Source organism: Terrapene carolina, unplaced genomic scaffold (assembly GCF_002925995.2).
Source record: "Terrapene carolina triunguis isolate 2854851 unplaced genomic scaffold, T_m_triunguis-2.0 Scaffold132, whole genome shotgun sequence".
Lineage (NCBI taxonomy): Eukaryota > Metazoa > Chordata > Testudines > Emydidae > Terrapene > Terrapene triunguis.
Window position 1 is genome coordinate 17486217 of NW_020664483.1, and position 62855 is coordinate 17549071.

The following is a 62855-nucleotide window of genomic DNA, read 5'->3' on the forward strand; positions in this document are numbered from 1 at the left end:
CTTGTAAGTGCTTTTGAAAATGTGACCACTGCTCTCTAGGGAGGCTTGCCAAAGGGAGAGAAAAGATTTTATTCTCCCAGAAGGCTCATGGAGGTAGAGCTGGGAGGAGGAGCCTAGGGATTTTTCTAATCTTAAAGCTCATTAGGTGTGTGGGGACTCTGTGTTCTCTGCTCCAGGATGTCCACAGGTGGGGATGTGATCCCCTGATCTCATACCCCTCCCCCACCAGCCTGCTCCTACCCAGTCCCCATCCCACCAGGATTCCTGAAAACTTAGGAGAGCCATGGGGAGAGGGAAGTGCATACTTGCTAAGCCTCATGATTTCCCAGGGCATTCCTGATTCCATTGTTCTTTCCTGGGCTTCCAATTGGCTGCCAGAATCACCTGCTTTTGGTAGATTTGACAGCATGGGGGAACAGAGAATGCTGGATTTGATTAGGGTGGGTTTATACAAGTGAGGTAATACCTATTCATCAAATGTACATATTAGGGCATTCGCTCACTTGCATAAAATTTCCAGGTTTCCAGACCCTTAACAGGTCGGGTGGTGAGTGGAGAAAGGAGGAGTGTTGGAGGGCAAGTTTTGCAGGAAAAGGTGCTGAGTGGATCCTGCAAGGTGCTGGTTGTCTTCATCTCCCATTGGTTTCAATGCAAGTTCAGGGGGCTTCATGCTGTGCGGAGTCACCCTGAGATAAAGAGCGAGAGATGTAGCAATTGGACCCGTAGAGCTTCTGAGCTGCCTTTCGCTTGTGTGACTTGTTATTAAAACAGAACTGGACTCAGTGGCTGCTGGGGCGGAATCAACATTTATGTAAAAGTCATTGATGTTGATTCATTCTAATCCTCAGATATTTACTGGTTCCTAAATTAAAATGGTTAACTAGTCCCGGTATTTCTATTGGCTTCTTTAATTCCATGAAAGAACTGTGTACAGACTAACGGTAATGTGAGATGTGATTTGTGCAGCTGTTTTGCCAGACACAGGATTTTCTCAAGCAAACATCTGCTATTTAAATTGCTGAGCAACAGGTATATCTGCTGATTTCAGTGGAGTTATTATGGATACGCAGCACCTTGTGAAGGGCCACACAGAGGTTGTTGGGGGCCTGGGAAAAAATCTGGAACTGAGGGCTCCCCATCCTTCCAAAAAAATTGCTACTGAGGGAAGGTATGGGGAAATTGAGGGGTAGAGAGCGAGCCTGCTCTAAACTCACCTGACCCCACAACGGGGGCTCCTGTCCTGTGTGACTGGGACTGGCTCCCCACTCAGAGCATTGCAACCTGACACAAGGGATTGGGGGTGAGGCTCATACAGGGAGATGTATTCTTTGCTCCAAAGCATTTAGATCTTTAGAATATAACTGTGTGGCTCCCCTGAGAGCATGTGTAACTGATTTTTTTTTAAAGAAACAGTGCAATTATTGCTTGTGAGAGGTGACTAGATGACAGTCCTGGAAACCACAGAGCATGGGTAGCCCAAACTACAATAGAAATAGCCCCACCAATGCCTTTTGAAATAATCTTTGGCTTGACCTTGAGGGACCCTTTCTTGGGCAGGAAGGATACTTAACTCTTCATTTGTAATGTTCTGATACCTTCTAATGTTTTTGCTTGTGGCTGGGGAGATGTTCTATAGGAAGTTGCTCAGAAGCTAGGAATTAATTCAGTCAGAGGGACTCTTAGGTAGGGAACAAACTTATGCAGGGAGCTATAGATCCTCAGCACCTCTGAAAATCAAGAACAAGGGGTCTCAGGTTGGGCACTGAACATTAGTGAACTCTTCTGAGAGGTTTGGTTGCAACATACACACTAGAGACTGCAGCTATATTGCCAACTTATTTCAGATAGGTCATTGAACAGCCATTAAATGGTAATTACTTTCACTCCCTAAAGCTTTGAACTGGATTTGAACCAGTAAGCTACAAGTCAAAGGCTCTGCAATTATCTATTTCCAGGCCCCTGAGCCATCCTTTCCCTTCTAATGGCTTTATAGGGTAGCTGGTTTGCATTAACCATGGGTGGAGAAATGTAAAATGAAAACTTGCAGTCCTCCAACTGCTTGTAAATATGCATCAAAAACTTTATTAATCAATGGGAAGGGTCCTCTGGGAATCAAACAATTATATATTATTAAATATTTCCTGATCCAATGAGGCACATTTTCGTTTCTGTTTATGAAGTATATATTTTTTTCTCATTGAACCTACCATTTGCCTACCTATTACTTAGAGAGGAGTCGCAAAAGATTGAGTGTTCTGGTGGAATAAAATATTTGGAAGTAAGATTTACATTTATTTTCTTCTCTTATGTGTGAAACATTAGCTGTGTGTGTGAACTGTCCCTTTCATATTAAAGGGGGTGTTAACTCTGAAGCCTTAAAAGGATTATGATGGGGTTGCTCTACTCACTGCGGGACGACACTGCCTCCTGATGGTGCTGGGGATTAGCTCAGTCACGCCAATGCCTCTTCTGCAGTTATACCCTGTTGGTTTCTCTTCTGCAGTGCCCTCTCGCTGATGCAAAATTACTAAAGATAGTTAAGTCCCAGGCAGACTGCGAAGAGCTACAAAAGGATCTCTCAAAACTGGATGACTGGGCAACAAAATGGCAGATGAAATTTAATGTTGATAAATGCAAAGTAATGCACACTGGAAAGCATAATCCCAACTATACATATAAAATGATGGGGTCTAAATTAGCCATTGACACTCAAGAAAGAGATCTTGGAGTCATTGTGGATAGTTCTCTAAAAACATCCACTCAATGTGCAGCGGCAGTCAAAAAAGCAAACAGAATGCTGGGAATAATTAAGAAAGGGATAGATAATAGGACAGAAAATATCATGATGCCTTTATATAAATCCATGGTACACCCACATCTTGAATACTGTGTGCAGATGTGGTCGCCCCATCTCAAAAAAGATATATTGGAATTGGAAAAGGTTCAGAAAAGGGCAACAAAAATGATTAGGGGTATGGAATGGCTGCCTTATGAGGAGAGATTAATAAGACTGGGACTTTTCAGCTTGGAAAAGAGATGGCTAAGGGGAGATATGATTGAGATCTATAAAATCATGACTGGTGTAGAGAAAGTAGATAAGGAAGTGTTGTTTACTACTTCTCACAACACAAGAATTAGGGGCCACCAAATTAAATTAATAGGCAGCAGGTTTAAAACAAATAAAAGGAAGTATTTCTTCACACAACGCACAGTCAACCTGTGGAACTCCTTGCCAGAGGATCTTGTGAAGGTCAAGACCATAATAGCGTTCAAAAAAGAACTAGATAAATTCATGGAGGATAGGTCCATTAATGGGTATTAGGCAGGAATGGTTTCCCTAGCCTCTGTTTGCCAGAAGCTGGGAATGAGTGACAGGGGGTGGATCACTTGATGATTACCTGTTCTGTTCATTCGCTCTGGGGCACCTGGCACTGGCCACTGTCGGAAGACAGGATACTGAGCTAGATGGACCTTTGGTCTGACCCAGTAGGACCATTCTTATGTTCTTATGTACAAACCGCAGCCTCATCTTTGTGACTTGGCCTTCTGGACAGATCACTCTTGTGGTTTGCCTGTTCGGAGGGGGTGGGGTAGGAAAGTCTCTTCTCACAAGCAGGCTCAGGCAGTCTTCTTACTCACTGCCCCACTGATGCCACTTCCCCAGGGGCTGGTTGGGGAACCCAGGCCCCCCTCTACTCCGGGTTCCAGCTCAGGAACTGTCTAGTCAGCAGTCAACGTCTGTTCCACCTGGTACCTTGCTGCATTTCCCTGAGCCCTTTCTTAACCTTCTGGCTCTCCCATCCTTCTCTGGATCTGCCAGTTTCACCACTCCCTCCTCCCAGGGAGCAACTGCAGCTTACACATTTCCGTAGTCTCCAAACACTCCTCCCTCTTCCCAGGGAATGACTGCAGCCTTTCCCAGCAGTCTCTTCTGTTGCCAGCTTCCTGGCTTATATAGACCCCACCTGTTCCTGCACAGGTGAGCTTCTTCTAATGAAGGTTTCTCTCCCTGTCTTAATTCCCCCTACCTTGCTGCCTAATATGCTAATTGGCCCCTCTGGCCTGCCTTAACCCTTTCAGGGCAAGTGTGGGGAGTACACCCCATCACAAAGTCCATTTAAAATGTTAACGTAGTTAACACTTTCACTGCTGATCCCACAATCCCAAACTGTCCTTACACATCCCAAAGAGCTAAAAGCTCCAATTGCCCCCTACTGCCAAATTCTCAAGTTTCCCCCCGCCAGCCCCAGGCCAAATCGCCACCATCTCCCCCGATGCTGTGTCAGAAGAGACCTTGCACACTGCCCTAGCAGCTAAGGCACACCCAGTGGATTGGCAAGCGGATGGATGCAGTGGATGGATGTTTTTTAAATGAAGAGGTGATCTGGCAAATCAATATTCAGAAACACAAGAGCAAAAACAAAGTTGAAAAAATGTTCAGCTACAATACCACTAAAATCCTTTAATTCCTTACTTTCTTTCAAGTCACAAGTGATATTACACAATTCTGAATTAAAATGATCATTCTGCTTTCTGGGAATAAAACTGCAAAGATGGAAAGACATAATCTCATTGTATGAATAATGCAATTAGAGTCTCTCTGAATTCCCAGTTTGATCAGGAGCTTATCAGTTTTGTTCTTGGTCTAGAAAACGAATATGAGTAGCATTCATACTAAAGTGCTACACTGACGAGCTAAATTTGCCCAGCAAGGGACCATCTTCAAGGAAAAATGAGAGTGGATCTTTTTATTGCTTTTTGAAAAGACTAAAACATCTGGCTTGGAAAAAAAAAAAACAAATCAAGTCAAAGTTAGGGATCAGGAGAACCTAGAATGTATTGAGATTTTGGTTCTATTGTTAACTGAAAGGCCTGAGGTAAAAGCCAAATTTGCGTTTACCTGAACTTGCACATTTTGCCCAATACTGGGACCGAACAAAGGATTAAAATCACCTACAGGTAGGTTAAAGGAGAGAACGGGCTATAGAAGATTGAACATCGTCCTCAGGTCTTGGGCTCTGTGGCCCAGGGACTCCTTGATGCCAACAGGTGGAAGGCACAGGCAATGCATAAGGTTTTACAGGGAATGCCTGGGTCAGATATATGCACGATAGTTCTCTGAAGGGTAGTATCTAGCCTACTGGTTGTCATATGCATTGCAAAAGTTAGGTACAGATAATATTTATGGAATTATGTATTGATACTGAAATTATGGTCTCACGGTTTTGGAGTTAAGGCTGGTCACCAGGAGGTGATATACCTTGGAAATGTTCTTTTCAGGCAAGAGGTAAGACACCTACCTCCCTGTCTGGTCATGTGTGTATTGTATGCCTCACATAGTGTGCCTATTTGCATACTGAGCCACAGGCAAAATAAGAGATTGTGAAATGTACAAGAAAGGAAATCTACAATATGAAACAAAGTGTATGTGGGGATGGTCCCATTTCTGAATAAAGACAAAGGATTTTTCTGGTATATCTTTGGGTGCAAGGAAACACATGGGGTCCTTGACCTAGGAAGCACACTGACCGTGGGGTTGTCTTTTGAAAGGAAGGTTGCAGCCAACCTGACTGTAAAGAACCGCAATGATTTTGAGTGAACAATACTCTACTAGACATAAGAATATCTAGTTAATATCTAGAATGCGTGATATGATTTTATTTTATAGGTAGCCATTTGTTTCCAATTAGGGTTGCCAGCTGTCTGGTTTTCGACTGGAACACCAGGTCGAAAAGGGACCCTGGTGGCTCCAGTCAGCACCAGCCCTGCCTGCCCTGGCTCCACATGGCTCCCAGAAGCAGCGGCATGTCTCCCCTCTGGCTCCTGCATGTAGGGGCAGCCAGGGGACTCCGCGCACTGCCCCCCACCCCAAGTGCCAGCTCCGTAGCTCCCATTGGCCAGGAACCATGGCCAATAGGAGCTGCAGGGGTGGTGCCTGCAGACGGCACAGCGTGCAGAGCCACCTGGCTGCCCCTCTGCGTAGGAGTTGGAGGGGGGACATGCCGCTAATTCTGGGCGCTGCTTGAGGTAAGCGCCACTTGGAGCCCGAACCCCAACCCCCTCCTGCGCCCCCACCTCCTGCCCCAGTCCTGATCCCTCTCCCACCCTCTGAACCCTCAGTCCCAGCCCAGGGCACCCTCCTACATCCCAAACTCCTCATCCCCAGCCCCACTCCAGAGTCTGCACCCCCAGCCCGGAGCCCTCAAACCCCTCTGCACCCCAACCCTCTGCCCCAGGCCAGAGCCCCCTCCCACACTCTGACCCCTCAGCCTGGAGACCCCTCCTGCACCCCAAATCACTCATCTGCATCCCCACACACCCTGTTGGAGCCCTCAGCCCCCTGCACCCTAACCCCCTGCCCCAGCCTGGAGCCCCCTCCTGCATCCCAAACCCCTCATCCCTGGCCCCACCCCAGAGCCTGCACCCCCGGCCGGAGCCCTCACCCCCCTGCATTCAAACACCTCAGCCCCAGCCCAGAGTGCCCCCCCCTTCAAAGCTTAGCCATTTTCGGCTGTACCGATCGTTCACCATTTGATCCATTCCTGCGCAACCTCAAAGGCTTGACGGCCTGAGAGTCCAACATCGGAACAGACTTGATGAACCCATGTAATAGGGGGTCTGCCTCTGGGCCACCTCCACCCCTCAGTTGGTGGAATTTTATCCCGGATGTTACAAGCCACCCGGAGAACGGCGTTCACTGGAACATCTTGTGTCATCCTTGCGACATGTCTGAAAAGCATATGGCGCTGTCTGCGGACAATGGCCCCAGTAGTCTATAGACCCAAACGACCATAAACATCTGCATTACAGATGAAGTCATTCCACTTAATACCCAATATACGACGTTGACATTTTGTGTGGAAAGCCTCCAACTTTATCCGGTCTGCATGGCGTAGTGTCCGTGTTTCACAGCCGTACAACAGTATGGGAAGGATACAGCTTGAATAAATCCTGAACTTAGTTGTCATACTAAGATGATGTTGATTCCATATCCGTTGTAAATGGCCTATGGCAGATGTTGCAATGCCAATCCGATGGAGAACCTCTGTGTGAGAACTGGAGGAGCTGGTAAGTACAGAACCGAGATAGCAAAAGCTGGAAACTGATTTGACAGTTTCATTGTTCAAAGAGATTGGAGTCGTGAGTGGACCTGGTCCTAGATTTTGCAGTTTTGTCTTTGAGCATGAAACGTAGAGACCAGTCTTGGCTGACTCCTCCTTCATAGGCTGGAGTGCCTCACGAAACCTGTCGGGGCTCTGTACTAAAAGAACAACGTCATCAGCGTCGATCTCAATGCCTGTGGACCTGATGGAATGCTGCATTATGAAATCCATCACCTGACAAAAGAGTGCAGGGGCCAGAACGCAACCCTGCCTAACACCAGATACTGGTTTAAATGGCGCTGACATCCGGTTCCCCAGATGAACACGGGCAGTGGTTCCATTATGCAGCTCTCTAATCAAGTCCAGCAGTGTGGTAGAAACACCTGTGCCCTTTAAGACCTTCCATAACATGACATGGTCTACTGAATCAAATGCAGCCTTCAGATCAATATACGCTATGTGCAGGGGTTTCCTGAACTTGTGATGTATCTCTGACAACAAGCGAAGGGCCAGAATGGCATCTAATGTGGACCTTTTCCTCGTAAAGCCTGACTGTTGGGGACAACGCTTCCAACGTAGCAAAGGCTCCAGGTGTGCAAGCAAACACCTTCCCTGGAACAGAGAGCAAGGTGATCGGCTTGTAGCTCTTACATTCACTGCGTGGTCCCTGGCCCTTATAGAGCGAGATCACAATACTGTCCTTCCTGGTGGTTGGCAGGGTTCCAGTTCTCCACACCAGACGAAAGATGGCCAGAAATGATTCTGCTACAGGATCAATAGCACATTTTAGCAGTTCTGAAGGGATACCATAAGCACCGTCTGTGCATCCGTTTTTCAGTTTAGAGATGGCACACTTCACTTCATCCAATGTTGGTGCATCAGTACAAATATCTGGATCCAGAACTGCAGTGACAAGTGGCAGCTGGAGGATGGTTCAGGACACTGTGATAACGTTTTACCCAGCGTGAGAGAATGTCAGCATCCAATTTACATGCATCCTTGGCTGTCAATTTACAGCATCTTTGGCTGTCATTCAGGATGCCCTTTGTAGTGACTACCACTTGACCGCTGAGGTTGCGAATGGCGCAGAATGCTGGCTTCAAGTCGCCCCGGCTAAGCCAAATTCAACAACACCCGCCACTTGGTTATAATATGCCTCGCGATCACGGAGTTCCAGGGTGTTAAATATTTGCTTCGTCTGATTACGAGTGCGCTTATCACCACGCTGGCGGGCTGCGGCCTTTTATTTAATTACGTAGAAGGCCTCCTCTGATAGCCTTGGTTGGCGTGCTGGATGCTTATAGCTAGTCATCTGCTCAGCAGATTGGTTGAGGGCAGAAGTGAACAGGGACCAGGCAACCTCCATGTCATCTGGCAGACTATCTAGAGCCGAGAATCTGTTGCTGACGTCCATACAAAACCTGTTGGCTAAACCTGGCACACAGAGTGTGTCGATGTCAAACTTTTTCATCATTGCAGAAGGCTTACCTGCTCATTGGCACATCAACACCATACGGGCAACCACTAGATGGTGATCTGTGTTCACCGCACATTCCGCACCACGATATACTCTACAGGAAGCAAAGAGACACCTATCGCATGTAATGATGTGGTCCAACTCCTTCTGAGTGACACCATCATGAGAGATCGATGACATCTGGTGTATGTGTCGCCGCTTGAACCATGAGCCAAGAATGGAAAGATTCTGGGAGGCACAGAGTGTAAGCAAGCGGTGAGAGTTATCATTGGGTGTGCCTGAACCATAATGACCAATAACCTGTTCAAACCCAGTTCGCAAGGAGCCAGTAACTGCATTTAGGTCACCCAGGATCACGAGATTATCATGTGGAGGGACTGTGCATACTAGATGTTCCACTTGATCATAGAAATGATCTTTAACTGAGTCAACAGATTCCTCTGTCAGCGCATAGACTATTATGACAGTGAGGTAACCGTGCCAATGTTTAAGACGTGCAATAAGTAAATGAGGAGATACGGGCATCCAGGTTGTCAGGGAGGACTTGGCCTCACCTTGAAGTAGTAGTGCTACCCCATATAAATGGTTGGGGCCGCCAGAATACAGAAGTAAAGAATCTTTCACCTTGTGATGTCCGTGATCTATCAGCACCCCTCCTGCACCCCAAATCCCTCATCCCTGGCCCCAGCCAAGAGTCCATACCCCCTCCCACACCACAACCCCCTGCCTCAGCCCAGAGCCCCCTCCCATACTCAGAAAGCCTTGACTCCACCCCCCAGCCCAAAGCCCCTTCCTGCACCCCAAACACCTCATCCCTGGCCCCACCCCCAACCCCTCCCGCATCCCAACCCACTGCCTCAGCTCGGAGCCCCCTCCCACACCCTGAACTCCTCATTTCTGGACCCACCTCGGAGTCCGCACCCCCAGCCAGAGCCCTCACCCCCTCCCACACCCCAATCTCCTGAGCCAGCCTGATGAAAATGAGCAAGTGAGTGAGGGTGGGGAGAGCAAGTGACAGAGGGAGCGGGGGAATGGAGTGAGCGGGGGTGGGGCCCCAGAGAAGGGGCAGGGCAGGGGAGTGACCTCAGAGGAGGGGCAGGGCAAGGGTGTTCGGTTTTGTGCAAGTAGAAAGTTGGCAATCCTATTTCCAATACTTCTACTTGCCACTACTTGAATCTCAGTCTTTGTTAAATAAATTTATACATGACTTCACTGTAAACATATCTAACTGCTGTGCGTTAAGCCGAGCAGTGATCTGAAGGGGAACTGGTAAGCTGAGGGGTACTCTTTCTTTGGAAGCAGCGGATCAGTGAATACTGTGAGTGTTCAGGGGACCAGAGGCTCGACAGTCCAGGGGCAGACATTCGGATTGGGGTGTGCCAATCACTAACTTGTAGAACATAAGAACGGCCATACTGGGTCAGACCAAAGGTCCATCTAGCCCAGTATCCTGTCTTCCGACAGTGGCCAATGCCAGGTGCCCCAGAGGGAATGAACAGACCAGGTAATCATCAAGTGATCCATCCCCTGTCGCCCATTCCCAGAGTAACAGCAAGGCCTGTGAGGCCTAGGGGAAGTGATTGTGTTGCCTGTGGTGAGTGGAATTGGGGAGCTGACCCAAGGCAGGCACAGAAAATGCTTCCTCATGTTAATGGCAGGTGGTAGTGAGCTACCACACAACCCTGGGTAGCCCCAGGAAGCATAACACACTCATCTCCTGGGACAGGAGGGTGGTATTAAGATGCGGGGGGTGGGGGGAGAGAAGGGGGCAGGAGGATCTGAAAGGAAACAGTGTGGGTGGGGGAGGGATCTCAATGCATTTAATTTGCACAAAACATCCACATGAAGCTACATAAGATTGGGCAGCTTTTGGAGTGATGTGGGGGGATTTGTGCTGTAGAATGTTTGTATGGTTTGCCCATGGTTGCCATGTGGTGTGAGGTCAAAGGGTGATTGGTTGGGGAGGTAGGACAGAAGTGGAAGGGTTGGAAAGCAAGGTAAGACTGTATGCAATGCTGGTCTCTCATGTTTAAGAAAGATAAATTCAAATGGCAACAGGTGCAGAGACAGGATACTAGAACAGGGGTAGGCAACCTATAGCACCCGTGCCGAAGGCGGCACGCAAGCTGATTTTCAGTGGCACTCACACTGCCCGGGTCCTGGCCCCCAGTCCAGGGAGCTCTGCATTTTAATTTAATTTTAAATAGGGTGACCAGACAGCAAATGTGAAAAATCAGGAGAGGGGGTGGGGGGTAATAGGAGCCTATATAAGAAAAAGACCCCAAAATCGGGACTGTCCCTATAAAAATCGGGACATCTGGTCACCCTAATTTTAAATGAAGCTTCTTAAACATTTTAAAAACCTTATTTACTTTACATACAACAATAGTTTAGTTATATATTATAGACTTATAGAAAGAGACCTTCTAAAAATGTTAAAATGTATTACTGGCACGCGAAGCCTTAAATTAGAGTGAATAAATGAAGACTCAGCACATCACTTCTGAAAGGTTGCCAACCCCTGTACTAGAACAATGAGAGGAATGGCAAACCTATTTTACAAGAAGAGACTTAAGGAGCTTTGCTTGTATAGCCTAACAAAACAAAGGCTGAGGGGAGATATGATTGCTCTCTATAAATACACCAAAGGGATAAACACCAGGGAGGGAAAGCAATTATTTAAGTTAGGAACAAATGGATATAAATTAGCCATCAATAAGTTTAGGCTTGAAATTAGATGAAGGTTTCTAACCATGAGAGGAGTGAAGTTCTGGAAGGAGCCTTCCAAGGGGAGTAGTGGGTGCAAAAAACCTAACTTGTTTTAAGACTGAGCTTGACAAATTTATGGAGGGGATGGTATGATGAGATTGGCTCCAATGGCATGTTGGCCAGCTGCAGCTACTATTAGTGAATAACTCCAAAGGCCAGAGATGGGACCCTAGATGGGGAGGGCTCTGAGTTACTACAGAGAATTCTTTCCCAGGTATCTGGGTGTTGGGTTTCACCTACATGCTCAGGGTCTAACTTGTCACCAGGGTCTAACTGGGCTCGGGAAGGAATTTTCACCCAGGTCAGTTTGGCAGGGACCCTGAGGGGTTTTCACCTTTCTATGCTGTGTGGGGCATGGGACACTTTCTGGTTTTAACTAGAGTAAATGGTGGATTCTCTGTAACTTGAACTCTTTAAATCAAGATTTGAGGACTTCAGTAACTCAGCCAGAGGATATGGGCCTATATAGGAGTGGGTGGGTGAAGTTCTATGGCCTGCAATGTGCAGGAGGTCAGACTAGATGACACTGGTGGTCCTTTCTGGCCTTAAAGGCTATGAGTCATTGAGACAGGGTTGAGAGGGTTAGAATGAATCCTTTTGTCTCCCACTTCAGGGGAAATATAATCTTCACCCAGTGCAGCTGGAGAAAACATTTAAATACAATTAAAAACCCAAACCAGGTTAGTATTCACAGTTTAGTGAATCACTGTTCACCATAAGTTTTCAACATTTCCAAGTTCTTTTAGTATCAAGTTTCAAGTCCCACAGAAACTTCTTGATGACAATCATAATACTTCTTCATGAAGGTGACTAATACATTATATTTCATAGCATATAAAACCCATAGAACTATAAATTGAGGCCTTTGTAATGTTGACCTGTGACCCCTGACCAGATCTAGGGAAGGTCTTTATGCAGAATTAAACTAGAATTCAGATGCTTAAAGAATGCTAAAATATTTTAAATAGTAATAACAGAAGCCATTAAAGCTGTAATGCAGGCAGAGAAACATATTAACATTTAAAGTAGGCTTTCCAAAAGGTGTGAGACCTATAGGGCCTGGTAGTTAGCATAAGGTCTAATATTTAGCATGAATGCTTGACCTAGGGTTATGAGATTTAGCAAGCTGTATCTTGTGTCAGACAAATAAACTGCACAAGAACAGTTTATGCCTCAAATAATTGAACTTTAGGGGCTTTTTGGTATTGTAACCATGGAGCATAACCACATTAATGTATCAAAACCATTGGAAAATGCGTTGGCGCAAATAGCTTATGATAACAGTGGGAACCCTAATTATGGTCTCCCAGAATAGCAAACATGGGCAAAGAGCCGAGTGTCATGTCCAGCTCAGGACTCCTTAAACTGGGAGCTGCTGTGCTACCACTCTGCTTAGCAAGAGTGAGTGATTTGCTGCTGCTAAGCTGTGTTTCAGTTCCCTGGCACACCAGCCTGTCTGCCTTCCTCAAGATTCTACCCATCTATATACCTTGCCTGGTAGTAACAATCCGTGAACCCAAGTTCCCGAATTCCCTAGAGATGTCTTCCTGCAGTGTCCAGTCCCTGTCTCAGAAATTAAGTTTGCTGCCCCCAAAGAGACAGAGCATCCATCAGCCTGTTCGGTTAGCTGAAGACTCGCACATCACTTTAATACACAGCACTGAGAGAGTTTTGTAATAAAACAAGAATCAGCTTATTAACAAATATCAGAGATTTAAGTGATACTAAGTGAGAATAAAAGAGACAGGTCTGGTTACAAATAAAACAAATCAAAACCCACTTTCTAGTGACTAAAACTTAATTTTATCAGGTTACAATCTTTTGCCTCATCAGTTTCTTACATAAAGTTACCAGTATCCCCAACTCTCCAAACAGGGGGATCCAACTTTCACAGGCTCAAAGGGTGCTGTACCCTATGTCCCTTCAGTGAAGGATAATTAAAAGGTCTTTTTGCTCCCCTTATATTACTCAACATTCATTGTCTTTGCCTCAAGAGCCAGGAAGGCTTCCTGGGGTGCAGATTCTGTCCCCTGGTATGAGCATGAAACAGTCTTTTCTGCTGCTTGTTTAGGTCAATGGCTTTGTTTACTTTATATGTAAATGGACTTTTATTGTCCTTTGCCCGCAATTGGACCAGTCAGACATGTAAATACATATTCCTTTGGCTAGGGCAGGCTGTTTTTTTGCACTCCTTCCCAAACACATATTTCCAGCAGACATATATAAATGTAGACCACTGTACACACATCACATAATGATTTGGGGGACCAGTGTGCCACCAGTTTACATATGATACCTGACAGCACACCTTTGAGATACATATTAAGACAACAGTGTGTTGTGGCAATGAGTGTGCCAGGCCTGATGTGAGTTACAATATGGGGGGCTCTCTGCCAGTTGGGACACACTGAGACCAAATCAAATATGGTCCCAGATATAAGGGGGTGTAAGGACAATAGAGTTATAGAAGCTTGGCAGACCAACTCTAGATGGGGACATTCGGATGACAGAATGGTGAAATCTGGATTGTCATGCACAACTATTGTGTTTCCTCCACTGACTGTTTTTCTATCTTCACTTCAGTGGTCTCTAAAGAACTGTGAGTATGCAAGATTCAGTGGTGGTTACTTTGGGCTTGGTTGCTAGGCTATATTTATTCCAATATCTATATTTCTATTTCTATTTCTATTTCTATAATTGCAATTATGCTTGTTTGTGTGGAACTGAATGTCATCTTGTCTCTATTTGTGTGATTCACCAAGTTCAATATCTATTGTAATTTTTGTGTAGCTGTCTGAGTAAGAACCCGTTATTAATTACTTGTGCAATTTTCACTCTAAATTAATCAAAGCCTATGGTAAGCTTAAGTGCAACACTGAGCCGTCTATAATTTTTGAGAGATGACGGACGCAGTGACTAAATACTTGGGTGCTCTCTGGAGACCAACTGATTCTTTAAAAGATTTTGATAAAAACAATGCTTTGATTCAAGGAATTTAGTTGATATTTTAGGGAAAAAAGAGAAAGACTTAAAAAAAAAAGAAAAAAAGAAAAGCTCAAAATTGAAAGTAGACTTTTTTTTAACTTTTCTGTTCACTGAATTTTTAATTTATTTTAATTTATTTTTGATTTTTTGGATCTGGCAGTGGACCAAAAAATCAATTATTCACACAGCTGTACTTTTCAATTCCAGCAACAACTTTTAATTCCCTTTCTATTAATAAAACGAGGGACATGATTCTGCAAACCTTACTCCACTCCTGTCAGAAATACTTACTCATGTCTGATCTCAGTTTTCTTCATGTTACACAACCATATTGAGTGGAATTTCCAAAAGTGCTGAGGTAATTGACAATCACTGGGAATTGTACACCTAAATCACTTGCACTCTTTTGATAATCCCATCCATTGTCTTCAGATATCTCCACTTCCTTCAGTATTTAGAGATGTAACTAACTGGTAATAATATAAACAGATTTGTAATTGCTGGGACTATCTGAGTATGAAAGAACTGCAGAATCTTCCTTTCAGTGTCTCCAGCCATACTTAGATTATTACAGGTAGAGCTGGTAGTAATACATATTGTTAAAGTTACCCTATGCTTTCCATTACATGACTCTGTTTTCAGTTTCTTATAACTTTCCCAAATTTTAATTGTTCTGGCTGAAATTTTGCATGCCAGGAGTCTGCCTCTGGCTGATTTTTTCTGAAGGTCTCAGCAAATTATTCAGTTATTTCCAAGAAATAATTTAGGGGGAAATGTTATATATGTTAAAAATATTCTTACAATCATATTTTGAAGCAGCTCTAATGTCTCCTTGCTTTGGAGCAAGGACTTGAAATATTAGTGAAGTGCTTTTCAGCATCCCAATAAAAATCTGCCCAAATTTAGTTGAGAACTGAGCCTCTGAACATCCCAGTTTGCACATGCTCAGAGACTTGTTATAGTCTGGCAGCTAAATTCTCCAACGATTCTGTCTGCGCTGAGCATTATTCACCCCCTCACAGCTCCTAAATGCATCATCCCCACAGAGCTGCAGGGCTAAGCAGGACTTTGCCTGCAAATATCCTTCCTGGCTGCTGCAGGTCACTGTGTTACAGGCCATTGGAATTGAGAGCAGAGAGACTCAGTCTCTTACATGCTCCCCCTGCTGGCACCAGGCAGTATGAAGGAAAAGATGGGAGCAGCCTAACTAGAATGCAGAGGGGCAAGGGGCCTGACTGAGGTTGGAATCTTGGCAGGGGGAGACTCAGACAGGCTGGCCACAGAGAGTAGGAGCGGAAGCCAAAGGAAGAGCCTGGGACTTGGCTGAGAAGCACAAGGAGAGAGCCTAAGGAATCTGAGTTGAGGGGATTTGGATGAAGAGCCTGGGGATGGGGTTAGACACTGGGACTGGGTGGTCAAGAGACTGGGACAAGGAGGTGAGTAGGGGAGACATGGATGAGAAGCTCAGGTGGGGAGGGAGAAGTGGGACTGGGGCAGGGGGACGCTGGAAGGGATAGGGGCAAAAGGGATAAGGAATGGATGGGTGGGCAGGAAACAACTTCATCCCAGAACTTTAGGTGATCTTTTACTATACAGGGACCAAATCTTCAAGTGCCTTAAACATAAGGGTGGAGACACTGAATTTGACATGATACTCTATGGAAATCTAGTGTAGTGGGGGGCAGGTTTGATGAGCTCGTGGGAGCCTGGGCTGCTGAGGAGACAGACGCTAATGGAATTTACACTAGCTAAGGAGCTGGCCCTGAATATTTGTTGTTATATTTTTAAAAACGAATTGGTGGTGTCCTTTTCAAAGCGGGACTTTAGGACTGACTCTTTGGCCATCACTCATGAGTGGAGGTCAGAGTGTGTGTCAGCTCGGATTTTCAGCATGAATTTTCAACAATTCTTCCTTTGAGTTTTAGTCATCCCCTTAACATTACTTAAGCACACACACACACACACACACACACGGTTGAATAGAAGAGAAGCATTTGAATGAGGTTTATGTAACCTTGTCATCGTCAGATAAAATATGTGGATATAACCTGTCAGACAGTCTAAAGTATGCTTTGGGCACAAAAAGTCTAAAGACCATATGTGCACTGAATTATGTACAAGCTGAACAAAAATTCAACTCACTATTGATGCACAATGTTCTGTCAGAAGGGGGGAAGCATCATCCCAAGAGCTGTCTGTCATGTCACTAGGCTAATTATTTCTGTCAAGAATTTGTCCTTTCATTTTATAGGGAAAAGTCTGTGGTTTAATGTCTAGAATAAATCGTTTCTCATCAAAGTGACATGGCAGGTTTTTGACAGAATAATGAGTTATGTTTGGTGCCAGTCAGTTTGCCTGGACACTTTCTCATGCTATCTAATCACAGCAGAGCCCAGGAAATGTTGTGTATGACGAACAATATAGCCATGAATATTCAGGACAGAAAGTGTGAAATGGAAGCAGCAAAATATGAAATGTACTGTACATGGCTGAGCCTTGCTTTAGCAATATAGCACATATCCACAGCCAGTCATGGAAACATTGGTGTCAACAAAAGGTGATGAAATTCACCCTCCAATGCCTAACAGCACATTATCTGGAAAATGTGAAGTCTAACAGCAATGTCAGCATCTATTATTTGATGTAAGTCTCTCTTCTTCCCATTCTACAATGGCATTTTGGACAGTTATTATGGAGTTCAGAGGTTTTGTGTATTATTTTTCTTTCATGATCATTATTAAACCAAGAACTTGAATCTTATGGCAGGTCTTTGTATAATATCTCTATTTATACAGTGTTACTGGGTCCTCAACTCCTTTTACTTTCATATGAGGCTTTATATCATGATGAGTGTGGTATTAGCTGTGAATGTTTAGAGCCACTGTTAGGGTGGATACTAGGGGGCATTTACTAAGGAAGTAAGAGCCTGTTGAAAACAGGCAATTAAGACAGTCCGCACAGAGGCGGGGGGGGGGGGGGGGGGGATGCTGTAGCAGCAATCAGGGAGTTGAGAGGAAATTCTGCAAGCTTCTTTATGTGAGTGGACCTTTGTACCTGTATGGAGCCTCCCCAGTGATCTGCATGCAAAGATCCCAGTGTAGGATAATGGTGCATGAGAGCACTGTACTTCAGAAAATCAGAGACAATGATCACCCCTTTCAAAGGCTGAATGTAAGTGGAGACAAAGGACGGGAGAGAAAAGGCTATTCAGGTTGGGCAAGTGAGGTCATTAGTAAGGTTGGTGAGAGCACAGTGCAGTGAAGAAGGCAACATAAAGTGAGGTGTGAGAGAGAGATGGAGGAAAGGCATTCAAGAGTGCAGGAATAGTCCACTTAAGGCGTGTGGAGGCACAGGGTAGCAGGGAGATGGGATCTTGATTAGAGAGGCAGGTGAGGTCGAAGGACAGTTTCATCAAGAAGAGGGCTGTTTGGATGAGACTGCCCAAGGAAAGGGAGGGATTGTGTGAGCACACAAGGGAAATCAAGGAGTGGGAGTGAATGAGATGAAACAAAGAGAGTCTATGGACTTAGAGGAGCACAGCAAAAGAGAGAGAGATGAGAGTCCCATAGATGGGGAGAAGGATCATATGGAGGAAGTAGGGGAGTAAGGGTCCGCAAGGGAGGAAGGAAGAGAAAGAAGATAGTTTCTGCCAAGTGGTATTGATTTTACCCTTGAAGTCCATCTACTGAGCAGAGGAATAGAGAATTTGAGATAAATCTGGGTCATACTGTCCATTCCAAAATACTGTCCTGCTGATTTCACAAAAGATTTTAGCATGAAAATTGACCACTCCATATTAGTAAGTTAATGGCCAAACTGAGGCTTTAAGCCACCGGGCACACTGCTTGTGGTGCGATGGAGCTGAGCTGCAGGAGTCTTTGGAGGGATTCTGGCTGATTCAGACATACTTCTCGAAATCACCTGCAGGAGGTGGAGCTCCAGCACTATGTTACAGTGTGCAGATTGGGTTTCTCAAGGCTGGCTCAATGCCTTTGGCAGAAGAAAAGGGTAAAGCTGGGACTGTGGTGCCACACTCATGCCAACTCTTCCAGCTCAGGAAGGGGGGATGCTAGTACCACTATTGGTGCCAGCCTAGCACAGTTCCTGCGCATCCCCGTTGATTGCACCTGTTCTCTGCATAGGAGCAGCAAGAAGAGGGAGAGAGAATCCTTGCAGCAAAGCTCTTTGCTTCTTTTCAGTGACTAAGTAATGCACTTTGAAATCTTCCTCATTTGATACCATATAGATACTATCACTGGAATTGGAATTGCCATTGTGAGGATTAAAACACAGACTTAGACAAACACCTGCCAGGGATGGTCTAGGTACACTTGGCCCTGCCTGAGCACGGGAGGCTGGACTTAACTTTTCGCGGTCCCTTCCAGCCCTACATTTCTATGATTCTGTGGTTGTATTATACATTGTTATAAAGATTTGTTAGAAACATACAATTCTGCTTTCAGTGATATGTGATTTCTAAGAGCCTCATTCTGCCCTTGCCCTTACCCATATTGAGTGTTTCCTTATTGTGCAAGTGGTCCTATTCATTTTAATGGGACAACTCCCAGACAGAGGTGCTAGTACTCAGTATGATTAAAGGTGGCAAAATTTCGCCCGGTACTATGATATAGGAACAGTTCTATTTTAAAGAATGCTATAAATATATTGAGGCAAGTTCATCTTTATTGTAGTTAGTTTTCATCCTAGTCACTGTGCATAGTTTGTGATGCTTACAATCAGTGTGGCTCAGCCATACAGTAAGTGACCTTGAGCCTTCATTGCTAATTAAGTTGTTTCATTTTGAACTGAACTGATTTATTTTTTCAGAGCACAAGAGTCATGATGTGACCTATGTCAAGAGATTACGTATTATTTTTTTCCAGGCCAATGGCTCTAGCATTTTCTGTTGTGCTGTTTTTAGATATTGTGAATGGGACAGCAATCTTTGAGTTTAGTCATTTAAATTTTGCAGCATTTAGGAAAATTGACTGACTTACTTAAGGGGGGGATGACCACAGGATACTAGATTAGAATGATTTTCAATGTTTAGATTTAAAGAAAAGCTGTCATGTGGATGCATCTGTAATGGATAATATTCATAAATAGAAGATTGCAGTGATATTTTATCATTAATATTCCATGAATGGAAACCACTCTCTCATACATGAATCAAAAACAGAATTGGTAAGAAGGGACCCGATCCTCAGTTGACTTCAATGGAGCTACACCAGTTTACACCCATTGAAACTCTGGTCCATTCTAGGTCAGTGTACTGAAAGCAAAGTTTGAATGAATCTATGATGTGATTTTCAAATTAGCCCAAGGAATTAGTCGCCCAAATCCCCCTGGATTTCAGTGGAAATTGTTGCCCAACCCTCTGAGGCTCCTTTGAAAATTCCAGGCTATAGCTTGTGTTTTGCCTGATTTGTTGAGTGGTTATTGATTATAATGACTGTTAAGACTTTCCCATTAGCCACTGATTCCATTTCTGAGGTTTGAAAGGTTCTAATCCCAGGATCAGGCACAACAGAATTCAGGTTATTAAGTTCAGTGTCTGGTTAGGAACCCCGACATGCACAATGGTGACACTCTCACTGAAGGCAAAGCAAAGCTTTCCAATACTTTTATTAGCACAATCGATGAAATCACAAATGTTCCAAACCAAATGAGAAAGTTGCTATAGTGTAATATCAGACTGATGTCCCACACCGCCCCTTACCCATACTCACATCCTTCTCACAGAGACCTAGTGGTGGAAGGCAGACTGTGATTCAAAGGGTTCCTAACCTGTCTCTGGAATGCCAAGCAAGTCCGATAGTCAAAATCTTGAGGCTTGATGGTGGTTGGGCTTATTATAGGGGTTGGTGGCTGCTATGAACATTCATATAAATGCCTGGCCTCTTTTGTTCATAGCTGACTTTCTCATCCTAATAATGTCAGGGTGTACTTATTCTATAGATTAATATATTATTAGTCTCTATTTATCAGATATGTAAATTTGTTGCCCAGGCAAGTTTGTGATTATGTATTTGTGGATGTTCTTATACTAAAATATCCAAAGCTGGCATCAGTTTGATTTCCTGCGGTAACCTGGTATCATTTTATACAAGCTTTTAGCAAAAATCATTTAAGCAAAATATTCCCAGTAGCTCCTGGTTACCACTGAGTAACTCACTTATGCTAAGAACATAAGAACAGCCATACTGGGTCAGACCAATAGTCCATCTAGCCCAGTATCCTGTCTTCCAACAGTGGCAAATGCCAGGTGCTGCAGAGGGAATGAACAGAACAGGTAATCATCAAGTAATCCATCCCCTGTCACCCATTCCCAGCAAACAGAGGCTAGTGACACCATCCCTGCCCATCCTGGCTAACAGAAATTGATGGACCTATCATCCATGAACTTAGCTAGTTTTTTTTAACCCTGTTAATGTCTTGGCCTTCATCACATCCTCTGGCAAGGAGTTCCACAGGTTGACTGTGTGTTGTGTGAAGAAATACTTCCTTTTGTTTGTTTTAAACCTGATGCATATTAATTTCATTTGGTGATCCCTAGTTCTTGTGAGAAGGAGTAAATAACACTTCCTTATTTACTTTTTCCACAACAGTCGTGATTTTATAGACCTCTATCATATCCCCCCTTAGTCATCTCTTTTCCAAGCTGAAAAGTCCTAGTCTTATTAATCTCTCCTCATATGGAAGCTGTTCCATACCTCTAATACTTTTTGTTGCCCTTTTCTGTACCTTGTCCAATTCCAATATATCTTTTTTGAGATGGGATGACCACATCTACATGCAGTATTCAAGATGTGGGCGTACCATGGATTTATATAGTGGCAATATGATATTTTCTGTCTTATCTATCCCTTTCCTAATGATTCCCAACATTTGGTTAGCTTTTTTGACTGCCACTGCACATTGAGTGGATGTTTTCAGAGAACTATCCACAATGATTTCAAGAACTTTCTTGAATTGTATCAGCTAATTTAGACCTTTGTAACACTTTGCAGTCTGCTTTGGACTTATCTTCGGACTTATCTTTGGACTGCTTTGAACTACTATCTTAAGTAGTTTTGTATCATCTGCAAATTTTGCCATCTGTTTACCCCTTTTTCCAGATCATTTATAAATATATTGAATAGGACTGGTTCCAGTACATAACCCTGGGGGACACCACTATTTAGCTCTCTCTTTTCTGAAAACTGACCATTTATTCCTACCCTTTGTTTCCTATCTTGTTTCCTATCTTTTAACCAGTTTCTCAACAAATCATAGCATTGAATGAGCTTCAGAAATTGGATTGAGCTCATATTATTGAAGTCAGTGGGAGTTTTGCCATTGATTTCAACGGATGCAGAATCAGACCCTAGAAAGGGGCGGGGATCTGATGTTAGTAATGTTAGTAAATACAGTGGATTTCATGAATGTTATTGTGATCTATCACTTTAACATCTCAGGGGTTTTGCAGGCTAGTGGGCTCTCTAGGGAAGCATGCAATCAGTCAATTCAGCTCACAGACAGCTTTGAGTAAGGTGGGGTGAGTTGTGTCTCTGTTTTAGGGAGCAGCCTGTTTTCTCTCTCTGATTTGTGTGTTATTGGTTTGAATTCTATGAAATAAACCTTCCAGGAAGAATATTTATGTTTTCATCCAACGTCTCTGTGTTTATGCCATGAGTATAAAAGTTATGAATTTGGTTGTTTAAAAGTTCCCATGGTTTTGTGTTGTGGTACTGGATAGTTGCTGGAGTTGGGTATAAACAAGGCTTGACTTTTCTTTTTCTATCAAAGCTCCTGCTCGACTGGCTTTTTCCCTTTGAGATATGATGTCTGGGATGATCCTTAAGGCTTGATTAGTTTAATTATTGGGCATAAAGCTTCAGTTATATTGGAATATTTGTGGCAGTTATGATGGGGTGCTGAAGGGAGCCCAAATAAGAGAAGTAGGAGCAGGGAACTGTGGCGCAATCATTCCTGCCTGGGAACCTAGCACAGTGCTAAAAGGAGAGGCAATCACTAAGGAGACTCCTTGCCTTCCCCATTGTAGGTCATTTTCAAAACCTGGGCTAGAAGAGGACTCTGTCTCTGAGTGTGACTGCAAGCAGCAACTCTTGTAGCATTTCAAGGAGAAACTTGCTTCAGAATATTAAAGCACTTGAGAATCTAAAAATAGCAACACTGGAATATAAACTAGGTGCTCTAGCTTCTCATCTGAGTGCAATAGCTTTTTTTAAAAAAAAAGTGCTCAAAGAGCAAATAGAAATAGTCTGGATACTGTTAATATTTATCAGTCTGAGATTGCCAGCACCTCGCTGCTGCCTTCATTAAGGATGGTGATTTGCTTTATAGGGAGGCTGAAGTCCTTGAAAACTTGATGAGAAAATTCTTCCCTTAGGGCATAAGGCCTCCACAAAGAAGCTTTTCCATATGGGGTTCATTTATACCCTTATGGGAAAAGGTTTTACTTCTTTGAGAGTTAATACAGGTTTTTTAAATTATATTTCAACCCAGAATAAGAATCCTGTGTTTTTCTTTCAGGCGTATAATCATTTAGGCCTGGGATATCTCTGGGGTTATTGGGGGCCCCGTTGTGCAAGGCAATGGATGCCTCTGAGAGGTGCTGGGCAGTTTAAACTTCTGTTAAGTTCAGTGGGAGTTGAGAGCCCTTCAGGAGACTCTGAGAACCTGGCAGGATTGGGCTCTAATTGTGTCTCATGTTTCTGCTTGAGACAGAGAATGTGACAAGGACCTGCTCCTGCTCCCATTGAAGTCAGTAGCAAAACTCCAATTAACTATCAATCCCTCAAAGGCAGAAGGATCAAGATGTAGATTTGGAGGATTGGGTCCAGAAAAAGGAGTGTGGAGATTTTTATCAGTGCTTACATGGACAAGAGTCATGCATCTGACAGTAAATTGTCCATTGGACCTGCCAGCCCAACCTGACAACTCAGTGCAAAGGTGGACTCTTGCTGTTATCTATCCACACCTAACAGAAAGGGTGCCTTACATGGCAACACCTTTTCAGTAATATCTTTGCCATTCAGGTACTCAGACTTCTCCGGTAGTTTGGGGCCATCCAGCACAAAAACGAACACTACCCTGGTTTATCTTTGAACCCAAACAATGAACCTTGGTGTACACGTAATCCAGTTCTAGATCTGAACACTGCCTTGTCAGCCCTGCCCTACTGTAAAATGATTGGAATATTTGTGTTAATTGATGTTTGAAAATTGAAATGTTTCATGAGTATTAGTATTCGATTTAGGTCTAAATAGCATGTAATCGGATGTAAAGCTTGGTGACATTTGTAAAGATCCTTTTGCAATGAGATAGTTTAAGTTGAGGCAGCTGTAAAGAGGACAGATGCAAATGCTGCATGTACTGAGAACTAGACTATTCTGAATATAGTCAGACCACATTAATGTGTCCTTGGTTTATCCAGATGGCTGGGTATCTGGTAGACTTCTAGTATGCATGAATTGTTGCCTAGTTGAAAGGACACTGTATCAAGGCTATTTTAGTCCCGGAGTTTAAACAACTTACTTTTTTTTTTCCTTTCTTGTAAGGTTTAAGTTCCTTATTTTTTTTCCCTCTCTCTCACACACACACACCCTTTTAACTAATCCTCAGAGTAGATCCAAAACTTTTGTTAACACCCATGAGTGATAATAAAGGCAGTTGGTGATCGATGTTGCACAGCTGCATTAGTGATGGCACAAACTTTCCAGAGGGTGAAAAAGAGAATCTGTCTCGTATTGGAGATTGCGTGGTCTAATCAGAACAATAAAGGCCTAATGGTATGATAGCATATTCGAGGGCCCCAGGAAGGTAGTGGCCATGATGGTGAGGTTGAGCTTAGCTTAAGGAAGTTCCCAAGGGGCCACTCAAAATTGGAAGGTCAGAAAATGGTAGCAAACTCACTGCATCAAGATTACCTAATCAAAACATATTGCCAGTGATCACAATTATAAACATTTCCTTCCATTTCTAAAATCCATCAGCTCATTATTATGCCAATCTATGATCTTACCAGACCCCAGATCAGTTATTTTATCTCAAATCCATCCAGTTTATACCATTCTTACTGCCACAAACTTTCTCATTTTATCAATAATTATATCTAATAGGCTTTCGTTGCATTTCACCTACTTTAGACAACAGAATATAATAGGTCACTGCACAACAGAGACAGCTGAGAGGAGTTGTGGGGGAAGTGGGTTTTTGAAACGGGAGGGGGAAAATGGGCTGGAATGGTAGACTTAAGTGGAGGAGACTTGGGTGAGTAAATGTGTGAGGGGGTGGATGTTGCGAGAGTGCTCTATGGATTTGTTTAATTAATAGGCAATGTGCTGGTATATGGCACTCAATAGGTAGTATTGTTCCAGGGTTTTATAGGACCAAACTTGTTGTGCAATGGAAATGGTTTCCTCTGTGCAACTCTTTACATTTCCTGGTGGAGAATGGGGAGAGTATGGAATATGTGTGAGAAGGGTGTAGGGGAGAAGACACTATGAAGAGAACAGACGATTAGAGCATGACTGGAAGAAGGAAAAAAAGAGAGATGAGGTCTCAAAGGGATGAATACTTATTCTCCCACTCACCATTTGCTGAAGTGTCCTAGTTCTTCATTGTGGTGGGAGAGGGAAGAGGTGGTACCATCCCCATGATACCTCATTGATCACCCCCAACCAATGTCCCAATTTTTGCATTTCAAAATTTGGCCAATCCCCAGGGGAAGAATGGGGTGTGTGGGTGTGAGGTGGAAGGTTCCTGCAGCCCCACTGCTTATTTTAGGACATCAGCTACCTCTGATTCAGTTGCTATGGAGGAAATATTTTTTCTTTCTAAGGGTGGCCACTGCAATCAGAGGTGTTACTGCAGCACCTGTAGACATACCCGAGCTACCTTTGATCTAGCTAGCTTGAACAACAATAAACTGCGGCAGTTTAGACTAGCCCCTTGAGGGTTCTAAGTGGGCGTGTACAGCCTGTGCTGCCTCGGCTTCGTGGCTATTGTTGTTCAATCTAGCTAGATCAAAGGTAACGCAGGTATGTCTACCCGGGCTGCAGTCACATCTCTACTGCAGTGGAGACGTGCCCTAAACTAAGACCTGTGTCCTCAAATTATGTCATCAATTGATAGAGGCATTGAGATACTGCGCCACTTCTCTGCACACCAGTGGTTATCCTTAGAAGCAGTGTTTAAAAGCTACAGCTTTCTAACAAGTATTCAATTCAAATACGCACTCTTCTGTGCCATCGTCTTCCCTACAATTGTACCAATGGGAGAGAGAATAATTGGATATTACAGTTATCTTAAATTATTACTTTCAGCTCACCCATCAGCATGACTGATCGCAAAGTGTTATACTAGGCACTTTTTTGCAGAGGGTACTGTAATATAAAAATGTATTACAGGTATGGCAATGTAGATGCTTTCTGTCATTTCAAAACAGTGACATGAGATGCTGGAAAGCTGTACTTATTTGGTATAGATTGTTTTTTACTTCCACCAAATAGAGATTTCCTTAGTGCATGGAGCATGAAGACACGAGATCCAATATTACATTGTAGAAATTCACAGCCTGGCTTATATCCTTTTAAAAAATTATCTAAGTAATTCAGTTCTATTCTGGCCTGTAGAGTGTTTTGTATACAAAGAAGTACTGCTAGAAAAAACACCAACAGTTTGAGCACAGAAAGATATGATTGTGCCAGATTCTGTTCACATTTACACCATTGTAAATCAAGAGTACCTTCACTATAATAAAGGGAGTCACTACAGATTTATATCTAGTGTGAATTACAACCATATTACAACAGAGTTAGCTGCTTAAAGAGTTGAATTAAATAAGAGAGTCAGATGTTTGGCCAGTTGAACTTTCCAGATTTTTTGTGTCAGTGTAAATCAACATAACTTTGCTTAGAAAAGTTTCCAGGCTGAGATCTTCAAAGGGGCCTATAGGAATAAGGCACCCAACTACCACTGACTTTCAAGAGGAGTTGGGTCTCTAATGCCTCTAAGTGTAGAAGGTTGGAATGTTGTTACTTTGGTAACACTGTTCAGTGCATCTGTCCTTGGAGCTCCAGTGTGCAGTGCAGCCTGCTAATTCAGCAGACCTTGATGTTAATCAAAGAAAGACCTCAGGCACAGTTTGGTGACAAAGGCACTCAGTCAGGTTTATTGCGTTCAAGGCATATTCCTAGCATCCTGGCTCAGTGGTTACAGATACACTAAACACAAGTGCCCAGTGGTAAGGAGTGACTCATTACCCCACTATGTAAAGAAGCCCTAAGTAATTAAATCAATATAAATTTGTGGTCAAGATATCTTTTTGGATCCCGCACTGGAACAATTATGGGTTAAGAACTTACTCTGTCCTACTGTAACTACTCCACAGTAAAGGTTGAAGCTTCTGATGTAACCCAAATTTTCAACTCCATCTGCTCCAATTTATGCTAGGGATTGGATACAGAATTTGGGAGTTGGCTTTTGTGTCCTCCCCCAGCCCTGACTGATTGAACTTCACTATTTGAATAATACCTTCAAGAGCCAGGTACAGAGATTCTAAATTACCCCTCCTATGATTGTTTCCTCTTGCCAGGGTAAGTATGGACACAGCTTGGATTTTCTGGAATGTTTCCAGTGCAAATATCCCAGAAGAGTGTCATTAGCAGTCTTGGTCGAAGGTTCCTGGAGCCCACTCAGAGGGGATGCACTACCTGCCAGAATTCACTGACGTTGTTGGGCCTAGTGTTCAGGTGCAGGGTGGTGTTGGTGGCCTCTGATGTACAGGAAGTCAGACTAGATCAGTGCTACTCAGACTGAGGCTTGCGAGCTGCAAACGGCTCTTTAATGGGTCTCCTGTGGCTCTTGATATTAAAACGCTGTGATTTTTAATTATTAACCATTCAGGATAATAATTATACTTGGTTGGTCATTTTGCTCTGAGAATATATATATATATATATATATATATATATATATATACACACACATACACACACACACACATATACATATACACACACACACACATATATACACACACAAAAAAAACCCCAACCCTAAATGCTTCCTTCGTCATACTGTTTAAATATGAATATATATAGTACTATAGTGAATGAAACAATTAATTCACTCTACTGTGGCTCTTTTGGGTAATGTGGATTGCTAATTTGGTTCCTGAACCCACTGAGTTCTGAATATCACTAGACTAGATGATCGGATGATTCCTTCTGGCTTTATAGTCTGATTCTATAAACATAATATGGTAGCCCTCAGGTTTTTAGTTAGTTAGTAAACAATCCCCATCCCTTCAGATTTCTATGCAGGTCTGTGAAATAAATAGATTTAATACATTTCTAAGTCATAAACTGTACTCTAAAAAGTGAGTTTAATAAGTTTTCATACTAAAACCATGTGAATATGGCTGTAAGGCCCTCTATAGCACTCGGGCTTTAATAAGTGCAGATAATTATAGCAGAATTTGAATACCTTGGGTATTTTTTGCCTTCCTCTGCAGCATGACATGTTTGTCACTTGCTGGGATTATATGGGTATGTCTCACTTTATCAATTCCTTGCCATTGCAGGGGCCTCAAGGATCTTGGCCCCTCCTATTCTCTATGTGGCACACAATAGTTTATGTCCTGTAGGCTGTAATACTTTGGTCTAATTTTGGTTGTTGGGTTTAGTATGTTGGTGCTAGGGGGTGTTGGTGGCCTGTGATACAGGAAGTCAGATTAGATGGCCTTAAACCCTTCTGGCCTTAAACTCTGTATTCTATATTACTTCCATTAGACATAATTGTTCACACCTGTAATGGCATGGCATCTACCTCTTGCAAGTTTCCGCTTCTGGTCGGGTGTATCTGCACTTCTCTGTTGATGGTAACCTCTTCTGGCAGTTTCTCTGGTAGTTTCCAGTGACTCAGCCCTCCGGCCGAGTCACTCTCAGACTGTACGGAATACAATTCAAACAAACCCCTTCTGGGGTATTAGTCCAACAAGTCTTTAAGCGTTCCTGGCCCTGGTAGGAGGCCATGCTCCCATGGCTTCCTCCTGGAGACTTTTTGCCCACTCTGGTCTGTTCTGGCCCCAGATCTCCAGCTGGTCCTCTTAACAGTTCAGATCCCCTTCTGGGGATTTATCATTGTCCAATTGGGGGGAGACCCAGGTCCACCCATTACTCTGGGTCCCAGCCCAGGGACCCTAAGAATAGCACCTTCAAATCCCTTTAACTCAGTGGTTCTCAACACATGGTCTGCAAGCCACTTGTGGCCCAATCAGTACACAGCTGTGGTTCATGTGATATCCTCAGGGCCATACAGGATGTGGCCCACATATGCAGCCCACAAGGTAAATCGGTTGAGAACCACTGCTCTCACTAAACTGCTTTCAGTTCCTTGGGCCACTTCCCCATGGCCCCTGCCTTCACCAATGCATCAACCCTACCTCAGGGCTCTTCTGTGTTCAGGCCCAGCAGCCAGCCAGAAGATCTTTCTTGCTCCCCCAGACCTTCCCAGCACTGAGCTGTCTGTGGTGCTGTACTTCTCTTTGGCCAGCCAGGAGCACCATCTGCACTCCTTTGACTCCAACAAAGAACTGACTCTGATCTGCACTGCAGCTCCTTTTATACTATCCTGCAACCCTCTGATTGGCTAGCCCCTTGAAGCCTTCCCCAGATTGGCTGCTTCCTGTGCAGTCTGTCTAGGCAGCTTGGAGAACTTAGCTCCACTGCTCCTTTCCTGGGTTCGTTGTGGCAGGACGCTGAGACCTCCAGCAGGGGCCTCTGGGCCTTCTCCGCCCCATCACATCACCACTGATCTTTGCTACCAAAATGGGATTATTGACATTTTAGTCCATTCTTTGATGTAAAAAAATTTGAGTGTGAAAAGCAATTTTCTTAAAAATAATCTTGAATGCTGCTCAGATTCCCACATTTATTGTTTTATTACGTAACAGACATTTCTGCTCACTTTAAATTCACAAATAGACGAATTATTTACAAAAGCGGTTTACTTCAAAGGGAGGCAGTATCACACACACAAAAATGACAAGCGTTCTGCAGCTCAGTAGAAAAGCCTTGATTTCAATACATGAAAATTCATGAAGTGTAATGACTGGGGCTTAAATGAATGTACTTCACTGACATTATCTGTATAATCACAGTTACTAATTAAAAGAAACACTGATCCTTGTGCTATACAAAAACGGAATGATAAAGATGGAATTGAAGGAGATTACACAGAATTCATCTGGACATGTTGCAGGTGCATGATTTTGCTACATTTACACGGACATCAAGTGACAGTCAAACAGCAAATCAGTGACAGGTTCATTGAAGGCCAGATTCTATCTTTCTTACTCACAGTGGGTGAAATTCACCCTTTTGCAGAGCGCCAGCACAAGCCCTATACACTATATATGTCCCACTTGAACCCTATTTTAAGGGCATATGTGGAACTTAGGCAATGTGCACAAGGGTGAATTTTAACCACTAAATAGCTCCTTACTCAGAAAGTAGTCCCATTGAAATCAATGGGCCTGCTCTTGGAGTATGATGGTCATAGCATCAGTGAGGGTGACAGAATCTGGCCTTAAGCAGGCGAGAAGGAACTCCTCCGTGCCAGCGGGAAAATGGAGCCATTCCATTTTTCAAGTACCCAAGAGCAAAGTAACATTCTGCATGAATGTACAAAGGGGGATGAGATCGAAGTGTTCTATACAGGATGCCACAGTAAAGGACTCAGGGTCTTTGCTAGAGCAGGAAATGGTAGAAAATGGGCCTGGTGGCAAGGGGCTATGCTGTGGATCAGAAGGCTGTGTGGGGTTGAAATGTCAGTAGGTTGCTAGGCACTTGGGCACTTGAAGGAGTCAGGACATTTTGAGAGGGTAAGGAGTACCATAAAGCAGCAAAGCCTTGCTTCCCACCTTAGCGAGGTGGAGAGGAGGTGTGGGGGGAAGAATGAGTGCCTTAAAGGCAAGGGTCATGAACTGGAAGTGGTCAAAGGTCACACCCAGAGTTAAAGGGAAATGGCGGGAATTCTCAGCATCATTGCTAGGAGAGATAGGGGAATTTCAGACCCAGATAATACAACCTTGCTCTTATATAGAATTTGCCATTCCTAAATCTCAAAGGGATTTATAAAAGAGAAGTGTCAGTGTTCCAGTTTTACAGATGGGGAAACTGAGGCAAAGAGCGTTGGGACAGCAGGTCACGGGTATAGTCAGGAATAGAGTCATGGTCTACTGACTCATAGTCCAGTGTTCTCTCCATTAGTACATATCACAGAAAAAGAGAATTTTCTGAGGCAACCCCCCTCTCCCCACGGAATATACATGTCATGACCATAGAACCACAAGAGATTACTTTAATTTTATGCAGTCTACCTCTTCTGTGACAGGCATTGCACTAGTTTTAATGTCTAAATCTACACTAGATTTGCTGCCGTTATATGTAGATCTCCACCTAAGCAACATGATCTTCTTCAAATACTTCATGGTGTTATTCTTTACAGTTACAAAGCACATGGTGTTGATCATGCTGTTGCTCATGGCAATGCACTCAACTATGTAAAAGGCTGTAAGGTAATGCTTCTCTTTCACAAAGACAGTGGGGAAAAAGTCACGGACGATTGTGAATCCATAGAATGGGGCCCAGCAGAGGACATAGGCAGTTAAGATACACATAAGTACCATGACTGTTTTTCTTCTGCACCGGAGCCTCTTTCTGATCTGTTCTGTCTGGAACCCTGGGACAGTTTTAAACCAAAGCTCTCTGGAGATCCTGGCATAACACAGGGTCATTGTGATTACGGGTCCAACAAATTCAATGCCAAAGATGAAGAGGAAGTAGGACTTATAATACATTTGCTGGTCAACTGGCCAAATCTGGCCACAAAAAATTTTCTCCTGATTTTTTACTATGAATATTACAGTTTCAGTAGCAAAATATGCAGATGGTATCGCAATGAGTATGGAGACTATCCAGACCAAGGCAATTAGGAAAGTAGCTGTTTGATAATTCATACGTGGTTTGAGTGGGTGGACAATGGCCAGATACCTACAAAAGATAAATAACACACTCAGAACAAAGTCAGGAAAGCTTATTAACTAAAGCACATTTCTGAATCCAAGCAGGGTGATTTACTGGGGAGGGGACAGAAATTGTCATTGTTTTAAAAAGGGAGAACTTGACAGACATTTGCTTTCTTGAGGGAGAAAGAGATGAAGATAAGTCAAAAATGAAGCAGCCTAAAATTAGGCTCCTAAATCCATAAATAAAAATCTGACTGAGTAGCTGGACTTCCAGAAGTCCTGGCCACCTTGTTATTGCTCAGCACTTTGCCTAAGTATGGATTTAGGAGCCTAAGTTTTAGGCTCCTGTTTTTTAAAAATCATGGCTTAATTTCCTATCAATATGGAAACATTCTTTCTTTAAACCTGATCCCAAGTTATGAGAGAGAGGATGAAAAGAAGCTGTACACATGTTTTAAGGGTTATTAGGTAACACTGATACAGTACACAGAGATTGATTTGTGTAGTTCTTAAATGGACTAGCTGCACATGCATCTGTGTGAGAATTGAAAGCACACAGTAATACACCTTTAGAGGACAAAGGAGGAAAATACATTCCTTGGCTGAGAAGTACTTGACTGTGTAGGATTAGGGAAGGTACAGTTACTACCGTTGAATCTCTGTGTAAAGACATTTAAAATAATGGAAACACAAATATTTTATAGGGTAATAAAGGTTTGAATTGAAATCAGACCTACTGATGCTTTTAAATATTTACATCTCAGGATGTTTTCATGTAATTGATAAAGGGCTTTATATATAAAGCCTGGCAGTTTACTCTAATGTAGATTTTTGTTTAGTGTGTAGCAAGAGACTATTGGTAATAGGAGCTTAAATTTTCGATGCCCATTTAGCTGCCATATTACTTAGCATGACCACAGCTGCTTGCCCTCATTAATTATTAGAAGACTGCAATCAATTTGCTGCTGCCATTTACCACGCAGAAGTTAACAAAAGCTAAAGAGAAATCTTAGTATTTTATATGCAAGATGAATCAACTGTTATTGACTCAATTAAGTTAAAAAGGCACAAGGGGCCATATTATACCATCTGTTTTCACTCAGATCTTGATGGGGAGTTCTGCTTAATTGAGGGCACAATTTGGCACAAGAAGATTTGAACCTTCTTTTCCACATAAGGAATATTTTGATCAAATGTACTCACAAAATGTGTCTACCCTCCCAAGCTAGCTGTAGTTTTGTATTCCACATCAAGGTGTAACAACTGTTTAAAATAGTGCAATTTATCATTCATTAGAAGGATTTTATACCTGTATAATATATATCATTGGATCACTCATTCATAAATAAATGAAATGTCAGTCAAGTTACTTGGGTACCCCCATCGGGGTTCAAATGCATACTTCAAACATCTTCTTGGTACAGACAAGGTCCCATGGAATGGCAAAAGTGCTCACCCCCATAGGAGTGCAATGCAATGGACAACTGTATATTTTTATTATTAACTGAGTACTGCTTCTCTTTCCACCAAGTGAAAAGTTCCCCATTTTAAATAAATGCCAGTAAAACAGAAGAATACACCAGCCCAGCTTCTCAGTGCTGGCAGAACTAAGGAGGCATAGGTACAAAGGTGACTTAAGCCACCTTCCTGTCCCCTTGATCCTCGGGCTTCTCTGCCCTAATACCATCTCCTTGCACATGGTAGAGCACTCTTCAGGCTGCTCCAAACTGCACTAAGTGATCCTGGCTGCCATTATGGAAGCTGGAGATTGTGTGGTTACAAGAATGCTCTAGCCGTTCCCCAGCCATATCCCCTGCACTGGCTGTGGCTGGGGAGCTAGTGGAAGATAGGAGCAGCTATACATTACCTAAGGAGCCTTCTGTGTTAGGGGGAATCTGCCTGTGGCCAGCTAAGCTGCCTTTAGGGCAGCATCGCACCAGTGGAGTTGCACGAAACTGCCTTGACATGTCTCAGCACGTCATACTATATATGAATTATTCCCATCTAGGGTGTCCCAGGGATGCAGGATGGGCTCAAAATGTTGGCCAGAAAAAAATGGAGAGGTCAACATACTGTATTGCCAAATCTCCAGAACTTTGTTCCAAAAATAGTGAATACCAAGTATATGAATGTTTGTACTTTAGAGTATCTTACTGAAAAAATGTTTTCCCGAAATAGCTTTTTAAATAGTGCCTCTTAAGCTTGCTTATCACATGATTATCCAACCGCTCAGATAAACAGAATGTGCACATTCTGTATCTGAATATTAGCAATTTCTTCTTCTTCAGTTAACCATTTTGCGCAAAAGAGATATGAATGAATTATAGACCGACATCTGCCCGCTCATAGAAATAACCACAGGGGTTTTAATTAATTGCTATTGGGCAAAAGGAGCTTTTAGCAATTTTTTTAAAAAAAGTCACCTTCTTACAAAAATAGAGAACACTTAGGCTTTAAAATTGAATATGGATTTATATAAATGTTGTGGCTTAGTTTTGCAATAACTTTTTAAAAATTCTTTTTCAGGATCATTTTAGTAGATGGACTGGGAGAGATGCTGGAAAATCTTCTCCATGCTTTTTGGCAGGCACAAGGACTTGATGACAAGTACCTCCTACTGTCTGTTTGGGAACAATTTTGTGTGAGGTGGTGGGACAGAGGAGGTGACTGAATAGGTCTGTCCAAACCATTCGTTATGATCTAAGAACAATTAAATCAAATGGAAAACAGTAATATGCTCAAAACAAAGACATAAAGCCAGCTCCTGAACTGGTGCACATAGACTACACTGGAGCTATGCCGATTTACACCAGCTGAAGAGCTGGTTCATAGGGGCTGGTTCATCTCCTACTTAAGCCAGTGAAAAGGCTTGACCCAGTTCCCACTGTAGCTAATGGAAAGACTCTCATTGATTTCAGTGGAGGCTGGATCAATAGTAACTACACTACAGTCAGTGGAGTTAAATCAGTGTTAAATTGGCATGAGAGGAGAATCAGGCCCCCAAACTGCGTAACTGAAATTATAACTAAAAATGGCATAGAAAGGAAATAGGATAAATTGCAAGTATTAAGGGAAAAGCACAATAACATTAATACACTGAGGCCTTGGCTACACTGGCGCTGTACAGCGCTGCAACTTGCTGCGCTCAGGAGTGTGAAAAAACACCCCCCTGAGCGCAGCGAGTATGGTGCTGTAAAGCGCCAGTGTAATCAGAGCCTGCAGTGCTGCACGCTCGCTCGCAGCGCTGCAAGCTATTCCCTCGGAGAGGTGGAGTACATACAGCGCTGCGAGAGCTCTCTCGCAGCGCTGGTGGCGCGACTACACTCGCGCTTCACAGTGATTATATTTTAAAAATTCCTACAGGGAGAGAAACTCCATACAAAGGTCTCAGGGATGCAAAGTGAAGCAAATTGTGTGGGATCTGGGCATGGTGAGGCACCCATGGTCTCAGAACCCAGTTCACAGAGGCTCCTTTATTGGAACTAGGGCTTAAACTAGGTGTCATGAAAAATGCAAGAGTCTGTGGTTCGATGTCCCCATGGGTTCCTATAGGACCTTGATATAGTCCTTTGCCTGGGAAAATATTTGGTATGTGACAGTGCCAACTGTGAAAATAAATAAATAGGAGAGGATAGTGAGTTATTGATGATTTAGACCCAGAGAGCAGATTTTTGGATGCCTAAAGCTTAGCACCTAATTCTATATTTAAATGTCCAGCTTAGTGCTGCCAAGTGCTTGATTGAGTGTTAGCGGTGGGATCTCAATAGGGCTGGCTGGAAAACAAGAATTCTGGTTCATAACATTTTTTGAAGTGCTGCCATTCATTTTCTTTCCACGTCAGAATGAAAACTAGACATTTGAAATACTTTACAAGAGAGACCAAGACCCCAAAATAGCCAATCGCCCAGTGATCACCAGGTGAGTACCCTAACCAATGGACTACAGAAAAAGTCTCTCTCTGGCCCAATGAATATGTAATTATATATGAAAAGTGGAATAGCTTCCACAGAGGAGACTGAGAGAAAGTGACTGTATAGTCCAGTGGCTAGGACTCTCAATTTGGATATGGAAGATCCAGGTTTAAGTCCCTACTTTAAATCAGGTAGAGCAGGGACTTGAACTTGAGTCTCTCACATGAGTGCCCTAACGAGTAGGCTTTTGGCTATTCTGGGATGGTTCTCTTCTCCAAAATTCCATCCTGGACCTGAGGAAGTTTTCCTCAAATCTGACAAAAAAAACCCACAACCCAACATGTCATCAAAGAATTCCTGACCTGTGCTCAGCACCTCCCAGGACCAAGCTTTTAAGTGGCCTGATTTCTTCAAATCTGCTGGACATCAATGGGGCCCATAGGTGCTCAGCACCTCTAAATATTAAGCCACTTACGTAGGTGGCACCAACACTTGAAAACCTTGGCCGTTGAGAGGGACAGGGATCCCTGGTTTCCTCTCCCCGTATAAATCAAATCATCCATTTCCCCTGCTTACCTGTCTACGGCTATAGCCAGGAGAGCATTGGTAGAGACGTACAGGGAGACGGTGCGTAGGTAATTGACGGAGGCACAGAGCACATGGCCGTGCTCCCAGGACAGCTGCCGCACCACGTAGTAGTCCATCTCAAAGGGACAGCAGACGATGGCCACGATGAAGTCTGAGATGGCCAGGTTAGCAATCAGTAGGTTGGTGAGGTTGCGCAGCTTCTTGTAGCGGGCCAGGGCAGCAATGAAGATGAAGTTGCCGATGCCACAGACCAGCATGATGCCGATGAGCGCCACCCCAATCACAATCTTGGCTGCGAAGAAGGTGCGGGTTTTGGTCACATCATCCTCACTGTCCAGGGGCAAGTCGTAATCGCTGTAGCTGAAATTGAATGGGAAGGAGAAATTTCGGAAGGAGGTGAAGTCCCCACTGTGGAGGTTGTAGATGGCAGCGAAGTTGATGGTGGTGGTGGTGGTGGTGTTGTGCTTTTCCTGCTCCATGGTGGTGTCTCCGCTCTTTCCACACAGGCAACTGTGCTGGGCTCTGGGATCTTATTAATATCACCTGGAGAGTGGGAGAGGAAGTGGCAGGAGAGCTTGCCTGATGCTTTCCCCAAGGAGCAAGTCACCCTCTCCTCCTCTTCATCACTGTGAGGCTGAAGAGCAACAGCAACATTTGTCACCTTTTTATGGAAACAAAAAAGAAGGAAACATTTATAGAGAACAAAAGGTGAAAAAATTGCTGAGCTGCAGGGAGAGCGTCTTCTCTTCATTAGCACTGCTCCCTTTCCCTCTGGCGATCTGCAGCTGCATGTACAGATCTGCCTGGAGAGAAAGTGCCCTGGTATGGAAAGATTTCTTTGTGATTATTGTCAAATCTGGTGAACTCTGACCACATGTTGGATTTTGATCTTAATTCAGCAACAGCATTTTATTTATTAGGCAGTTGCATTTGCACAGACTAAAATGACATGTGGCAGGACTGTGAAATTCATGTTAAACCTCCGCTAGCCTCTCTGCCCACAGGCTGTCATATAGCTGAGTGAATATGAGACGTTAGGACATGGCACCTTAGTTTGCTGCGAAACACCCGATGTACCTTTGGATACAGAGGCTTTGTACTCTGCCTAGGGGTCTCTGAAGGGCAGCATTACAGGAGAGAAAAGAGGGGGAACTGCCTCACTAGCTTCTAAATACATTAGCTAATTAAATAAGAGCCTCCAGGACGCCTGAGGGATGCAGTAGCTAGGACATTTCTTTTGGGCAACATTTAATTGAGTACATAGTGCCCAATCCTCAGCTAGTATAAACTGGCGCAGCTCTGCAGAAGTCATGAGCCCCTCACCAATTTACACCAGCTGACGATATTGCTCGGTTGAGCTGATCAGAAAGGTCTAATACATGGACAAATGTATCTCTAGGAGTGAGGACCCCCTTCAACAAAGAGGGACGTTATTTATATGAAAAGGAACATCTTTCTGACTTGGAGAACAAATGTTCAGAATTGTTGAAAGGAAAGGAAACCCCCTCTATTGCTTTTCTTGTCATTTCTACAAAAGATACCGAAGCAACTTCCAATAATTCTGTACATTTTGAAGTGCACCACATACAAACAACCCCCTCAGCTCCCATGCCCATGTGTGCTTTATGCACCAGAATGCTAACAGAGATGTCTCCTCGAATCCTCTTAACTCACTGCTGGAAGTGATCCAGCCCTCCAGTTACTTATAGTTAGAGGCTCAAAGCTGCACATAGTACTGGGATGAAATTGGCAGGAGCTGCTGCTTCATTGCATTAAAGCACCAAGTCCCCACAATGTCAAATGTCATCAAGCAGGCCCTACTTTGACTGCAGAGGACAATCTGCAGAGCGGAGCTGTCCTGAGCTGCATTTTCCACAAAACCGGCCACAGGCTGCGGGGCACTGATGCTGAGGGGTTTGTGAGAGGAACTCTCATGCAAAACTTTCATTTCCAATTGCACTTGGACTGAAAGAGTTGCAAAATGACACGCGCCGTCTAGAACAGCAAAGAAACTAGATTATCATTTCAAACAGCCAACCGCATCATACAATGCTGCACCAAGCCGCCTGGCAGCTGTGCAAATTCAAGCCCCCGACCCCAATACAAGAAACAGAAACAATCCAAGTGCACCTGAACAACATGCTTTACAGAGGAAGTGATGATACATATTTCAAACAGTTTTCCTGCGAATAGCAGAGGAACTCCTAAAACAAGACAACTCAGCAACAACTGACTACCTGTGATAGGGCTCATCTTCATCATGGTCTCTGATGCTCTGGGGGTCGCCTCCAGGGTCACTCCCTGTTGCAGTCACTGGAACTCAGGCAGAATCACTAGGAACGCAGCTGAGAGAGTTAAATAAATGACACTTTATTGCCAGAGCTGGAATAGCGTGTCAGCCCCGGAGCTCAACAAGGAGCAGAACTCCTTTGTCTGTGTGCCTGCATCTAAAGCCTTTTCTTAGTGGGAGGCACCTTGATGCTAGCCGTGCATATGTAATTTTAAAGAGGCAGTACACAATACCACATGACAGCCCCTATTTTACTTTAAGGCTCCCCTACTGAACTGAACACACACACTGTCCTTGTCACCCAGCTTGTAATAGGAATGTCGCTGCTGCCCTGGTTGCTGCATGCTGTTTGATCTTTGTTTGTATCGGTCAGTGGTTACTTACCCCAGGAGTGAATGAAGGGCTGGATCCAAGCCCCACGTTGGGAGGGGACCCTCGAAAGACCTATCTAAACTAAGACCTAGCCAATTTCCTAGACATGAGATGTGGTATTGAGAAGAGTGCTAAGCACTGCTGGGACACAGCAATAGCAGAATAGCTCCTTCAGCAGCTGTTCCCCCTGCTTGCAGTCAAGTAGCCCTGCAGCAGTTGTGGAAGCTGTTCAATAGCTGAAAAATAAGAGGCAGCCTTCATGCAACTGGTGGCAGCCTTGATTCTCCTGTGATTCTGCTGAGCCTTCCAAGTCCTCCATCGCCAAGACATGGGAAAGGAAGAGAACTTGAGCGACTGTCCACCGAGACCACACTGGGGGAGGGAAATAAATTGAAAAAGAAATTCCACTCCTTGGGTTTGAAAATGTGGCTGTGACAAGGTGTTCATTAATGTGATACGTTTTGCATTTTTGTGGAAAGTTAGCAAATACACATGTGTGAAGGTATCAGAGACATTCGACTGAGGTCAGAGGCTGGCTGGCTGATTAATTAGCCCCACCGGCTGCACCTGGGAAAAGACCCACAGCTTAACCGGCTGACTCATAAAAGGAAGAGCAGGCAATGAAGAGGAGTAGCTGTAGTACCTGCCAGAGGCTGGAGCTACTGCTGGGAGGAACTGCTTCCACAAACAAAAATGGACAGAAAGGAGACTGTGGGGAAGTTCTATTATCAAAAGGCTCTGAGGTAAGAACCGAGAACTTTGGGTTGAGGAACTTATGGGGGAGTAAGGGACAGACTTGGGGAAGTTTTGATCTTGCTTGTTGAGGAGACTTGAAATAAAAGAAAAAGAAACCACAACTGACCCTGCCAGAAATTGCCTTCCCTGGACTCAGTGAGAAGGTTCCAGGTAGAATTCTCCCATGGAGGGCACTGGCTCAGTAAGAGCAAGTTGGGTTCCAGCCAGAAGAGAGCGCTATAAGACAGATCCCAATCTCTTACAAGAAGTTACAGTTGAGGGGAACTGCAGGGCACCCACTCTAGGCTCCCAGCTCCTCAGTCATCACCTCTCTTGGGCAGAGACCTGCATCTCTTCCCCTCCTAACTGGGGTTTTTCCAGGCTGTGCAGTTCCCTGCCTAAACTGTGTTATTCCCAGCAAACCAAACTGTCTGACAGGCTAGCACCTGTGCTTTGCTCTCTCCCCAGAGGCTATCAACAGCACACTGGACAGCTGCTGTAAGTTACCACATAGCCGTTTATAATCAAGCACATTTATTCTTAAGGGGAAAGCATTACAGAGAAAACATATTAAAAACAGTAAAAGAACCTACATGCCGTCTGAAAGCTTACCAGAGGTCACCCCGACTCCAACATCCAGCTCTGGCAGGTGTCCGTCCTTCCAACATTTCCCTGAGGACTGGGGTCCCCCATTCAACAGAAAGTCCTGTCTGTTTGCTGGCTCCTAAAGAAGACCCTGAATTAGTTTAACTGAGGATAGTTTTCTAAAAGTCCTTTGTGTGTTGGTCCTGGAGATTCCAGTTTGAACAAGTAGATGCACATCATCTGGTGGTGCTACCTCTTGAGCGGTGTTACAGCTTGAGTGAATTTGCCTAATCACCCCTCCTGCACCTGTTCCTGAAGGGCTGTGGTCCCTCCACCCCCAAGGAATTACATACAATCCCCATAGGCGCAGGTTTTGTGCGGGGTGCTGGATGCCAGCCCCACTCTGGGCTGCGGGCAGGGTCCCGGCTGCCAGCCCCGCTCCCGGCCATGCACACAGGGTCCCGCATCATGGCTGCTGGCCCTGCACCCGGCCCCACACACAGGGTTCCAGCTGCCGGCCCTGCAGGTGGGGCTCCACTACTGGCCCCATGCCTGCTCCCAGCCTCAGCCCCCTTATCTCTGTCCTTGTCCCCAACTCCTGGAGGCACAGCCCTGCTCCTGGCCTCAGCTCTGAGGGGAAGGGGGGGGACAAGGTAAAAAGTTTGGGGATAGTTTTGCTGGCTTTCAGCACCCCCACTATAAAAAGCGTTCCAGCGCCACTGATGATCCCTGGTCCTCAATGATATATAAACATAATACAATAAGATCTCCCAAAAGTATTGCAGGAAATTGCTTGCTCTTTCTCTCTCTCTCTCTCACACACATTTATTATTTCAAGTAAAATATTTCACGGGACCTTAATTATAATACTCAGTGTAATAAGTCAAAAGCCATAAAATGGTTTGCTGTTATTACTGTCCTGAAAGCATGCAACCAAATAAGGCACAATGAAATTAAATACACTGTATTTTGCCACAAAGCATTACAACTTTCTGTTGTAAAATGTCAGTGCCACGTGTATGAACAAATATAGGGAGAAATAAAGCAAAGTTATAATGTACAATGGAATAAGATATCAAACATCCTTACATAAAATAGTATACAAGAACCTTGATGAACTCAAATAAAGATTATTACTGCATAAAGAACTGTTTGGAGCTTTACATTAGAAAGGTAATTCTTCTGATTAATACTTTGCTTTAATCTCTTAAATAAAATTGTATAGGATCTCAAATCAAGGCAGGATCCAAATATTTATTTTCCTTTGGTCCAGATCCTCAGTTGGTGTAAATCTGTTTGTCCCCAGTGACTAAAAACATTACAGCAATGGAGCTATGCCAGTTTTGATAAGCTTAGGATCTGGCCTTTTTCTCTCTTGAGCTTACACTGATCTTCTCCTGTATACAGATTAACATTGCCAGTCTAAGTAGGGGTGTGTGTGTGTGTGTGTATAAAAGCTGAATCCTTTGAAACTGCCAGTAATAGTGCAATATTACCTTATCTAGAATGCAGAAAAGGAGTGGAGCATTGCAATATTAAGCAATATTTTGTTGCTCATTAGATAGCAACATTATTGATGCTGAACTACAGGTTTAAAAATCAAGCAGGAAAGTAAAAATCAAGTGCTGGGTCTCATTCTTGGTCTACGCTACAGAGTTAGGGCAACGTAAGGCAGCTTACATTGACATAACTGAACAAAACACTGACCCAGGAACCTATCCTTGTAACAAGGCCCGATGCCAACTCTGTCCACATATCTATTCAAGTGACATCATCATAGGACCTAATCACATCGGCCATACCATCAGGGGCTCATTCACCTGCACATCTACCAATGTGATATATGCCATCATGTGCCAGCAATGCCCCTCTGCCATGTACATTGGCCAAACCGGACAGTCTCTACGCAAAAGAATTAATGGACACAAATCTGATATCAAGAATCATAATACTCAAAAACCAGTGGGAGAACACTTTAACCTGTCTGGCCATTCAATGAAAGACCTGTGGGTGGCTATCTTACAACAGAAAAACTTCAAAAACAGACTCCAATGAGAGACTGCTGAGCTGGAATTGATATGCAAACTAGATACAATCAATTTAGGATTAAATAAGGACTGGAAATGGCTGAGCCATTACAAACATTGAATCTATCTCCCCTTGTAAGTATTCTCACACTTCTTATCAAACTGTCTGTACTGGGCTAGCTTGATTATCACTTCAAAAGTTTTTTTTCACTTACTTAATTGGCCTCTCAGAGTTGGTAAGACAACTCCCACCTGTTCATGCTCTCTGTATGTGTGTGTGTGTGTATATGTATCTCCTCAATATATGTTCCATTCTATGCATCCGAAGAAGTGGGCTGTAGCGCACGAAAGCTTATGCTCGAATAAATTTGTTAGTCTCTAAGGTGCCACAAGTACTCCTGTTCTTTTTGCGGATACAGACTAACACGGCTGCTACTCTGAAAATTGACATAACTGTGTAAGCTTCTACGCTAAAATTTCACTTCCTCTGACATAACTTGCCCGCTACGCGGACTTAATGCCACCTCTGTAAGAGGTGTAGGGCTTAGGTCGATGCAGTGTCAGTGTAGACACTGTGTTATGCTGACTTTAGTGGTCTCCGAGAAATGTCCCACAATGCCCCACCTTGACCACTCTGGTCACTGTTTTGAACTCTGCTGCCCAGTGGCCAGGTATATAGGTACACACCTTTCTCCATTAAAACCATGCAAATTTTTGAAATTCCATTTCCTGTTTACCTGGAGTGGAGAGCTCACCTAACAACTCGCGAACATGCCTAGCAACTGTCCAGGTGACCAAGCCGACTACACGCCGCAGACACACTCTTGCCTGGAGTACACAGGAGGAATTGGATCTCCTGGGTCTGTTGGGAGAAGAGGATGTGCAGGTACAGCTCTGATCTAGCTGTAGAAATGTCAGTATTTACGAGTTGATCACCCGGGGCTTGGAGGAGAAGGGCTACAAGAGGGACACACAGCAGTGCCCCGTGAAAGCCAAGGAGCTGAGGCAAGCGTACCAGAAGACAAGGGGGGGCTAACAGTCACTCTGGTGTGGAGCCACAGACATGCCGCTTTTACGAAGAGCTGCATGCCATCCTTTGCAGAGACCCAACCTCCCCTTCCCAAGAGCCCTGTAGATACTTTGGGGGAGCAGGAGTTACAGGGCCCTGCCGTGAACAATGATGAGGAGGCAAGCAACCAGGGGATCCAGTGGCATGGCAAGCCAGGGTCTGATTTTGACTCCTGGACAGTCCAGCCAGTCCCTAAAGTCAACTTACCAGGGGAAGGAACCTCTGGTAAATATGTAGTTTGCTTTGAAATTGCAGGAACACATCTGTTGATTTACTCTTTTGTATTTATACTAGAAGAGGTAGTGAAACAACCAAGACAAGTAGAGTTATCTGCTTCTCATTCACCTGTACAGTTAGGCAAAGGGGGTCCCGCAGAACAGTTTGTTTATATGCACCAGGATGTCCTGGGAATCCTCTGTAGAGATCTCAAGGAAATTTTCCTGGATGTAGTCTGCAATCCTCTGCTGAAGGTTTCTAGGGAGGGCTGCCTTATTTTTTCCGCCTCAGTAGGATGCTTTCCCATGTCCCTCAGCAATTACTTCAGCAGGCACCATTGCAGATCACAAGCTAGCAGTAAACAGTCTGTCTGCAGCTGGACAGCTGCAGGAGCTGTTCCCTTTCAGCCTCTGTTACCCTCAGGAGTGACATGTCGGCTAAAATCACCACTGACTGGAAAACGGTGCCAAGATTCAGTTCAATTGCCCTACATGCATATACTCATGGCCGTGAGCGACCTCCCCCTTCTTATTGTTCCCCGACTTGCCCCCACACCATCGCTGGGACTGCCGCCATGCTCTCTGAATCCCAAGAAGAAGTGAGAACGTACTACTTGCAAACTGTGTGGGTCAAGGGGAATGAGTTATGTATACCTAGTTTCCCTTTATCTTGTGAATACACCCACAATGCATAGAAGTACTACTGTATCTTTTGCAGCTGGAAATGTGGCCTTGAGGGTATCTCCGTCCACACCAGCAGAGTCGCTAAGCCAGATGAGGAGAAGGAAGAGGATGTGGGATGACATTGTTCCAGGGGATCCTGCAAGCCTCTGCTCCTTTGGATACCAAGGACAAGGCTTGGAGGACAGCATGGCCAGGGATAGAGCGGAGAAGAGAAAGGTGCAGGTAAAGGAGAGAGACATGCAGCAGGAGATGCTAGTGCTTCTCAAGCAGCAAACAGGCATGTTGGAGACAATTGTTGATCTTCCGGTTCACATCACTTCGCAGCCCATAGAGAACTGCATTCCAGGACCTCCCTACATTCCCACCCCTCCACATTCCACGTAGGGTCCGGGACCACTGCACTACCCCACCACTCCACCCTGGGGGGGGGGGGAGAGTACGGATGTTCACAGCTGCATATACACTGACCTGTGAGAGACATGGTTGATGTATGTGTTTGTGAAATGGAAATGACTGTTCTTTCCCCTTCAGAGGTTCTTTCCCTTGTATTTATAAAGTTTCATTCAGTTATTAATGTGTCTGTTTGCCTGGGTTTGGACTAAAAGTCCATTTATGGAAACTTAATTCATCTTTATTAGTTCACAACTTATGATGGCTGGGGCTGACATCATTCACAGAGAACAGCAAGAGGTGCATATGCAATGTTATATTAATACACACACAGCACTCCTTACAAGGGTCATACCGGGGTGCAAAAAAGCAATGCAAGGCAGAGCACATTAAAGCAACACATATTACTGTGGCTCACTATTAGAATTGTCTTCCAAAGCCCCTCTGAGCTGAATATCTCCGCACTGAGCTCTTCTTATAGCCCTGGTATCTGGCTGCTCAAAATCAGCAGGCAGCCACTCCACCTCCACCAAGGTGGAAACTTTTCCCCCTTTGCTTCACAGATATTATGAAGCACACAGCAGGCAGCTATAACCATTGGGATATTTTTTTCAATGAGATCAAATCTCATGAGTAGACAGCACCAGTGGCCTTTCAAATGGCCAAAGGCACATTCAACTGTCATTCTGCACCTGCTGAGCCTGCAGTTGAAACACTCCTTGTTGCTGTTGAGGTGGCCGGTGTACAGCTTCATGAGTAAGGGGTAGGCTGGGTCTCCCAGGATCACTAGTGGCATTTGAACATCCCAATGGTAAACTGCGGGATCACACACAACCATGCTCACAACACTCATCACAATAGTGCAGGGCTGTGCAGGATCGATGCTTCTCACAGAGATAGTGGACATATGGGTTTGCAGAGCTTTTGAAAAGCGGCACGAAACATTATGGGATGGAGAAAACTACATTATGGGACGTTGAAATCATGTTCCCAGTCACCCCTGAATGACTCGTTTGCCCCCCATGAGGCATTGCAAACCCTTCTCAAAACACCATAGAAGGTGGCAAGTTGCACAGTGGGATAGCTACCCATGGTGCACTGCTCTCTGCATCAATGCTGGTAGTGCTGGTAGTGAGATGCACACGCTGACACAAGAAGTTTAGTGTGGACATGCAAAATCAATTTAATTACTGTGGTGAATGTATGTTGATGTAATTTAGGTAGACATAATTTTGTAGTGTACACATACCCTAAGTCCCTGATTGTTAATAGTTACGGGGGGGTGAGATCCTCCCTGCCACATACTGCACTAGTCTCTTTAAAGGGGCTGGAATGGTGAAAAGGAATTCTAAAAGACTCAGACTAGTCAGAGGAAGCATCTTCTGCAGGCACCATGGAAGATGTCAATCAGGCTGCCTCCTGAAGACCTCCTCTGGATGGCACTGAGGCACTTAGGTCAGGCTGGGGAGGCTACGGTAACTTAGACATGCTCGAGGGCTGTATGTTATGCCAGGGGCCGTGAAGCAGCCCAGGATCTGGGGGGCACAACGGTGGCTTAAAAGCACTTAGCCTGTCCTCTCCCTGGGCTGTGAGGGCATAGGGCACAAAAGGCCTTCGCACCTCTGAAATCCCACTTATGCTGTATTTGGAGGGCCAAGGTGGGACTTACAGAGTGTTGGCTCTGTGCAAAGGTCTGGGTTTCACACCCAGAGCCTTGATTGTGTTCCTGTGACTTTCCTTTCATTGCTATGATATTTTGAACACGCATTTTCTGAGCTCTAGGTTACAGATTTGAACCCTTCACACCCCCCCAAAGTTTTTTTTTTTTTTTTTTAAACTTTCAAGTAAAGCTAAATAGGGCTCTATGGAAATCCATGTAGAAGGTGGCTGCTGTAAAGTAGGAAGTGGTACTTCATAGCTTTAAAATAATTATATGCTGCCACTAATATTTACCTGGGAAATGGTGTGGGATCTGCCCTTTTTGTTTTAAAGCTGTAAATTCAATCAGATTTTATCTAATTTTTGTTGTGTTGTATTAAGCTTTGGGCTACATATTTAACCATAAAAAAACTTACAGTAAGTTCTCAGTAAAATCTAGCTGTATTTTGCATTTCATCCCAGAAGTTTTATAGAAAACTAATACAAAGCAGGGAGTAGAACAGGTATAAATATATTGCTGACTTTTCTAGAGGAAGCAATGGGGCTGCCAGTAGTGCCCAGAAGTCCCAATCAAGATCATGGTACCCTTGTGCTGTACATGCTCATAGAAGATCGACTGGCTCCAAAGAGCTTACACTCTAAGGGTATGTCTACACTACAATTAAACACCTATGGCTGCCCTGTGTCAGCTGACTCGGACTCGGGCTAAGGGGCTGTTTAACTGTGGTATAGACATTTGGGGTCAGGTTGGAGCCTGGGCTCTGGGATCCCACAAGGAGAGCTTGGGTTCCAGCCCAACCCATAAAATCTACACCACAATTAAACAGCCCCTTAGCCTGAGCCCCGTGAGCCCAAGTCAGCTGACACGGGCCAGCCATGGGTGTTTAACTGCAGTGTAGACATACCCTAAGACCCCGATTCAGCAAAGTACTCATTGACTTCACTGAGATGCAATAGCTTCTGCTTAAAGTTAACTGTGAAATCTTGATCCCAGTGAAGACAATGGCAAAACTAACTCCCAATGGGGGTCTGGATTTCACCCAGTCTCTTGAACTTTACTTATGTGGTTTGCTGAATCTGGGCCGTTGTTACTATTAGCAAAGTACAAAAGAACACATGGCTTACATACTGTTTATTAAAACAGGGCTATAGTTGTATAATAGGTGACGATTCACCATACTGCTCCTGTGTGCAAGTCTGCAGAACTGTGGCCTACACAGATCACTTATGACACAGTTCTGTAGACGCTTGCACACAGGAATAGTCCCATTGAATTCAGTAAGACCTACTAACATGCAGACAGTTTCCAGGAGCAGGCCCTTACTTTTTTTTAAACCTTCCTGGGGTTAAGAGAGCATGGCCCCTTTAAAACCTTGTCCTGAGGCAGAGGAAGTGCTGATTGTTCCAGGGGCAAGGAGAGAGGGAGAGCGACAGGGCGTGTGTGTCTGGAGCTCTAGACAGGAGAGCTTCACACAATGAAGCATCCAAGAACTTGCCCTAAGCCTGGGAAGGACAGAGTAGCTGACGGGGAACATCCCTAGACAGAAGCCAGGAGGAGCACTGTGCCAGGGAGGGATCACCCGAGAAGGACAAACCGGAGCTGGACCTAGTATCCCTGCTGCCCAGAGCTGTATGGGGCTGTTAGTACTGGGGCTCGTGACCTTGCATTGGGAATAAGGAGGGAGGCTGTAGATAGCTAAGTGGGGAATTGTCGCTCTGTGTGGCTTTGCAGCAAGTGGTAGAAGAGGGCACCGGAGGCGTCTGTTGGGGAAAGTTTACTGACTCTGAAGACGACCAGGAGCACCCAAGATTCATCTGAGACTCCTGAACTCTGAGTGTAGACACATTGCTCGGTGTCTGCCCTTTCATATTGTGGTACCACTGGGCCAGTGAGGCATTTACATCACATCCACTTACTGATGGGTCATACGCACCACTGTTTGACTGCTTCTGAATGGAGCATCTAAGGGCGAGGTAGGTCAATAACAGCAGAGTGACACACAGTGCGGGTTACTGACATCACTGGTTAGAGCCAAATGGCAATAAGCATAACAACATCATTAGCTCTTGTCCATTCAACCTTTCTGAGGTTTATAACTGGACAACAAAGCACGGGGAGATTATGCAGGAAAATGAAAAGGAATTGAACTGAGCTGCACTGTATAAAGATGAGAAGGTCAAGGTGACCGAAAAGAATTTAATAACCTGCCACAGAACATTTTCTTCCAAATTCTTTTATTCTGTTCCCTATTTTCTTCCTCCCCATTCATCATTTCAGGGTCACACAAGAAAATGGCACTCACTTTGCTCAACCCAGCAGTTGTGAATGAGAAGCACTTCTCACAAACAATGGACTATGAAATCAATTTGACAAAGAAGTTTGCGACTGCAACTGACACTGGCCTTGTAGAGCTGCCCATCTTGCTAAAATCATCATGTGTGGCACTGCTGGGGGAAGACCCTTCTACGGGACTATTGACCAGTTTTGACCCCTGCTTTAATACTGCATGAGCAACCATAAAAGTCAGTTTGTTTTTTTTAAACAAAATGTTCTTTGTTTAGAATGAAAGATTAAAGGTTTTCTTCTGACTGGATTAGGAACTGGTTTATATTTTGTTACCTAGGGATCCCACAGAGCAATGTCATCTTTCACAATTTGTTCTCCAGGGTTGAAATTCACCCCTAAGGAGTGAATCATCACAAGGCATGAGCCGTATTTTGTGGGATTTAAGTGGCGCCTAGGTCTTGTAGAGGCTCTCCCCATCAGGGTGAAGGAAGTGATTATCACATCACAGTAGGGTGTAGGGGTAGCCGTGGGCATAAGCTTTAATGGGTAAAAAACCTCACTTCTTCAGATGCATCCCATGAAACCCACGAAAGCTTATGCCCAAATAAATTTTAGTCTTTAAGGTGCCACCGGACTCCTTGTTAACTTTGTCAATGTTTCCCATTACTTTAAGCATTCCAGCTCTTTTTTATTTGTATTCTCTCTTCAACCTCTTATTTTATCTGCCTCTTTTATTCAATTACTTTTTGTTTTTTATCCATTATTCGGAGTGAAGTACTGGCCCCATTGAAGTCAGTGGGAGTTTCGCCATTGACTTTAATGGGGCCACGATTTTACCCTGTATTTTTATCTCAGCCATAATTCTTCCAACAACTCCCTTCTCTGCAACTTCCAGACCAATGTTTATACATAAATGGCACATTTCCCTTTTCTCATTTGTATCTTTTCTCACCCATTCATAACATGTTACATTATTTAAATCTATCTTTACAAAGTACCTTTCACAATGCAAAGAGCAGACAGTAGTCAAAAAAATAGGACTGTTCAATAACCAGAACCAACCTGCTGCATTACTTTGAAATTTAACAGTACATTCTTCTAGGGACTGTATGGGGGGAGGGATAGCTCAGTGGTTTGAGCATTGGCCTGCTAAACCCAGGGCTGTGAGTTCAATCCTTGAGGGGGCCACTTAGGGATCTGGGGCAAAATCAGTACTTGGTCCTGCTAGTGAAGGCAGGGGGCTAGACTCAATGACCCTTCAGGGTCCCTTCTAGTTCTATGAGATAGGTATATCTCCATTTATTATTATAAGTAGCAGCCTCTGTGCAGTAACAATCTAAGAAAGGGATTAATTTACGGTGAAAGCCCTATTGCAAGTCAAGGTTCAAGCCAATATTTCTATATGTGCTTGAAACAGATCCAACAGAACATTGTCTTATAACAATCTCATTTGAAAGTCATCAATGCATGGAACCTCAATCATGGTAACAGCTTTTCTTGACTTATGCTAACAAAATTTTACCTCTTTTTCGAGACGAAAAGATTCCCAACCCCTTTGATATAGCATCCAAAATATATAGCCATGTCAACCCTCTCTTCACAGTAGTTTTTGATGCATGAAGCTGGAACAGTTGGAGTCACTGTGAAAATGTGCCCCTAAAGAAGTCTGAGCAAATGGACAGATTCAGTTTTGTGAATTAATTGTGTGGATGAACCGAGTAATTCTTCCGCTTAAAGGGCAGTGTGGGGGGGAAATGGGGGGCAGGGCAATGCAGGCCTTTCAGAAATATTCTTTGGAGTAAATTTGGATTTAAATGAGTCTGAAAGTGTAAATCCAAAGCACTCCAAGCAGCAATACTTCATTTAAACCAAGCTGGCCTTTGATGAAATTATTTATTAACTATTTTTTTGCCATTAAACATCAAGAGTATCAATTGTTCAGATCTCTTTGAACCTGTAGAATAGTGTCTTTCTTTCAGCCCTGTTAGTTATTTGTTTTTGCTTCAGGGAATTCATTTTTCTTAAGTGAGGGAGGTGACATTCAGAGATCAACCAAATGCCTGAACATCAGACAGTGGGTTTCTTTATCTCACACCCCACCCCTTTTTAAACCTTCTAACCTTCTCCCATTTGGGCATCATATGGCAGAGTCTCTTCCAGTTAGCATCTGGCACACATGGTGTAACTTGAAACTGATAGTGATGCATCTTCATAGACTGAATACACCATGTTTTTGGCCCAGGCTGCTCTAACTTGCACTAGGAGATGGTTCAATCCCTGTCCAACCCCAGGATTGGTGGACGTGGTTGTAGAAAGGTGGTGGAAAGCCACCTATGCCCCTCCCTACCACACTCCTCAGGTGAGCTGAGTGTAGCACCTGGAATCTGTCCCTTGAGGTTTAGGAGCATCATCCAAACAGGTGCAGCACAAAGTGCTGTTACCAAGACATGTGGTTTCAGCAACTGTGGGGCCCAATCCTGCAGTCCTACTCAGACAAAGCTCTCACTGAAGAATCATGGGGATTATTGGGTTAAAAAGTACTGCAGGGTTGGGCCCAGAGTTGCCAGTGAGTAGCACCCCTCTGCAAAGATGTATGGATCACCTAGGCGTCACACACTGGTTTCCTATCTAGAGGGATGCTTTTTGTCACTGGTTTGGTTTTCTGTTTTAGTTTCCAGATGCAGACTGGCCCACCAGAGGATTTTCTCTTGACCTTCAAACCACCTGAGATGGATCAGGGAGGGGACACACAAGTGGGCTAATTCCCTGGCTGCATGTGTGCGTGTGTGTGTGTGCGTCTGATGATGTCTCTCTCTAGTAGGTGATTCTCAGATGGAATAAAGGCCCTACTAGTGCTGCCAGTTAAGGAAGATTTTTCTTTACCTCAAATTGTGTTTCTGGAACTGTACGACCAGGGCTCTCCAGAATATAGTAATGGCCTGATGTCTAAAGCACATGGACTTGTAACAGTGGGTCTTGGCATCTTTCCTTTCTGCCCGTCCTCTCCTCCCCCCGATCTTCCTGAAGAGATTGTCATGAAGTGAAGCAGTCCACATAAGCTAGATAGAGATTTAACTGTATGGCCTACTCTGATTGGTGGCTCCTCTTTGGATGCAGTTCTACCAGCTATACAAGAATTTGTGGCTATGTCTGACATTTCTGCCTCCATTTTAGTGCAATTAACACCGAAGAGAAGATTGAGGGGTGAATCTTCAGTTGTTCCACAGTCATGCTCTAAGCCACTTTTCCGCTCCCCCAATCCTAGGGCTAAAACAGCTTCTGGCATAACTTGGAGCACTCTATGGGCTATTCTAAGTTGTACCAATTGGAGCAATCCCATAGAGACCCCTCCTCCAACTGAAGATCAACAGAATACTGTGCACTATAGCCCTCCTCCCTCGTGCTCATGCAACATTCCCTCCTTACCTCTTATGCCCCCTGTGTGGGAGGTTAGCAGTTGGTTACACCAGCTTTATGCCATTCAAGGATTCTCTGATGTAGGGAAATCCTCAGCTGCCCCTTTAGGGTAGCTTTACAGCTACTTTGCACTTCTGAACAGGAGCCCAGGCTCTGGCCCTACAGCTTCAAAACAAGAATCTAAAACATATGCAGGTTGCTGGCTGTTGCTGTATGTTCCAGTCTATGCAGCCGATGAAGTGGGCTGTAGCCCACGAAAGCTTATGCTCAAATAAATTTGTTAGTCTCTAAGGTGCCACAAGTACTCCTCGTTCTTTTTTCTGGTGAAACCAACACTTCACTTGACCATAAAGTTGAGATACTGGAAAAGATTAGTAAGCAATGTAATATTGACCTCATAGGAGCACCTGGGTTTGATCAAAGGAGATAATCCACTAAGGAATTCACCCATGGTATTTAATACTATATTTGAAACCAAATCTGAGCCTTCTTTTGTCTATAAGATCTGTCAAATTCTGCCAAAGCAAGTGATCAAAAGCCTGCACTTTTAGAAAATGATTGTGACTTTTAAATTAAAAAGGAGTTTTATCCTTTAATCAGCAAAAATGCCATATTGTATTTCAAGGATGACGCCAGCATGCTCTCCTTGATATTGCCTGATCTACTCAAGCATGAAGAAAACACTTGACTTCTTTAAAATCAGAACTTTGCAATACTGGACTGAATATTTCTGTGTATCAGCTCTAATGAGCAAACTGTATTTTTTAGACTGATGATACTTATCAGCTCCTGACAGCTCATTTAGTGAACAAAAAAGAGCTGATGGAATTGGGATTGAGAGCCTATCAGGTTCCGATATGAACTGTTGAGTAATGTAATCGCCCCAGGATACTAATGACATTATCAGAACATTGATTTCAATATTCATTTTTTCTAAGGCGTAATGCTCTTCTTTCTCTTTTTCTTTTTCTCCCCTTGAGACCAGTGCAAAATAACAGACCCTGGGGAAAATCCTGCAGTCCTTTATTCAAGTTATGATTCCAGGCTGAGATTTTGAAAAGCAACTAGTGATTTTGAGAGCCTCCGTTTCTGGATGCTCAGTGTGAGACACCTAAAAGGGTCCTAATGTTCAGAGAGGGGCTCTGCACTTTCTGAAAGATCAGGAGCTTTTTAACTTGGGTGCCTGCAAACTGAGACACCAAAAATTACGAGTCCCTTTTAAAAATCTTGACCCTATTATCTTCAATAGGACTTTTGACTTCAGTGCGGAGTGCAGTACTTGGCCCTACGACTGGAAATGAGTATGAGGATCTTAATCATGCCTTCCTGCTCTATGGTATTAAATCTGTTGATGAAGTGATAAGTGGGAAGGCAGATTTTGTGTGCAAATGGTACCATAATTTTGTACATCCTTCTCTCTCAATAATTAACTTTCCCATATCCCTCCCCTCATGGCTTGAGAATCTTGGTCTGGATTCCCGTGCTCTGGAGACATACCACAGGAGGGGGCAAAGGGTAAGAAAAGACCTCTGAGGTTCCCCTCACAAGGTTGACTCCAAGTCATGCCATGGAGGGGATGGGGTTTGCCCTCCATGTTGATTCTGCCCCCAAACCACAGATCAAGCACAGTCTTGGAGATATAAAGGCCCCTTGTAAGGAAGCCTCTGTTCACACAGTGTAGCTGTGGGAGCCCAATACTCATTTCCTGATCACTGGCAGGGTAACACCATTGACTTTAACTTAATTACTCTGGATTTCTAGCAGTGTAAATGAGAGTAGAATTTGACCCTACAGAGCTACGCTAACAGGGAGTTTTGAGAGGGAGTTTGGAAGGGGAGTGGGAAGGGGGCGAGGAACACTTGCCATTCTTTAACACCTTTAAACTAAACTATAATAAAAACTTCTTGATTTAAACAAAAACCCTATCATTAACCTTGGTCGCTGTAGGAGAGAATGCAGGCAGAAGCCCAGCCACAGAGTGGGGGATATCCTGTTTATTTCACGCAGTGTAGCATGTATGATTATAATTACCTGCCCTGTGGGTGGGTGGCGTATGTGTGCATTTGGTGCAAGGAGCTCCTGGCCCTCAGAGACTGCGTATGGGCTTTGGAGGCCAGGGTGGCGGAACGGGAGGAGCTAAGGGAGGCAGAGAGGTATGTTGATGAGGCTTTCTGGGACACTGTAGATTTGTCCCACCTCCGGTCAGACAGCCCCTGGGCTGTTAAGGAGGATGAAAGGCTCAGGGAAGGAGAGCAGTCAATGGGAGCAGAGGGAAACCTTCCGATAGTTGGGACCCTCCTTCCAGATGATGCTGGGGTATCCTCTCGCACTGAGGTTAACTCTCCACAGGAGGGAACTCCAGTCATTAGGAAAAGGCAGGTGTTAGTAATGGGAGATTTGATCATTAGAAACATAGATAGCTGGGTTTGTGATGACCGGGAGAACCGTATGGTGACTTGCCTGCCTGGTGCAAAGGTTGCGGATCTCTTGAGGCATCTAGATAGACTTATGTGTAGTGCTGGGGAGGAGCCGGTGGTCGTGGTACATGTAGGTACCAATGACATAGGGAAGGGTAGGAGAGATGTCCTGGAGGCTAAATTTAGGCTGCTAGGAAAGAGACTGAAATCCAGGACCTCTATGGTGGCATTCTCAGAAATGCTTCCAGTTCCATGGGAAGGGTCAGGTAGGCAGGCAGAGCTTCAGAGTCTCAATGCGTGGATGAGACGATGGTGTAGGGAGAAGGTGTTTAGATTTATTAGGAACTGGGGAAACTTTTGGGATGGGGGAGCCTATACAGGAGGGATGGGCTCCACCTAAACCAAAGTGGATCCAGACTGCTGGCATTTAACATTAAAAAGGTTGCAGAGCAGTTTTTAAACTAGGAGATGGGGGAAAGCCGATTCCTGCAGAGAAGCACGTGGATCGGACAGAGACTTCTCTTAGAGGAGAGCCTATTGATAGAGATTCTCTAGGTTTTAGTCAGGAGGAGAGGATGGAAGAGGACAAAGTGTGGGCCAGATTAGATGAGAAACATTCACATAAAAAAGAATCTGACACATCAGAAAAGGGCAGACAAATAAACAGTGACAAGTTTTTAAAGTGCTTGTACACAAATGCTAGAAGTCTAAATAATAAGATGGGTGAGCTAGAGTGCCTCGTGTTAAAGGAGGATATTGATATCCTCCTTTATCCTGGTGGAGTGAGGACAATCAATGGGACACAATCTTTCCAGGGTACAAAATATATTGGAAGGACAGAACAGGTCGTGCGAGGGGTGGGGCAAGTGGCACTATATGTGAAAGAAAATGTATCCACATGTTCCATAGAATCTCTATGGATAGTAATTCCATGCTCTAATAAGAATATAACAGTAGGGATCTATTATCGACCGCCTGACCAGGACAGCGATAGTGACTATGAAATGCTAAGGGAGATTAGAGAGGCTATAAAAATAAAGAACTCAATAATAGTGGGGGATTTCAATTATCCCCATATTGACTGGGTACATGTCACCTCAGGACAAAATGAGGGAGAGAGCTCAGTGGTTTGAGTATTTGTCTGCTAAACCTAGAGTTGTGAGTTCAATCCTTGAGGGGGCCACTTAGGGATCTGGGGCAAAATCAGTACTTGGTCCTGCTCGTGAAGGCAGGGGGCTGGACTTGATGACTTTTCAAGGTCCCTTCCAGTTCTAGGCGATAGGATATCTCCAAAAATGCAGAGACAAAATTTCTCAATACTTTAAATGACTGCTTCTTGGAGCAGCTGGTACAGGAACCCACAAGGGGTGAGGCAATTCTCGGTTTAGTCCTGAGTGGAGCACAGGATCTGGTCCAAGAGGTAACTATAACAGGACTGCTTGGAAATACTGACCATAATATAATAACATTTAACATTCCTGTTGTGGGAAGAACACCTCAGCAGCCCAACACTGTGGCATTTAATTTCAGAAAGGGGAACTATGCAAAAATGAGGAGGTTAGTTAAACAGAAATTAAAAGGTACAGTGACTAGAGTGAAATCCCTGCAAGCTGCATGGACACTTTTCAAAGACACCATAATAGAGGCCCAACTTAAATGTATACCCCAAATTAAAAAACACAGTAAAAGAACTTAAAAAGAGCCACCGTGGCTTAACAACCATGTAGAAGAATCAGTGAGAGATAAAAAGGCATCTTTTAAACAGTGGAAGTCAAATCCAAGTGAGGTAAATAGAAAGGAGCATAAACACTGCCAAATTAAGTGTAAAAATGTAATAAGAAAAGCCAAAAAGGAGTTTGAAGAACAGCTAGCCAAAAACTCAAAAGGTAATAACAATGTTTTTTAAGTACATCAAAAGCAGGAAGCCTGCTAAACCACCCTGGACGATCGAGGTAAAAAAGGAGCACTTAAAGACGATAAAGTCATTGCGGAGAAACTAAATGAATTATTTGCTTCAGTCTTCACGGCTGAGGATGTTAGGGAGATTCCTTTGTCCTTTGTAGGTGACAAATCTGAGGAATTGTCACAAATTGAAGTGTCACTAGAGGAGGTTTTGGAATTAATTGATAAACTTAACAGTAATAAGTCACCAGGACCAGATGGCATTCACCCAAGAGTTCTGAAAGAACTCAAATGTGAAATTGTGGAACTATTAACTAGGGTTTGTAACCTGTCCTTTAAATCAGCTTCTGTACCCAATGACTGGAAGATAGCTAATGTAACGCCAATATTTAAAAAGGGCTCTAGAGGTGATCCCGGCAATTACAGACCGGTAAGTCTAATGTCAGTACCGGGCAAATTAGTTGAAACGATAGTAAAGAATAAAATTGTCTGACACATAGAAGAACATAAATTGTTGGACAAAAGTCAACATGGTTTCTGTAAAGGGAAATCATGTCTTATTAATCTATTAGAGTTCTTTGCAGGGGTCAACAAACATGTGGACAAGGGGGATCGAGTGGACATAGCGTACTTAGATTTCCAGAAAGTCTTTGACAAGGTCCCTCACCAAAGGCTCTTATGTAAATTAAGTTGTCATGGGATAAGAGGGAAGATCCTTTCATGGATTGAGAACTGGTTAAAAGACAGGGAACAAAGGGTAGGAATAAATGGTAAATTTTCAGAATGGAGAGGGGTAACTAGTGGTGTTCCCCAAGGGTCAGTCCTAGGACTAATCCCATTCAACTTATTCATAAATGATCTGGAGAAAGGGGTAAACAGTGAGGTGGCAAAGTTTGCAGACGATACTAAACTGCTCAAGATAGTTAAGACCAAAGCAGATTGTGAAGAACTTCAAAAAGATCTCACAAAACTAAGTGATTGGGCAACAAAATGGTAAATGAAATTTAATGTGGATAAATGTAAAGTAATGCACATTGGAAAAAATAACCCCAACTATACATACAATATGAGGGGGGCTAATTTAGCTACAACTAATCAGGAAAGAGATCTTGAAGTCGTCGTGGATAGTTCTCTGAAGACATCCACGCAGTGTGCAGTGGCAGTCAAAAAAGCAAACAGGATGATAGGAATCATTAAAAAAGGGATAGAGAATAAGACAGAGAATATCTTATTGCCCTTATATAAATCCAAGGTATGCCCACATCTTGAATACTGTGTATAGATGTGGTCTCCTCATCTCAAAAAAGATATACTGGCATTAGAAAAGGTTCAGAGAAGGGCAACTAAAATGATTAGGGGTTTGGAATGGGTCCCATATGAGGAGAGATTAAAAAGGCTAGAACTTTTCAGCTTGGAAAAGAGGAGACTAAGGGGAGATATGATAGAGGTATATAAAATCATGAGTGGTGTGGAGAAAGTGAATAAGGAAAAGTTATTTACTTGTTCCCATAATATAAGAAATAGAGGCCAGCAAATGAAATTAATGGGCAGCAGGTTTAAAACAAACAAAAGGAAGTTCTTCTTCAACCTGTGGAACTCCTTGCCTGAGGAGGTTGTGAAGGCTAGGACTATAACAAGGTTTAAAAGAGAACTAGATAATTTCATGAAGGTTAAATCCATTAATGGCTATTAGCCAGGATGGGTAAGGAATGGTGTCCCTAGCCTCTGTTTGTCTGAGGGTGGAGATGGATGGCAGGAGAGAGATCACTTGATCATTACTTGTTAGGTTCACTCCCTCTGGGGCACCTGGCATTGGCCACTGTCCGCAGACAGGATACTGGGCTGGATGGACCTTTGGTCTGACCCAGTGTGGCCATTCTTATGTTCTTATGCAAGTTGTTAAATATTCTTTTGACTCTAATCTTGGAACTAACATGATGTTTGCTGCCATCACATTGTTCACTCTGCTTGTGTGTTCTACCTCTTCCCCCACACGGTTTCTGTCTGGTCTATTTAGGTGGCAAGTTCTTCAGGGCATAAACCATCTTTTTGTTTTGTTTGTACAGCGCCTAGCACAGTAAGGTCCTGGTCCATGACTAGGGCTCCTAGGTGCTACTGCAGCACAAATAATAATAATTAATAATCTAATAAATGTCTGTGTTTTCACCCATAATTAACAAATATGGAATTAGAGAGACAAGGTGGGTGAGGTGATATCTTTCGTTGGACCAACTTCTGTTGGTGAGAGAGACCAGCTTTTGAGCTACACAGAGCTGTTCCCCAGGTCTGGGAAAGGTACTCAGAGTGTCACAGCTAAATACAAGATCAAACAACAGATAGTTTAGCATAAGTAGTTAGCACATATTGTAAAGGACCATTAAAGGTTAAGGCCACGTCACATGTAATGCAGCGTGCTTGCCTCTTTCTGAGCATTGCAATTAAGCCTTGAAAGAGCGATGGTTGTATTGCAGGGACCCTCACTAAGGGCTTATCTTCACTATGGGGGAGATCGACGCTGCTGCAATTGATGTCTAGTGAAAACTCACTAAATCAACAGTAGAGTGCTCTCTGGTTGACTCCAGCTCTCCGCGAAGAGTAAGGGAAGTCAACCAGAGAGCACCTCCCGTCGATGCAGTGTAGTGAAGACACCAGGGCAAGTCGACCTAAGCTATGTCAACTCCAGTTATGTTATTCACGTTGCTGGAGTAGCGTAACTTAGGTCGACTTACCCCGGGAGTGAAGACAAGCCCTGAATAAACTTTCTTAGGCTGGCTTTCACATTTCTGCTTGAGAGATCACACCCACATACACAAGCATCCACAACTGGCAACTGCAAATATCTGTACATCCTTAGATACTCCTCAACTGTCTAACACCTGAACCCCTGACAAATGTGAAAACTAATATACTTATGGAGGTGCTTGTCTGTGGAAAGCAAGTACAAAGGTATTGGAATTTTTAAACTAATACAAGTATTTGCAAGTGTCAGGTGTAGAATAACGCAGGACATTTGCACATGCCAAGTGTTAGAATACAATGGAATTCAGTTTTAGGGCCAAATTCTGATGTTAGGGCCAAACCCTTTCTCATGGTGAATATTACCTTACTCCACAGACTGTCCCATTGACTTCATTTTGCATGAACTATAAGGCTAGTTAAGTATGGGAATAGGCTTCTGAGAAAATCCCCGTCAATGGTGGCTGTTAAGAACAAGTTGGACAAACACCTGTCAGGGACGGTATAGGTATACTTGGTCCTGCCTCGGTTCTTGGGGAGAACTAGATGATATCTCAAGGTCCCTCCCAGCCCTACATTTCTATGAAATTAGGTACCATTCAGCATGAGAAAGGGTACTGGAGTCTGGGCCCTTAGTGATCTTTGCTTATAGTTATCACTAGAATGGAGCACAGATTAATTATCCAAAACCACTTCCTGTCAGTGCTGCTGTGTTTGTCACTAATCAGGAACCGTTGGGTTGTAAGGCTAAGAATTGAATGTCAATTATTTGTGTGATTTTTTTCCTTTGAAGACTTTCACATCTTTTCAGTGGCACTGGACAGCAGGTGGAGAATGTTAGCACTGGGAAGAATTCCAGTTAGAAGCAATTATAACAAGTATTACCTGCATTAGCCATTTGCACTAAAATGTAAAGTACAGTACCTTCGGTCCTTGTAAAATGGAGATATTGGGACTTGTCGGCTCCAGCTGCCTTGTGTCATTGAAGCAACACAAAAGAGCCATATATTTGGATAAATTGGCCAGTTATGTCAGGTTTACAGCTCCTTTCATTAAAAAAAAAAAATCTTGATCAGCTCTAAATTTCATCAAAATAATGCATATTATAGAGCATGGGTGTAATATGATTTCACCTGTCTGACCTGCTCACTAGGCAAGTGGGTGTGTTCTTCATTCGATTAAGTTTCTGGGTCGCCTCTAAAGGTAACATGTTGCAGCAGCCTAGCTTTGAGCTAATAGAGACATGAATAATCATAATGAGGTCTGCATTATAGAAGCCAAGATTATAGCTTTGGACTAGGACACAGGAGACCCGGGTTAAATTCAGTTTCCAGCTCCTCTGTGCAGGGGCGCTGGAACAGCAGGGTCAGGGGGCCATGGCCCCACCACTTTTTACGAGCTATAAGGACAGGTCATGGGGCAGGGGCAGGGCCCCGGGGGAAGAGGTGGTGTGGGGGCAGGGCCTTTGGGGGGGAGGGACAGTGAGCGTGTGGGGGCTTGTGAGGAAGGGGCAGTGCAAGGGCAGGGGCACCGGGGGTGGGGCCATGGTTCGGGTGTCGGTGCCCACCCCCCCCTACACTGCTAGGAAGCTTCCACCACCTTGCCTCTGTATGACCTTGGACAACCTTTCATTTAGTCTCTCTGTGCCATAGCTGCCCATCTCTAAAATGAACATAATAATACTCTCTTTTCCTATGGTAGCAAAATAGGGTCCTGCCTACAATCAGAGGAAGTATTTATAGCTACCCTTGCTATCTGGGGATCCAGGAGCAAAGAAGAGTCTAGGAAAATCTACAAATTGGAAATCTCTTTGATAACAGGAAAGCAGACAACCCCAAATAAGGGAGTGGTCACAAACTTGAGCAAAGGGGATCATTAATTGGCAACCATCAGACCCTCCTACTCTAATCTGCCCTGAGCCAAAATCAGCCAGCTTTCTTCCAGGCACACAATTCATCACGAGAGCAAGGGGACCGCTCCATGCCAGATCCAGTAAAAAGGAGATGTGGAGCTGCTGCTGCTGCTCATGCTGTATCATGACTCCTGAGACGTCAAGGAAATGTTGAACAGGAGGCTTGACAAGATTAATCTTTAGAGCCCTCAGGGAGGAAGAAGAGCTGCCCTGTGCCACCCTCTGCTTTAAATATTTAGCTTTGTTCAAAGGAAACGTGTGTCGTCACTTTAAATTTACTCCATCCTCCCTTGCCAGATTCCACACTCAGCAATAGCTCAAGATCAATGGTTATATTGCTTAAGCCAAAGCTTATGGATGACTGGGAGTCTTTCCACTGACTTCAATGAACTTTAGATCAAGCCCTATAAGAACACTGATAGATCTAATAGCATGGACATCTGGCATCTGTTCCTTGCCCTTGGCCAACCACTTGATTTCTGCATCAATACACAAAGTTGTATATTTTTGGAAACTTTATCCTCTTTGTCATACAGGCTTTTAATTCAATCTGGACTGTATTTCTGCCTCTTGGCACAATCACATGACAGACTATGACAGCATCAAGTAAAAGTGTTGTACTGAGTCTACCACAGGAATTACTAACCTTTTCTGTTATTTCTATGTGGCATATACTTCTGTATATTTTCATGCATAATACTACTGCACCAAGCACCTGTTCTTGCCTGGTTATAAACCTTCACCTAAAATCAATGTACTCATCAATGTACATTTATTGCAGTGACCTGTGCATTGCATTTACAACCACTATCCCTATGAGACACAATATAAAATATGGAATTTGAAGCACCTGAGCTTTTTTCCATTGAGATCAATAGTAAAATTTCCCCTGATGGCAAAATTGGGATTATATATTATAGGAAAGTTTATTTTCCTGACAGGAAATGATTGTTCTAAAAATTATAGATGTCATTTTAAAACAATGACTAATTCTATATTTGTATGCAGTATTGTTGTAGCTGTGTTAGACCAGGATATTAGAAAGCCAAGAGGGGTGAGGTAATAATTTTTATTGGACCAACTTCTGTTGGTGAGAGGGACAAGCTACATGATTGGTGACTCCCTACTAAGAAGAACAGACAGGCCTGCCACCAGAGCTGATCCGGAAAACAGAAGGGTGTGCTGTCTGCCGGGAGCTAAGATACGGGATGTGGACCTGAGGCTAAGGAGGATCCTAATGGGAGCAGGAAAGAATCCACTGATTGTCCTTCACATGGGAACAAATGATACAGCTAGGTTCTCTCTGGGACATATCATGGAAGACTATGACAGGATGAGGAAGACACTTAAATAAATGGAGACTCAGAGGATCTTCAGTGGGATTCTACCTGTCCCTAGAGGAGAAGAATGAAGACAAGATTATGATGATCAACAGATGGCTCAGGCAGTGGTGCTATAAGAAGGGCTTTGTGATGTTCGACCACTGGGAGATATTCATGGACAGAAGATTGTTCTCATTGGAAGAATAGGGAGGGAAATAGACTTCTGGGATGGAAGATGGCACAACTGATTAAAAGAGCTTTAAACTAGGAACTCAGGGGAGAGGGTTGGCAGATGCTCGTGGAATCTCCACGCCTGATTCTAATATTGACCAGTAGGAAAATCAAGAAAGAAAGGATACAGCAATGGAGAAAGGAACAGCAGAGGGTAGGAGAATGAACATTAAGAGGAAAGACCATGCCAATACTAATGAAGCTAATAATCAGGTAGGTGATACTGGCAGTAGAATGACTGTACCCAATTGGGTGAGGAAAATGGGCAAAGCTAAGCAGTGACCTTCTTAACCTTGGAGGATAGGACAAGAAGCAATGGGCTTAAATTGCAGTAAGGGAAGTTTAAGTTGGACATTAGGAAAAAATTCCTGTCAGAGTGGTTAAGCCCTGGAATAAATTGCCTAGGGATGTTGTGGAATCTCTATCATTGGAGATTTTTAAGAGCGGGTTAGACAAACACCTGTTAGGGATAGTCTTAGTCCTGCCGTGAGTGCAGGGGACTGGACTAGATGACCTCTCGAGGTCCCTTCCAGTCCTATGATTCCATAAGAGGTGATGCCATTTTAAATTTAGTATTGGTGAGTAGTAAGGACTTCATAGAAAAACTGGTTGTAGAGGACTGCCTTGGTTTGAGTGATCATGAGATAATTCAGTTTAAACTGAATGGAAGGATAAACAAAAATAGCTTTGGAACTAGGTGTTGTATCACCCAGGCAAGGTATTAACAAACTTGA

The 62855-nt window shown here is 43.8% G+C and overlaps 1 protein-coding gene across 1 annotated transcript; it reads right to left on the bottom strand.

Annotated features, from left to right (window-relative positions):
* Positions 1–30700: 30700 nt before the first annotated feature.
* PROKR1 (prokineticin receptor 1) lies at positions 30701–36350 on the bottom strand. The gene is made up of 2 exons (XM_024206768.1): positions 35860–36350; positions 30701–31397 (listed from the first exon to the last, which is right to left on the bottom strand). The coding sequence occupies exons 1-2, from the start codon at positions 36348–36350 to the stop codon at positions 30701–30703; spliced, it is 1188 nt and encodes a 395-aa protein (XP_024062536.1).
* Positions 36351–62855: the final 26505 nt, after the last annotated feature.

What these genes read in the sequence shown, in the direction of transcription:
- PROKR1 (XM_024206768.1), bottom strand. Translation starts at nt 36,350, where the DNA reads ATGGAGCAGGAAAAGCACAACACCACCACCACCACCACCATCAACTTC. An exon ending in CTGGCTATAGCCGTAGACAG is followed by an intron (nt 31,398 to 35,859) that starts GTAAGCAGGGGA and finishes TATCTTTTGTAG; the next exon opens with GTATCTGGCCATTGTCCACC.